The sequence below is a fragment of the Solenopsis invicta genome, chromosome 11 (assembly GCF_016802725.1).
Source record: "Solenopsis invicta isolate M01_SB chromosome 11, UNIL_Sinv_3.0, whole genome shotgun sequence".
In the NCBI taxonomy this organism is placed as follows: domain Eukaryota; kingdom Metazoa; phylum Arthropoda; class Insecta; order Hymenoptera; family Formicidae; genus Solenopsis; species Solenopsis invicta.
Window position 1 is genome coordinate 10362162 of NC_052674.1, and position 72089 is coordinate 10434250.

The 72089-nt window shown below is 30.7% G+C and overlaps 4 protein-coding genes across 13 annotated transcripts in view; 3 read left to right on the forward strand and 1 right to left on the reverse strand.

The window, feature by feature from the left end:
• The first annotated feature begins 2837 nt into the window (after positions 1-2837).
• Positions 2838-35007, forward strand: LOC105200260 (ATP-binding cassette sub-family G member 1). Of its 8 annotated transcripts, none has more exons than XM_039455055.1 (12): positions 2874-3013; positions 11294-11471; positions 11991-12464; positions 19650-19767; positions 24457-24652; positions 24942-25089; positions 27274-27513; positions 28155-28271; positions 29501-29761; positions 32640-32896; positions 33450-33777; positions 33853-35007. In XM_039455055.1, the coding sequence occupies exons 3-12, from the start codon at positions 12239-12241 to the stop codon at positions 33870-33872; spliced, it is 1911 nt and encodes a 636-aa protein (XP_039310989.1). In that variant the 5' UTR covers positions 2874-3013; positions 11294-11471; positions 11991-12238; the 3' UTR covers positions 33873-35007. The 8 variants fall into 8 exon arrangements, with proteins under 8 accessions (XP_039310994.1, XP_025992535.1, XP_039310995.1 ...); XM_039455057.1 differs by lacking the exon at positions 2874-3013 and adding an exon at positions 3035-3224; XM_039455056.1 differs by lacking the exon at positions 2874-3013 and adding an exon at positions 4536-5209.
• On the reverse strand, positions 27422-50794 carry LOC105200259. Of its 2 annotated transcripts, XM_026136743.2 has the most exons (12): positions 50426-50794; positions 43708-44498; positions 43425-43630; positions 42952-43310; positions 39957-42781; positions 39677-39856; positions 39298-39597; positions 39028-39222; positions 38677-38790; positions 38494-38586; positions 27596-27714; positions 27422-27526 (listed from the first exon to the last, which is right to left on the reverse strand). In XM_026136743.2, exons 1-11 carry the CDS (start codon positions 50436-50438, stop codon positions 27631-27633), a joined length of 5160 nt encoding a protein of 1719 aa, XP_025992528.1. In that variant the 5' UTR covers positions 50439-50794; the 3' UTR covers positions 27422-27526; positions 27596-27630. The 2 variants fall into 2 exon arrangements, with proteins under 2 accessions (XP_025992528.1, XP_011166034.1); XM_011167732.3 differs by lacking the exons at positions 27422-27526; positions 27596-27714 and adding an exon at positions 37717-38356 and having other exon boundaries at positions 50426-50792.
• Positions 50795-53301: 2507 nt separating this feature from the next.
• LOC105200258 (ATP-binding cassette sub-family G member 4) lies at positions 53302-68038 on the forward strand. 2 transcript variants are annotated; one of them, XM_011167731.3, is made up of 10 exons: positions 53302-53807; positions 61466-61583; positions 63089-63272; positions 63581-63726; positions 63813-64051; positions 64134-64414; positions 66548-66716; positions 67018-67274; positions 67460-67614; positions 67772-68038. In XM_011167731.3, exons 1-10 carry the CDS (start codon positions 53684-53686, stop codon positions 67959-67961), a joined length of 1863 nt encoding a protein of 620 aa, XP_011166033.1. In that variant the 5' UTR covers positions 53302-53683; the 3' UTR covers positions 67962-68038. The 2 variants fall into 2 exon arrangements, with proteins under 2 accessions (XP_011166033.1, XP_039310783.1); XM_039454849.1 differs by lacking the exons at positions 53302-53807; positions 61466-61583 and adding an exon at positions 62439-62900.
• Positions 68039-70543: 2505 nt separating this feature from the next.
• The window catches only part of LOC105200257 (ATP-binding cassette sub-family G member 4), a 9115-nt gene continuing 7569 nt past the window's right edge, over positions 70544-72089 (forward strand). The window contains exons 1-2 of the mRNA XM_039454850.1: positions 70544-70683; positions 70804-71133. Coding sequence (XP_039310784.1) covers positions 70971-71133 — 163 coding nt within the window. The 5' untranslated portion in view covers positions 70544-70683; positions 70804-70970. The remainder of the gene's footprint in view (positions 70684-70803; positions 71134-72089) is intronic.

The following is a 72089-nucleotide window of genomic DNA, read 5'->3' on the forward strand; positions in this document are numbered from 1 at the left end:
CGCGCGCGCGCGCGCGCGTGTGTGTGTGTGTGCTTATTGGCATATCACTCGGGGCGAATTAATCGAGATTCTTGCTACATAAGGCAAAGCAACGAAAGCAAGATCGAATTTAAGACAGAAGATAGTCGGCATTCGCTCCCGGATCTTTCTCTTTCACACGCACGCCGGCTCTATCATATAGTGTTGCAAATTCTCGTATTCCAGGAAGAACAAACAAATCGAATCGACGTCGATTAATCGTCAATGGCATATAATGGCATAGTAGTCTAATAAGTAGTTTCTGAATTGCGTCTAGTGACGCGATTGTCTGACATGGATGGATCACGTTCTACACGTGATCCACTCATTTGTCATGACAAATCAGTAGACCATGTGTAGGACAAAAGATGTTTAAGTGACGTCTATTATTTGTTATTTCTTCTGAGGATAATAAGTCACGTGTACTCAATAAGAAATGATAATGGAATTGACGTTGATTCAACGTCGAAATCATCGAAGGCTATGTTCTAAAATTTACTGCCAGTTTTACTAAAATCCGTAGCGCGTATAACGTAAATTTTTAGTGCTGGTTAGTGAACTTTGGAACACAACAAAAATTTTTTTTTTTTGACGTCATTTTGATATCAATTTGACTTTGGGTCGATAGGTCATTTATTGTGGTACTGCGGCGCGACTTGGTATACGAGTTGGAAATCCATTGGCTGCTAAAGAAGAAGATAGGTCATTTCCCTCTGGGGTAGTACGTGATCCACGTCAGGTACTCACATCACTTGTGATTCAGAACCCGTTCATACATTAAATTAAAAGGTACGTTCAGATTTTCCACCCGAGTGTATCTCCAGGTATTATTTTAGTTTCATTGTTTACTGAATATTAACCAAGGATAAAATCAAGGTTGGGAAGTAACGCGTTACAATTACTTTTTTTTTCAGTATGAATAACTAAACATTACGTTTCCTTCTTTGTAATGTTAAAGGTAACGTAGCTATATTTTATCGGTAATGATAACGATTTGAATAATTACTTTTTTATCACGTTACTTTGTACGATGTCTAGCATATCACATACGAGTAAACCGATATTTTCAAAAATGCAAACTCCAATGTTCTCTTAATGCCTTTTTTAAATTATTGAATATAAATGTTAAACGTTTTGACTTTTAATCTGATCATCCTTAGTACGTATAAAATTATTGGTAATATAAACAATATAAATGTTTAATCACAGTTAATAAATAAATGAATTTGATCTATATTATAAATTTAACATATAATAAGAAATTTATAACTCCAAAGTATAATGATAGATTATCTTTACTTCATCTTTATTTTGTTAAGACAAGTATAAATATTTTATTAAATTTGTAATAAGTGAATTAACATTAATGCCGAGTGTTTATAAAATTCCACAAGATTTCAAACTTTATATAATCATCAACAAGTTGAATCCATTCAACAAAAATAATTTAGTAACACGGAAGTCCGGGATAACCATCGTTGTTGTCGCGGCGGTACTTGACAATTGTGCGGAATTACGTTAATTACACATTTAGAAAAAAAGCACCGCATTCGTATAGGGTAATTTACCGCGAAATATGAGATTTTCTGCAAAAATGTGTCGTAAGAAATTGTGTTATACAGAGGACTATTATATTCGATTTTTTTCAGAGAAAAAGTTGAATCAATTAAGCTGGCTTTGATTAAGCTCCAATTAACTTATCAATTTGGATTATTTATTTTTTTTTAATATGAAGATAAATTGGAAATTTGGTAGGCGTGAATTATGTAATTCAGAATTTTATTGCGAGCTCCGCCCCCCTGCAATTCAAATTAAAACGAGTATTAGGTGAAAGTATTAGGTAATGACTAGTTAAAAGTTAAATAATAAAATTATTAAACAAATAACTTTTAACTTATTGTCAGTTTAATTTTAAATGATTTAATTTTTAATTCTAACTAGTTATTTTAAAATCACAAATTTTAGCTTATTAACTTTTCTCCCAAGTCGAAAGATTGTTTATGTGAAAAGAAAAACAATTATATAAGAAAAAATTTTCCACATAAAGAACAATATTTTTTTGGTGCTTTATAAACTTAATTGACATATAAAGTATTTTTATTTGATGATCCATATTATAATTGTTTTGAATAATCTAACTTTAAAAAATTATGATTTTCGAATTTAAGACAAAGAATGTTTTTAAAATTAATTGTTTATTTAACTTAAGTTAATCTAATTTTAACATAAATTTTAACCGAGTTTTTTTGTTTATATAATTTTTAATGTAACTGAATTTTATAAGCCATTAATTTTAACTCAATTTATAAAAAAAGAAATATATATTAATCAAGCCCATCAAACAAAAATAAATTTAATTCAAATAAATATTTATTTTATTTATTCAAGTTTGCGCTTTAAAGTCCTGAAGTATTTTTGGATTCAAATAGATTGAAATACAAAATGAGCTATTTATTATTTTGAATCCGATTGGATCCATGTTTCTATTATGGGGGAGTTTTTTAATTCATCAATCGTATTATGCGCGAAAGCAGAGCTTTTGCAAAACAAATCTGAGCATAATGCGATTGATCAATCGACGAATTAAAAAACTCGCTCTATATTATTTTTAGATTCAAATGGATTCGAAAATGTCGAAACGAATTCATTTCCATCATTTCCATTTGCTGGGAGAATATTACTCAACCTTGAAATTACTCGAGGCTCGAAGTAGACCCTTCGTCTACGTTAGAAGTTTAATAGACGTCAGTAGGCTGTGTCCAGAGCGAGCCACTCGACACGGACGTCCGTTGTGGCTCATGGTGGCGCGAAAGCGGAACGCTAGTTCAGTCGTGTACTGTACGAGACACAGTCGTCGGCAGTCGTCGGCGAGCTTTCGGCTATGACGGTCGCGTTGATCCCCCAGCAGCTGATAGTACAAAGAGAACCTAGCCCTTGGCCGATGCGCTGCCTCGATCTTTAAAAGCCGCTTGCGCCAACGGCCACGCTCGTACTCGTACGTAAATGCTACATTCTATCTATTTTCTGTCTTGGTCGCGTGGAAAAATTGTGCGGTATCGATCGTCCCCGGTACGTCGACGTACGCGGTATAGACATCTACCGGGGTGGTGTATACGTCACTCTCGTGACAATTCTCAGTGCGTGCTTCAAAATAGACGGTGTGCCAACACTTTCTGTCGGCTCTGCGAAACAAAGGGAATATCCATGTAATACATATCCATTAAGCAAGAAAGAAGATTACAGTAACATTTGCAAATGCTATTTTTTCTCATGTGTATTTTTAAACATTTTCGAATAATATTGTACAAACATTTTTAAGAAATTATTTGGTACATGATTTTTTTTTTTAAACATTAAAATGTGTAAAAACATCTCCAAGTCAGAGTCAAAGTTTCTTTTAATGTTGCGTACAACATTAAATAAGATATATTTGAAGATTACATGAATGTTGTAATAACAATAACGACTATGCTTATTATACATATATATAGATAAATTATATATGGATTTATGTACAAATATATATAAATTACATATAAAATATATAAATTGTATGTATAATAAATGTATGTATATTTTTACAAAAAATATATTTTTTATTACTAATATGCTATAATAACTAATAATTATATATAAATTATACGTAGAACATCCCCAGATTTAAAAATATTATCAATTTTAACAGTATATTGTATGAAAAATAAAGAAATGTTACATAGGTTCTACAAAATTCTTTATTATAAAAAGTTACAATAAAAATATGAAATTGCAGTTGTGTCGGTAATTCTTTTATATTAATTCATTTCTTAACATCAAATTGACATAAGTGATGTTTATCTTACTCGTTTTTTCTTTTAATCGTAATTATTATTTCTGATTTAATACATTTTATATTCATTGTTTTTGGGCATTTAAATACACGTGAAATCGACATTTCTATATGTTATCATAATGTTTCTTGCTTACTGGATGTATATGTTAAAGTATTACAAAATTCTGAGACATCTTGTGTACACACACACACACACACACACACACACACACACACACACACACACACACATATGCATACAATGTAAATTATGATTATTTATTTAAAAATTTGCTCTATACTGAGAAAAGGAATATTTTTAAAAAAATTTATTTAACATAAAAAAATTATTTACTCTTGAGGTTTGATAGCTTAGTTAGTTGCACTTAAGCTAAAAATTTCAAAATTAAAATATTTATGTAAATAAAATGAAAAAATGATTTTTAATCAAGTATTTTTTCTTGCAGTTTTAGAAAATATTTATCGTTACATTATTTTTATATTCAAGACGAAGATAATCCGATTTATTTTACAATCTAAGAAAACAATTTAATTAAATTTGATAATATTATTAGCTTATTTGTAAAATTATAAATTTTAAGTGTAGAAAATAAAATACTTCAAAATTATATAACAAATTAAATAAGATTATAAAATTATACATATTTAAATATATGTCTATTTACTTAAAAGTAAATATTTTTATTTAAACAGAACAAACGCTTATATCATGATTCAATATGATTTGAAGAAAATGCATTTTTTTCATTAAAAAATGTTTCTCAGTGTGTATGTGTGTATAAAATATATGTGTGCGCGCGAGTGTATGTGTGCAGGAGCATCACATTTAATTCATCGTTTCCTAAAAATAATTTTCAATTATTTTTGTGGCGCGCCTTGATTACGTCACACGCTTTATAGAGCTGTTGTGATGATTTAACGTGTGCGTCTTGGTATTCAACACATGCGCCGGAAATGATCTACAGAATCGTAACTATACGACCAGGCTCGTCATCCGCGCCCACGATCGCGAAACGTGGCACGTCATTCGTTGTCCCCGTACGAGCCGACGAGCAATTTTAACATTTATAACGGAAACGTACGTTTTGTTATAAATACGTACTTTGCTATTTATAGTCGCACAGCGCAAAAGTTTCAAGTTGCCGCTTGTCGCAAGGCTCGCCGAGCTCGCCCAAGAGAGAGAAACGACTCGCGTGATCGAACCTGGTTGTTAGAGGAAGCTAGAAGCAGGAAACCTCGGAGCTCGTTTTCGTGCCATGCGCATTCTCCTATAGATACCGTTAAATATTTAGCTCGTCCGTTCAGTGCAAGTTTTAGTCGTGGTGATGAGTCGTCGCTTGTCGTTCTCCGCGTCGAGCTGTGAGTAGCAAAGCGTAAAAGTGTCCGATCCATAATTAAATTCCCCTTTTTAAATCAGCAAGGTCATATCACGGCCGTGAAATCGGCGCTAGCGATAAAATAATTTCACATCGATGTTTGTTTCACATGGCGGCGCAAACTGGTTTATGTAAAAGAGCGAGAAACAGAGACAGAAAGAGAGAGAGAGAGAGAGAGAGAGAAAAGAAAGGAAATTTTACTTCCGCCTTTCGATCATGTTTGCGTCTATGGATCACATTCGATTTGCATTTCAAATATTTGTATATTTAATTTAAATATATAAACGCTTGAACTGAAAGAATTTAATTCAGTGCATAAAATACATAAAATACTTAAATATATTATATAAACACTCGAATTAGAAAAAATTTATTCAAGTCAACGTTCGATTCTTGGCACAGTAATCTTGCCTCGCAATTTTATTTTATTATTTTTTTTTTTTTCGGAAACAGCGTAAACAGCGTAGTATGCAAGGAAGTCGCACGCGTATAGAACATGTACACGTAAATCGATGTTATAAAATAAAGTAGAATAAAAGAGGTAATTATCGTGTCGACAATTTGTGGTGAGCGTGACAGTCGTAAAAGTTATTGTTGCGGCTCAAACGCATCGCGATGACTCTCGACAAGACGTCCGGAATACACAAAATTTATACGTCGAGAAGAGCGTGCGTACTTATGTATTATTTTGTGAAAGTAGGACAGTTCCTCGCGTATTCGCACCTACTTACGCGTCTCTACGTGACTCACTTCCTCTTTCACTTATTTCGTTCCGCAGCTGCTCCGTGCCTCCTTGAACGGCACAAAAATACCTTCAAAGGGAGCTCTTGTCTCGGGCTAATATAGCAATCTTCGTGCAATGTGTTTCATACTAATACAAAAAGTTAAAGTACTCGAGCTACTTTCATTAACGTCGTTTTGTAATGAAACTACGAGAATTGTTTCGTTTTTCTGACGACTTTTTTTTCCACACGCGCATTTTATTTTCAAACAATTAACAATCCATAGCCGTTAATGTATAGTCGTGAGCTAAAAGGTAGCAACACATTTTTTTTGATGGTAGATGGTTTGATGCTTAATTGGTTGGATCCACAGGTAAGAACCAATGACGTTCGCCGTTTAATGAGCAAGTCTACATTTCAAAAACAATCGAAAAAAATGTGTTGCAACCTTTTAGCTCACGACTATATGTACTACGTAAAACAGAACACGTATTATTTCCGCGCGTTTAATGATATGCGGCAGCCTTCACAGTTATCGCTTAATGATAAGTACATTTTTATGAAGTTTACTGTTCTGTATTTTTCCTGTACGGTCGACTTTTTACAACGCTCATATAATGCTTATTATATATATTTTTTAAATAATAATTTAGTTATTAAAATATACATATAATTAAATTATATTGTAGATAACGAGGATAATTTTTTCTTTTTACCACTAATAATAATAATTGTAGCAAACATTGAGCGATGTGCAGAAATCTACTAAAGACTTTCTAATTAACTTTTTATCAGTTTTCTAAGTTTGTCAAAATGTATTAAAAATTTTCTTTCCAATTCTTACGAAGCAAAAATTCTTAAATTATAATTTTCAACGAACAATTATATTTTAAATCTTTCTTAGAATTTTTTTAAGCGTTTAACAATTGGAATGTCTATGATATATACTGAGAAAGAAATTATTAACTTAATTAAATAGATTGTCGACTTGATTAAATTTTTCAACTCGATTAAATTTCTTCAATTTAAGTATTTGTGTACTTTATGTATTAAATAAAATTTCTTTATTTCAAGCAGTTACTTAACTACAGTAACTTAAGCATAAATACTTAAAATGAAAAAATTTAATCAGGTTAACAACATTTTTCATATTATAATGTAAGTTACAGTAATTACTATGTCTCAGAATATATGGAGATATATTTTTATAAAACGTATGGGACGTATATGGTTTCTCAATTAATTTACAAGAAACTTCATATATTTTATTATGATCATAAATTATAATTATGAGTTCGATCTTGCGTGCAACGAAAGATATTTCATCAGTGCATGTCGAGTTCGCAGTGACTCCCGATGATACAATGTATGGTAAATATATGAATTTTCTTATTCATGCGGTCGATAATAAAATAATTTATAATCGTTGACAAAAAAAGCTGGTCGCGCGGTAGCATAGACTTTGCGCTTAGAAGTTAACGATCAGAAATAGAAAAGTTCGATTTTTTCTCCCCCTTTACGCTCGGGTTCGAGTGGATACACAGTACAGACCTTCTACGAACGTCCAAAGGAACGTCCGTAAAACGTTCAATGGATGTGTGATGATTTGAGGACGTTTGGCTATATAGAAAAAAAATTGTGTCAAATCAACAATTCATTGTTTCATATATAAGCAAAAATATAAAATTTTCTTGGGAGAATTTATAATCTTAAACAGATATAATTTGTTTGCATGAAGAAAATTTCCCTCTTCATGTGAGCAAATTATGTCTGTTTAAGATTATAAATTCTTTCAAGAAGATTTTATATTTCTGCTTATACAGGAAACAATGAATTGTTAATTCGATAGTAATTTTTTTTTTCTGTGTAAAGTGTGGGAAAACGCGTAGGACAGATTGCGAAACTCAGGCACAGATCTCTCCCGATCGCCGACTAGTCGCGTGCCGGATGCATAATTGCGTTCAGAAACTCGTACTCACGGTCGAAGTAAAAGTAAAAGTCATAGTAAAATTTGCGGCTCGTTAAAATCAATGTGAATGTAACATAAGGCCAATGCCTTTAGCCTAGACATTCTTGCTCGCGCGCGTGTCGACGTCCGCTTTTTGTCTCGCGCTGATCTCTTGACGGCATTCACGCTAATTTAACCCTGGAATGTTGCCGTGGGTGAATTTTTTCACTCAAGTGCTAATTCCTTCACGTTGGTGCAGTTTTTGTGTTATTAAAATTTCGATAGCTTAAAACAACGTGTAAAGTGAACAAGAAACAAGCGAAAAAAAAAATTCTTAAAAATAAAAAAAAAAAATTTTTGATTTTGTAGGTAAATTTCAAGGAAATGTGAGTAGCACTCCAGAGTTATACACTCGTTTTCCTTTCGCGCCCGTTATCAGTTTCTTCACAAGATCTCACTACTTGATTATTCGCGGCGAATAAAATAAAAGCTTGAAATATGCTTATCATTTCGAAAATTGCATTATCAACGGCGTTCAATTCATAGCTTAAGTCAATGTGTGATTTTATCGCTCGATAGATTCCGTTTCTGTTTGTTTTCACACAACAATACAACATGTTATGCTGATTGTGAGAGCATAAATTTTTTATTAAAAGTCATACATTTTATAATCGTATAAATCTTTTGAGTTTTCTCTTATTAATGATGTAAAGAAGACATTGCACGGCACAATTTGTTGGTAAAACACACTTGTTATCTTGAAGATAGTCGCGTGAGAATCGTCGAATCATGTCGATTGAATAGAAGGAAGCAGGCTTTATGTAAGCTTAGTACGCTGTAATTTGCGCAAAAATACCGGACGAACATGTCTGCCGATAATACATTTATGCTCTGAGAAACAAATTAATGAATTAATGTTTTTCAATTTTGAAGAAAAACGTGTGCGACAGAATTTTGGAATTACCTAGAGAATGTTATCTCCGTTTTATTAAATGTTAATAATCCCGCTTTTTAGGATCACAGTCGCCGCGCTGCATCGTCTCAAAGTCAACGGCGCAAAATACGTAATGTGTTTTTTTTAAGTGCCGTAATACTCAAATTCGTATGATTAATGACCTCCTCGGCAGATTCTCCGAAATTAGCATAATCTCGGAGAAATCTTCTTTAAATAAAATTCCCGTGGTATGTCCCGTCTGTCTTTCAAAATCCGATCTCGATACACGAAGGTACATATTAATGTCATTAATATGTATTATTATTTTAATGCTGAGTAACACAATGGGCTTATCAACATGACGCGGCTAACCTTGGAAACGCGAGCCATCTTCGCTTCTTCATAAGATAGCTTTTCACAGTAAATTTAGATCACATTCGTGACGTTATGTACATGCGTACTATTGTGTTTTAATGCTTGTTCCCGACCTTTGTCTTCGTCAGTCATTGGCCGCGTGGATGTTGTGCTAGTAGATCTTTTGAGCCGGATATTCTTACGTAAATGGTTTTATTACACCACAATTGCAATTGATTCATCGATCTTGCATGTTTCATTGTGCGTAATTACGAAATTGCACCCGGTAATCTGTTGTAAAGAGTGATAAAAATTAACACATGTAGATAAAAATTATCTTGTAAAACACATTTATCCCATAAAACATCAAGGTCTTTGTAAATATGTAAACGATATCTCATTAAAATTCCCTTCAAGATTTTTTTAGAAGATATTTAGAAGTTATTTAAGAGATATCGAAAAAGATTTCAATGTAGACGTTGTAGAATTTACAACATCTCTTCATAATATCTCTTAAAATATTGTATAAAATATTTTTTTTTAGAAATCCAAGAGATATCTTTTTACGTTTCTGGGATTTCATATTTTCTAAATTGATGTAAAATAGAAAAACTGAATCACCATACAATATATATGATAATGATGACGAATATGTGATTCTTGTGTTTGCTTCCATTAAAATAATTTTATTTTTTCAGTTTTATTAATGTATTTTAATATTACCGACATTTTTATGATATTTTATATATTGATTCGTAAATGAGGTTACATATTTATGAAAAATTATAGAAAAATGTTTTTTATTATGTCGAAAAAGTAATTTTCAAATGAGATTATGATGAATCTATTTTCTTCCACATAAGGACATGCATAAATAATTACTTGGAGTTTAATCGATTTTATCGATCGATAAATTGGCATACATTTGCGTTTTCTTATTAAACTTATAAAATCGCATTTTGTTTATTGAAATAAAAATTTATTTTACCTCTACTGTTCACGTAATTTTGCAAAATCAAATGCATATTGATTATAATTAGAAGAGTACAAAAAAGGTCAAATTCAAATGAAATCACAGTAGATTTGTATGTTTAACACGACCTATATGTAATGCAAATGGTTGCATCACGTCAAACATTGTATATGTGCTTTTCGCTTTTTAATTAATTCATTTTTATTTCATGAAATTAAAATTTTATATTCTAGATTTACAATCATTTACAAATTTTCCTTCTCCTTCTCGTATTATCTTTCTTATAATAAGCTATAAAGATTAAATATCAATTCTCTTTAAAGAACTAGGAATAATAAGTAAAAAACAATTATAGTTATCGCGCAACGTTAAAAATATAATTAAAAAAATTAGGAACTAAATGTTAATTAGAAGAATCATAAACGTGTCGCATATCAATTTACAGAAAAAGTTGATTTAGTATTGCATCAATAATGTTCTCTTGAAATTAGCAGATCTGACGAAACATATTTTTGAGAAGCGTTTAATATGGACAAATAATCGTCAAAAAAGACTCTTAAGAATCGCATACATAAAGCAAAAGAAAAAAAAAAAAGATTATTATCGTAAAAAAAAGAAGTTTTACGAAGATATTTGTCCTTCCTTCTTTTGAAAACTAATCACTTATTTATAAATAATGGATTTGTTCTCTTGTCTGCTGCTTAGATTAACAGTCGCTAATCAATTTATATACATTTAATCGTTCTTTTGGTACCAAATAATTCTATTTTCGCTATTTTAGCTGCTGACGTAGGTCCCATAATTTTGCTTCTCGGAGCGCAATTCACTCGACGCTCACAGTATAGAATCATTGTATCCTTACTATTTATGAAATATTAAATAAGAACAAATAATACTCGTAAGTTTTATAAGCGTCAAGTGGAACGTAAGTTCTCGGCCGTACTTAGGGCCAGTTTCACAACCTCCGGTTAAATTAACTGACGGTTAAGTGTCAACCGTGATTGGTTATTTTTGGCCAATTTTACTTAACGACAAATGCGATTGGTCAATTCCGATAGAAAAATCAGCCGATTAAGTTAACTGAAGGTTGTGAAACTGGCCCTTAGAGTAACAAAATTCATAAAATTCTTCCACAGCTGTTCAATCACTACTGTTACGCGATCCATAAAACGCTCAAGCGATTCGGTCATCTCTTTGTTGGGAACGGCGGATTTTCCCTCGCACGCGTCTGTCGCAACGCAGTTCAACTTCTGGTCTAACAACGGATTAAAATGAGTTTTTTCCGTGTTTTTTCTTCGACATTACATTTATCCGGTAATTTCATATTTATACTCCTTCATTATAAAGCCGCGACGTGTAATTCATTTACAAATGTATGGTTTCTAATACCACATGTGAGCACGTCAAATTTGATTATTATAAAATATTTCTAAGCGTTTTGTGGATTTTTGAAACGTTCATATTTCTTTTCTCAAAACTTTGATATCCTATTCTCAAACTATAGTTAACGAATTAAGAAATTATTTGATAGCTTGTAGCCTATTTCGCGCAAATCTGTTTTCCCTGATGACTTCGAATTAATTTCGAGCTTTGAAGCGACTGCATATTTTTTTTTTTCTTTCTTTACTGTCGTCTAATCAAGTTATAATAACAACTAGCGACGTTTTGCCTATAACTTTTCCTAGCGTACGCATTATGCTCTTTCTTACGCCTGTACTTCTTGCTTAGTCATTGATGAATATTATTAGTCTTTGCGTACAAACGATGTTTTAACAAATAATTGGCACAAAGTTAAAGTTAATTGACAGGTATTCCTTTGATTTCTCGTTTCAGATTGAATTAACAAGGTATGTGAGAGTCAACGTGAAGCACGAGAGTCAACACGACAGATATTTCATCCGTGATCGGCGAAATTAAAACGGGAAAATTAAAAGAAAGTGCAGTGAACAGATAACGCGTGTGCTCAAACGGGATCGAATGACACTCGAGACTCGGTGACGTTGTTTCTTCTTCATTTTTATTGTACGCACGCAAGCGAGGGCTTGCGCTTCGAATCATCGTTTTATCTCCATCCCGCCGTGATGACCACCACCCTGACGCATTGTTCGCCGTCACGATCGTCTCTGAGCTGCTGTCAGATCGATCATAGCAGCCAGGACGACATGCGAGGCCCGGCTATCGTAGGCAACAACAATTATTTCTTACAACGGGAGAAGCACTCCTTCCCGAAGAGACCTGAGTTCGACCTGTCGTTCCGCGACATACGCTACCACATCAAGGAATGGAGCATACGCGATTTTTCAATCAGTAAGTACAATATGCCAACAAGAAGATAAAATATAATAATAATAAAGAGTATTAATAATAAAAGAGCAAAGGTCGACATGTGAAAGCACAGCTAATTAAAGAGCCTTGACCAGTCATTTATTGATAGCATTGATATTTCTTCTGTGCTTTCATATTTTCACATTTTCAAGTTCATCAAACCGATAAATTTTTCGATCTTGAAACACAGTCCCAAGCTGGCTCTGGGTGCACAATATTAAATCGACAATCAATTTAATAATAATGCTAACAAGCATTATTAGTATCGAATCTAATCTATCGCAGTAAGAATTCTTCCTTCCTTCCCTCCAAATTCTGTAAAGGATTTATCGCGAAAAATAATATCTCATTGTGCATATGTCGGAGTCATATACATATATGCTACTTGTGACTTTATTGATATTAGTCAATCTTTGTAATGAACGAATTGTGACGTATTGTGACGTATACTTCACAACTTGTATTATACGTAGAGGTATTATTTGTAGAAAATCGCGACAACTATCCACAAAAAGAAAAACAAGAAATAGAGACGTGGTTGATGATTTATCAGTTGCGATCGATCAAGAAAATAAAATTAAAGCTTAATGTGTTAAATAATTTTCGTAACACTTTAATTAAAATCTCGATTATTGCTTATCAAACTTGTGCCAGTTGATATCCGGTATATGTGTTAGTACAACAATTCCAGATATGTACATCTATTTTTAATTGCTTAGTAATAACAATATATTATACAATGTTATTTTTAGCATCTAATTTCTAACATTTTTTTCCATATACTTTTTTATCAATGTTTACGTTATCAATTGATTCTTTATCGGGTTATCGGCGCGCCATAAAATTAAAGATTATACTTGTTTTTTATATCTGAGTGTTTTGTATTTAATCTAGTTGCACTTATGTGCAGCGTCTGTGCGTTATAAAAATATTTTATAGATACAGCGATTTTGCACTTTTAAAAGAAGTTTTTCGTAAAAAATTAATCAAAAATATATCCCCACATTTTCCAAAATATATATTAGATTATTATTTTATATATTATCGTAGATATTATATAGATTTATATAAATATAAATGTATTAATATGGTAATATATAAAGTACTATATATTTCGCAAAATTCAATAATAAATTTGAAACTTATTAAACGAGAGACAAGAATATAATAGATCTCTTTAGATTTATGATAGTCGCACGTAAGTGAAAGTAGATTGTAATCACATAATACTCATGAATTACTCAATGAGAGGCTTCTGAGCCTCTTTAGCCTTGAAAAATCACTAAATTCTGATTGAATTAAAAGACGTAAATATATTAAAGATTTTAATTTATATAAACCTTTATCAAGATATACTCGTTTGTACGTTGTGTTTCTAAGTAATGATCGTGCAGAATTTGACGATTGTTTTAATTGTTTTAATAATAACCATATATTGCTGAATTAGTAGTGACGTACTTAAAGAGAAAGTATTTGTATTGCGTAGTTCTACGTTAAACGAAGAAAGTTTTAAACGGAGAAAGTTTCGCGACGCGTTTTGAAAATACAACGTACAAGAGTTTATTCATAGAGCCGTGAGGTATAGTAACGATCATCTCGACAATTTTGGAAAGAACGCCAACAAAATACCAATAGAAAATTATGAAAGGTTGAGCAAAACAATCCAGATAACACGAAGTCTCAAATTCAAACATAAAACATCTTACAGATTTCTAAAAAAAACATCTTAAAGACACATTTCTAAAAATAATCTTAAAGATTAAAAAAAAATAATTTTAAATTTAATGAAACATTCGTCATGGTTTCTAATAATTGGAGAGCGGAATTCATTTACGCATATATATAATATTTTATTGATGTTTAATAAAATTAACACATTTCTAAATTAAAAAAACGTAGAAAGAGAGGGAAAGGGCAGTATCACTGTACAGTAAAAATTAGATCTGTAATATTCATTGCACTATGAAAGGAAAACATGACTGTTAATATCACAATTATAATGTGACTATCATTTTTCCATTATCACACTGCTTATAAATTCATTTAATTGAAATATCGATCCAGTGATGTTACAGCTATCGTATCTCATTTCTATGTCTTACTGTTCCCGGTAGTTCGCATGATTGTATCATCTATGACAAGCACATTATAATAACAAACTTAAATTTACGGTTTTTTTTTGCATTTTTTATATATATTTATGCAGGAAAACATATAGAGATACAAAATTAATTGTATTAGCAGGCAAGGTAAAATTCTGTAGGTTCTAAGAAAGTATTTTCCATTATAACAATGACAGCATTAATCTTGATGGAAGGAAGTGACATTGCATATAATTCTTTTTTACATAATGAGACATAAAATATGACAGCTCTCCATAAGATACATGATATTTGTAGTACATATTTATTTATATATTCAAGTTTACGTAAATGTTGCTTTTTTGAAAAGCATTAATGAAAGCAATTATTTGGAATTGTATAAAAGAAAGTAATGTGTATGAAATCTACAGCGGAGTTTGTTGCTATAATACATATTCACTGAACATTTGCATATTTTTAAATAAGTGAAAAGAATATAAAAAAAAATACCGACCGAAAGCAACGGCGCGCAGTTTCTTGAATCTGAGAAAGTATATCAAATCACACGAGCAAATACAAAAGCATCAAGATCGAGCTACGATCGTGGAAGGCATCCTTGTTTAGATTTGTATAAAAAAAAAATGTTTTTCTAATGCATGCGCTTATATTGTACTTATAAACGATTATTATTAGCAGCAATATACAGCAAATAATTTGGGTTCAGAACGTCGAATCATTTTATAAAAGTAATGCACAGCCGTTATTATTATTTTTTGTCAAAAGTATCAAGTTATTATTAATTATAATTTACAACTTACAATGTTACCATTACTTGCTATAACGTCATGATTCATTAGTTTTTCACAAAATTTTGATTATATATATATATATATATATATATATTATTTTTTAGCAACCTGCAATTGTCTACGTTACTATTTGAGCAGTTCAATAGAAATAATTTTGGTTAAATGGTTTTGGTCCCAATATAGATTATATGTATTATACGTTTATAAAATAATGATAAAGCGCGACAGATTCTTTACCATTTCTGTAACGACGTTACCATTACCGTTACAGAAAAAAGTACGAATTATTACCAAATAAAATTGACTTTTTAATTCTACAAACAGTACAGATAAGAACATTATATAAAAATATGATGGACATTTGCGCAAGTGTTAAGTTGTGTGTGTAAAATGAAGTAAGATATTGTGAAAGACATTTTGAAATTATTTCTTATTTTAAAGCGTTGTTGCATCATTGCTTTTGAAAGATGTGTGTTAAGTGATAAGTAATTTCGCTTCACAAAAATTAGGACATTATGCGAACACCGCGATTCAAGTACAATGATCAAACGTGTTTTATTCTTGCTGTGTATACTGATTGCGCATAAGTCACGTACAAAACTCGAAGAGTGTGTCGATAGCGCATCCGCTATAAGAATTTGATGTATTATTCATATTCTGAGAAAGGAAGTTGTGCGTCACAAATGGTGTCACGTAGAACAATACGTGCCTTCGTTTAAACTGCAAAATCGATTTTGATGAAATATCGCTTCATAATCATTTCGTATTAACGTTGAAAAAAGTACGAGAAAAATATAACCGATAAGAAAGATTTATATACCTGGAAAAGGTATAGCGTAATAAGGAGAGTGATTTTGGGCCCCGCGCGTAATCAATCGTTATGTATGAGGTAAAATATTCGCCTAGATAAAAGAAAATTTTGTGCCAAATTTCATCTTAAAAAATTCCCACAATTTTGAGATATCGCAAGAAATATGATTTTTCATTAATATTTTTTTCTCTGCTAAATCTAAATTAACCTTTATAAAAAAATTTATGATTTTTTAAATTATTTTTTAGTCTTAAGTGCATTGACACGCATTAAGTTGTTTTTAAATACAATTACCTTTGATTACACATCTGCAAACAGTAATATAAAACTAATATTATAAAGTTCACGTAATTCAAACTATGACATGAAAATTTTTTTCAGTTAAAAAAATTAATTTAACTGATTTTGGCAGTTTTTTCATTTTCTTAAAATATAGGAGAGACCGAGGACAAAAGTAACAGAATTTTCACCAAAAAAATGACAAAAAAATTAGAGCTTATATATATGGATACCACATCATGAATTTTTTTGCAAAAGTTAATTTAAATTTAACAGAGAAAAAAATATTAATAAAAATTCACATTTCTTGCGATATCTCAAAATTGTGAGAGTCTTTTGAGATGAAACTTGGCACAACATTTTTTTTTATCTAGGTGAATATTTTGCCATATATAAAACGATTGATTACACGGGGCCCAAAATTACTCTCCTTATTACACTATACCTTTTATATTAATCATTCTTTTTTTCTGCTAACTCTTTAAACTTGATAACTTTCATTAGTCCTACACGCACGTATAATTTATTACATACATTGAAAAAATTACTGTTAAATCATCAGTAATAATTGAAAATATTTTGTTAATTCAATATTAGTATTAATGAAACAAAAGATTTAAAAATAAAGGCTATAACAAGTGTAGATAAATGAATAAAATTTAGATGAGTTCCCTATAAGCGTTACAATATTATTTAATATTAAATAATATTCCTGAAATATTATTTAATATTAATAAAAAGTGATTACATGTTCACTCCTGTTAAATTATATGAATATTATATGAAAATTAATTCATATTGATTTTTGAACAAAAGTAATATTTGTAGAACATTTTTTTAATATACTACGAATATTGTATAGAGCGGATTTAAAACATTAATGCAATATTCCTATAATATTAAAAAATATTATATTCTTGGAATATTATTTTAATATTATTTTAATTTTTAATAATATTCTAGGAATATTGTAGCGCTTATAAGGTTATCATATATTTGTGATTCAATGTTTAATTGAATCAAACTACGCGTTTGAATTTATGTTGCAGCATTTCTTTCAGTGAATGTTTGTTTATATAAATAATAAAGCAGACAGATATGGAAACAGAGCACAAACTCGAATGAATGTGAATAGAGATCTGCTTCTCCAAGAGCGCGCGAAGAGTTACGTGAAAACACGAGAGAAAGCTTCGTAAGTTGAGTTATTGATGTGTGCCGTGACATTCGCATGATTTGTAAGCGAATAACACTCCGAGATACGAAGCGCTCGTTTTGAAATCAGAGTGGCAGATTAGTCATGCGAAATGTAGGATACCGTTTCTGTGTCGATCTCAGCAAGATGCTCCTATAATAGCAAGAGCGCACAAGAGAGTTTCTCAACGCGGCCGTAGGCATCGGTGGAAGGTTGCATACGGTGATTTTCCACTTCCTTTCAAGCAATGCGGAATGCATCGTCGCATTCGCATCTCGCTCGTATAATGGAAGATCGGATGAAGCGATCGCACGCATTGTCACCTCATAAGGGAATTTTGCAGCTTCGAAGAAGCAACATTCTTCCAAAGATATATTTATCGAAAATTTGCTCCTCTCCCTCATCTTGACGGGAAGATTCCCTTATGTGTTCCGCTTTCACGTTCCCTTCAATTCGAAGACATGTTGTGGCTGTTCGCGTCATAATTGGGCAATTATTGTTATCTCTTGTTTATAGAACAGTTCCAGCGAGCATTGTCGAGCGCGGCGCGTTACGTAAAATATGATTAAGAAGAAATATAACTCATTAACACAACTCATTTTGCTCTTTTTCTCGTTGACACACGAAGAAAACGACACCGCAGACGATTGCTGCTGCGTCGCGCAAGCTTTTCTGTGCAATTACGCACCCGCTCCACGCGTTTTTTTAATTATCGACTGCTACGCACGATTAGCTTTAACGAGCTCATTTTGTTATCAATTTATCACGGAAACAGTTCAAGGTTTGTTTAGGCGAACTTTCTACAAGGTTGGTAGAAATAATTGGGTCGTCCCAGAAATGCTATTTGTCTATGCAAATTTTCCGTCCTGCGCTAATCGCCTCGGCGTTTTTAAGAGTGATCTGCGCGATCTGACGATCAAAGTTTTTTAAAATGACATTTGCTCTCATTAGTCATCTGATCGAAGGAAGATTAAGAGTAAGAACAAAGCAAAATTGCGCTTTCACCAGCCGTGTATAAATAATAATAAATAGGCATAAATTTTGGATGAGCTTAATTAGATATTTAATCTCTTACTTCATATAAAAAGATATTTTCGAAAAAACTGAATAAAATATTCTGAAGATAAACATTATCAAGTATGATAAAATGCTTGCGATTAGACAGATATTAGTATTTACAATGTATTGGCATTAAAAGTGTTACGGATAATCATGTTTATTAAGAAAAAAATTACACTCTTATCACTTATGCAAATTTTAAGATTTTAATGTAATAAATCGATAGGTTAATAAAACTTAGGTCTCATATATATATATATATATATATAATAAATTTATTTTTTGTACTTTTGTAAAGAAAGAGAGAGAAATAAAATTGCCTTTGTAACTAATTCCAGTGAAATATTTCAAATTTCATTTCTTTGTACACAGTATTTTTTCATTACACTAAAAACAATAGTTTAGTGATAATAGTCAAGCTTTGGTGAAATAATTAAAAATACTTGGTTAATATTAATTATATTAATAGTGACTAAAAACAATAATAGTAACCATTAGATTATTAAACCGTTTTTAAATATTTACTTATATTAACCGAATATTTAATTAAAATTATTTCAATAAAGTTTAGCAGTTATCATGTAAACTTTATTATCAAACTCTTTTCAGTATATCTTCATATGACTCATTTTTGCGCAAATAACATATCATGTAAATATTTAGAAGTCAGTAACTTCAAAAGTGGCCTTGAAGTAGATAGATTTACATAAAACAACGAACTCTAATCTGTTATATAAATCTTGTGGTTTGAATAAAGATATACGACTTTCTATAGCACGTGCCCACGTGGTATTTTTTATCTCTTACACTTTCACGTGGATCGAGCTAAAATTAAGGAATATTTTCCCACGTATGTGTCTGAGACAAGTTAACTGTGAATTATCGCGTGTTGAATGACTCATCATTTAATTGCAACTTAATTACATCTTGTTGCAGGCCAGAAAGAAATTCTGCACGGCATTAGCGGCGAATTTAAGTCCGGCGAATTAGTTGCTATAATGGGGCCGTCCGGAGCCGGAAAATCGACGTTGCTGAATGCTCTTGCCGGTTTCACGTAAGTATCCAAAACTCAAAGATTGTTCTTCACATACGTGCTTTAAAATTAACTTTCTTTCTCCTTTGTGCGCGTGCGAACCTCATCCATGAGCGCATTCAAAGAGTTATGGATAATTATTTTGCATACCTATTACAATATTATTTTCTTATTATGTATTCCACAACATGCTGTCTAAATAAATTAATCTTATTATTCTGTGCTTTTTTTACAAATTTTTTTTTCAAATTGAACGGTTCAACAGTTGAATATTATTATGCGCGAAGTACGCTCAGAAACCTGACCATTTGCAAGATAACATATCGAACCGCATTTGTACTTGTAATATGATTCGATAGAGGAATTCTATGAAAACAAAGTCTCAAATAATATTGCATCTAATAATTAAGTTGCAATTTTCCTGTTTTTGTCATTCGAGTATTAAAATGCAATCATATTAGAAGGTCTCAGGTTTCTCTCTGTCATTGATTACATTTCATACACTGTGAAAAAAATGTTTGTAGTTCAAGTAAATATGTTATTAGGATCATTCAAGCAAATTATTTACTTTACATAAATAAATATCACTTGTTTGTAGAAAATATTATTTCTTTGAAGTAATATTTATTTGAAGTAATATTTATTTGGCGTTCTTAAGCCTCGGCCGGTTACCCGAGGCTTAAGAACGACAAATAACGTTTTGATTACATTCAATATTAATCTTTTGAATGGGACCTCAAAATTTAAAGTGGATTCAAAATGTGCAGAGTATGGATTTAGATGATAATTTATATGTGAGGATATGAAGATATGTATGACGTTTATTTTTAATTGTTTAAAGCAATATATTAAAAACATAAATCCGCTATATTAGATTTTTACTAGCTACAGAAGAATCTTAGATATTAAAAAATAAGAAAAATAAGAAAATCATTTTAGAATCAGTTTCTTAGAATATAATGCACAATGAATATTAATACGATACAGCACATCAACGTAACTTATTATTTATCTACAGTGTTTATTAAGGATACTAATTCTAAAATTCCAATTCTAATTTCTAATATCTAATATTTCTCTATTGTGCGCAAGACCTAAGAAATTTTTATTTTAAACGAACTTAATTGTATTTCTTTACAGTTATTTAAAAGAATTCATTGCATTTGTTTCGTAAAATATGTATTTGAAAATTATGTAACTTTCAAAGTTATTATTTAGAATTTGCATTAGGGAATTTTAAAATTTTTTTAAAAAATTAATTCTCGATCTTAAAAACTTCTAAGAAACTATTTGTTATAGTCAATTTTCATATTTATAAGAGAAAAAAAAGAATGATTTATGTGTCGACATCATCTACACTCTCAAACATTAAACTAAATAATGCAAAAAACTTGAATTTACTGTGAATTATCTTAGAATTAAAAACACTTCACACTGATAACTACTTTCACGCGCGTGAAACATGGATTTTTTTTGTTTAGGAATTCAAATATTTTTTAGTTTTTATACATATTATGTCGTGACCGTGAATAAGTGTGTACGTGCAAAAATAGCATGATGAGCTACCTTCTATTATCACGGAATACTAAGCATTTAAACTAAATTGGTTATTAAGCACAATCACGTAGAATACACGTGCACATCAGATTTTTTTTTTCTTGCAATTACGATTCATCATGAGCTTTCCGAGATTTGAGAATGCTAATTCCACGTATTTTTTTTTCTTCAGAATTAATTATTGTTCATATGATGCAAGCATTATTTTTCAAATAAAATTCCCATGAAAACTGTTCCGCGCTATATAGACTTTTTTGTATTCATATATAATTATATATGATTATATATCAAATATATCCATATACATATATTAAAATATATCTAATTAAATATTTAAAAAATTTTTCCTTGGAACATTCGTGTCACTTTGACAGACGAGTTAGATTAAATTTAATTTTAAAATAATTTCATTTATTCAATAATAATAAAACAAATTTGCTCTTCTCGACACTCTTTAGTAAAATACTTGTTTTGTTAATACTATTACTACATTAATGAGATTGTTTTCAGTTAGACTGTTATAAGCTAATGCTGTTATTATTTTCCGAGTATAGATACCTATTGGATTTAAAATTCTTCTTATACAGATAAATATTTTCTGTTCGATGAACATCTTTTTTTATGCTGCAGACATTTTAATATTAATAAATTTTTATATCATGTCAATTATTATGACAAGTGCAGTAATTCCAAGTGAAGAGGAGATAATTCAAGTTTTCTGAAGTGTTCTTAATTATTCTTAAATAAAACATAGTTAATATTATTTGTTTCCGCGAAGTTAATATTTTAATTGTTTTGCAAATTAGATTTTAACAGTTTGGGAATTACAGATTATAAAAGATATGAAATAACGAGCAGTTATCGCGGATGAATAGATCACGTAATCATGATTCCATTATTGATAACAATCTATATTAATAATATTTCTTATTAGCGTAAAGAATGTATACAAAGCGTCTACGTGTACGGAATTGTTTATATATAAAAAATTTTTTAAAAATTTCCAGGTTTTTAAATCATTATTAATTATTATTTCTAGTTAAACATTAATTTAACTACATTAATCTAAGTGCACATGTCAGAGTTACATTGAATTAAATTAAATGTCTTCCATTTTACTGAATGGAAAATAACATTGTTTTTCTAATGATAATTGCTGCTTGATTATATATCTCGATATGATAAAAAACTTATTATTATCATTTTTGTTGGAGCATTACTTGATTTGTACGTTGCATAATTTTAGAGATGACTTTTGAATAACTATGGATAACCTCAACCAAGTCATAATATTGTACGTGCATGCGCGCGCATGTGTGTGTGCACGTGGATTAAAATTTTTTTTTTTTTTTATTACAATACGTTAGCTATATATTTACACATTAATTTAATTACGTCGAAAAAGTTGCGTTAAAATTAATTTCATTCCTTCTCTCTTTCTCTTCCAAGCCAGTCCTTTATGAACATAATCTTCATTTACTGATGCATGCTCCATTGTGACTGCCTTAATAAAGATACACATACTCTCAGCGGTTTGTTCTAGAGTATTCATAATAAAAGTTAAGACAAATTACTACCATATATAAAAATTAACGTTTAAACTAATTTGGTAACTCTGATTTTATGGCAAGTTGACAGTAGTAGACGATCGTTTAAAAAACATTACCTGTAATTAGGATCGTCTACAGTAGTAGACAGGTAATGTTTTTTAAACGTCTATTAAATATTAAAAAAAAACGTTATAATGAAGAATAAATATTTAAAAAAACACAAACAAAAAGACAGGATGGTATTTCTTTATGGAAGAATGAAAGTCCATTTTTTAAGATCGTTTTAAGTATTATCTTAAGATGCCATCAACCAATCAGAGATCCGTATCAACATCTAAAGACATTACTTAATTAAGATGCTGTGGCATTGATTTAAATGTAAATATATTTTTTCCTTAGAAAAAAAGTTAAAAAGGATAAACTTTATGTGTTTTTAAAATAACTATTTAAAGTTAAAAATTGACTCCTGTGAAATTAGCTATGTTAAATTAAAAGTTATTAACTTTTTAACTTTATTATTTAATTTTTAATTTGTTAATTAGTTACCCAACCCTGCTCATTCCACAGAACGTATTTAGGACATTAAGAAGAAGCATTTCATATTTTTCATCATGAAAAAATGTAAAACGCAAAATATTTGTTTCTTTGCGATGAGGTCTTACTTTAATAAAAGAGAAACTGTGTTTTATTAAAGAAAATAGATTCAAACAAAACAACAGTAGAATTCTGTAACTTTTAGCGACACTATAGGCATCGTTACATTATCGTTGCCTAGTTTTTTCACCATATATTTGTGCAATGACGGCGTTTCTTATCGAATAAGATATCGATACTGTTGATAACAGTTACAAAATCCCATTGCTGAAGTGATTTTATTTAGGATAGAAGCTTATCATTCAAAAAATATTTCGCTCAAAATCAAAAGATCTTTGTGAGTAACGAGCTGTTTCTGTACAAATTTCTTTATTTTTGAAATATTTGTCATTCACATTAAAAGGAACATCTAACTATGATTAGATATTTGCTACGACTTTTGACTTAACGTCTTAATAAACATTTCAAGCTAAACATTAATTTACTACATTAATTTAAGTGTGCATTTTACATTAAATTCTTCAGGCGTTCTGAATGGAAAAAACGGATCGTTTTTTACTAATGATAATTGCTACCTGATTAATATCTCGATATGTTAAAAACTTGACTCTCAGCGTCCTTAACTTGTCTAATAATAATAATCAATCATTTATTTTATATCTTTTACTTTTTCAGATCAATGTATACATATCACGCTCCTATATTGTACTTACATTACGACTGACATTCACTGTCTACTTCCGTTTTAAATTGCTAATACATGATTAATTGATATCAATTATGTTTGTCTGCAACTACGTGAAATTACGTAAATAAGTAGTCAGTGCAATGTTGCAAAACTTCAATGCTACATTGCACTTAAGGCAAAGTTGAATACATTTACAGAAATTTGCATTCACGTGTTTTTTTTTTAATTTTTTGCCAAAAGGCTGCCAGTAATTGACAACATTAAATTTTTTTTTTATTAACGTAACTATCCGTGTACAAATATAACGATGGCATTGCACAGGGTAAAGGGTGTGAGCGGAGAAGTTCGGGTCAACGGTAAGATTCGAGTACCACAGAGCGAACGATGGAAGAGGACGTCGTGTTACATACAGCAGAACTCCATTCTCAGAACATGCCTCACCGTGGGAGAAGCCATGACTTTAGCCGCTCATTTGAAACTCGGCTGCACGATCAGCTCCGCTTTTAAGCACACTCAGGTTTGTCACAGTTGTCCGTCCACTTTTTAATATTTGTTGCGTCGTAAATTCTTCCCCGTCTGACTATTTATAAAATATGAAAGATCTTGTGGTCAGTTTCGATAGACAACTCGAACAAGATCCGCGACTGCTTCTCATAAATTTGTTTCCTCATGACGCGTTTAATTTATGGAGATGTTTTCCGTTATCTGAATGTTGATTTGAATTGTTGCTGCATCTTGCAATTTTATTTATAAAAATGGAACTTTATAGAAATATAATAGTTTTTACGCTGGATGTACGTGTGCAGGTTTTAGAGTTGTTGGAGATGCTAGGGCTGAGCCATTGCTACGACACGTTATGCGGAAAATTATCGGGAGGACAGAAAAAGAGGCTCGATATCGCTTTAGAACTCCTAACTAATCCTTCAGTATTATTCCTCGACGAGCCAACAACTGGTAAGCAATAGGAATACAGATTACATAATAAAACAGATCTTAATTTAAATAAAAAAAAAGAACAAACACTTAATTAATTCGTGCAGGATTTCACGTGCAGGAAACAGATAATACTTTGTGTAGTGGCACGATTATAAAAAATGAGCAGATACCAAGAAGTTTGTGAAACGAAACGTACACTATAACAAGCTTAGTATATAATATTATCGGAAAATATTAAGGAAACATCAATAACACATTAAGAGCACTTAAATACGAGGATAAAAACATATAGCTTGAGTAACAGATGTTTCTGATAACAAATGATGATTGTTAAACTTAGATAACAAGTTACAGCTAGCTAATGATAAAGAATGTCTTAGAATTGCAGGGTGACTGACAACTAGATTACACAAAAAACAGTCATGATATCTTAATAAATATCGTTTATTAATCTACTTGTTTATTATAGCACAAGAAATCGAAAATTAGCGAATTAATTGTTCGTATCTAGACATTTTTTTATTTAAAATCATAAATTAGGTAGGCCCCAAGGAAATAAATTAAGAAATGCTTAGTGCCAATTAAGAGCCAAGGTCTTCGAGTGTAAATTTAGGTATTCTTCATCAAAATTTTACAAGCAAACGTCTCTACGATTTGGACCATCCTCAGTGTGATAAAACAAGTTTCGACAAAATAATTAGTTGAATGTTTTAATTTGAAATGTTTTAACTGAGATGGACGAGCATCCCGTGAGAGATGATCGGCGAGCGAGAGAATTAAAACATTCAACTATTAAACATTCAATGATTTTGCCAAAATTTGTTTGGTCACACTAAGGATGGTCCAAAGAGACCAAAACGTTTATTTGTAAAATTTTAAAGAAGAATACATGACATTTACACTCGAAGATCTTGTGTTTAGCTCTTAATTGGTACTAAGCATTTCTTAATTTTTTGTTTATCTTATTAATCATTTTTTGTTTGTCTCGAGCTCTAAAACGTTCTATGCAAATTAAAGTTTCACGAATCTGCATCCTGTTACAAATAATTAATGACCGTATGGTATTTCGTTTGTTGTACCACAAATTTTTTAATCGTATTGATTGGCTAAAATAGAAAAGAGTCTTCAGGGAACCTCTATCTTACCAATTAATACGCTTAATATTTATAAATATTTATCACTATTTGTTTTTTTTAATACTATATACTTATATAATTTTATAAAATTTTTATATGCACGAAAAGAAAATCGTAAAAGCTTCATTTAAAATGTTAAACTGTATATTTTATACACATTTTATAAATTTTATTTTTACGATAAATTTTTACGATCTGTTCAATCTAGTAAAATGTTTATGAAACATTTTCGTAAATATTTAGAAAATATTAAAATAATAATTATAAATATTGATCTCATATTCATTTCTGACCAGTTAACTTTTAAATAAATAATTTTTGTTATATTGCAAACACTCTCTTTAGAAGGTAGACCTTTTCATATTTTTTTTTTTGTAAGGTCTTTTTTGTTAGAATTATAAATATTTAAAAAATTTTTTTATAAATATTGTGAGCTGTTTGGGACAGTATCGTAATGTGACTGTTCGACACCCAGAGAACTTTGTTTCCCCAAAGTTATTGATCGTGACCAAAGGCGCAAATAACGCGCAATTATCATGTCGTAAATGCAGTTAACGATCGCGTGCGATGACAATCTAATATTTCACAATGAACGTTATTGTACGCCTGTCAGATCGCAGTAGAAAGAAAATTGTGACGTTATAATCGTGCCATAACGCGACAATCGAACCGGCGCGGCGTGGCAAAGGTCTCGCAACGGCCTGTCTCGCGTCTCGCGATGTGTATTTCCGATTACCTCATTCTATTTCCAGTCTCGATTACGCTTGCTTAATAACGCTGTAACCTGTAGCGGGTAGACCTCATGTTAGATCTATCGAGATTGCATCATCGCGAGATTACAAACACGGTTGCACGTGATCGTTGTAATTGAAGCTTCCTCGAGATAGATAAAAATCTAATGCGAAGAATACAATGTGAGATATAAAGGGGGCAGGGGGGAAGGATATCACTCGAATCTCATTTCGTGCTTGATGCGTTGCGCGCGGAAAACGATTGCGACATGCGTTTTTCGCAGAATGTTTATTAGCGCTTTCTAGGACAGTGCGAGAATTATTAACCTTTTCAGGTCTGGATTCCTCCTCGTGCAGCCAATGCGTCGCTCTCATGAAACGATTGGCGGAATTAGAAAGGCGTACGGTAATCTGTACGATTCATCAGCCGAGCGCCTTGCTCCTGGAGATGTTCGATTCTCTCTACGTGGTGGCCGATGGTCACTGCATATACAGAGGCCCGGTTAGATCCTTGATACCGCACCTGGCTTCCATCGGCGCCCATTGTCCATCTTATCACAATCCAGCGGATTTCGGTACGTAGGACGGCTGGAACAATAAGAGCAATTTTAAAGCTCGGGCTATCTCTCTCTCTCTCTCTCTCTCTCTCTCTCTTACTTCTAAGACTATGAGCTGCTTATGGGCGAATGTACTTACGGAATGCGAAATCGCACTCCGGCAGAAATGGACCAAGGCCGCATTCCACGGTGGTCCGCTCCAAGATCGCGAAATCGTATCTAAAGCATATTATCATAAATTGCGCGTTGTTATGCAAGAGCAGGTTGACTCACCACACTCAAGAGAGTGTAGTAATGGTCTCAAATAAATTAGGTAATAATCTTGAAGAAGTTAAAAATCTAGACTGTGATATTATCGACATATGTAATTAAATATAATGAGTGATGTATGATTCAGATATTTATTGATAACATCGTCTACGTTGTAAGCGCTCTAGTAGAAGCATCAAAATAACGAAGTAAGAATAGTTGCGTGTCAATGTCTCGTAACGACGTGCTTGAATAAGTTGATTGCAAGTGCACTGACAGTGCGCGCGGCGTGGCGGCGGGATGTTGAAATGCTCAACATTCACTTCGAAAGCGTGCTGCACAACAGCGAATATTAATCATATAGTTCTCGAAATAATGGCTTTAAAATCGAATCCTTGAATTCGTTTCAGTCCTCGAGGTGGCGATCGGCGAATACGGAATTGAGCTCGATAAGCTGGTGGCGGCGGCGGAAACGATACAGAACGATCAAAAGGAGGTCGTCCTTACCCCTAGGCAGCTTGAAGAAAGTAAGGCCGCTCTTTCTTTCGAGAATTTCATTTCCACATCACAAATTTAAAATTGTAAATCTCGAATAGATAAAACGCACGTTATCCGCGCGCGGATCATTTACATTCCGTGGTATTTTTTGTTTAAAAAAACTGCGAAATTACGCCAGTTTCTCTTGGGTAAGAGTAAAAAAAAAAATTGTTGCCTAAGCATAAGGTTCATAAAATATTATAGCCAAAAAAAAATATCTAAAAATCTAGCCGTGTGAAATTTGACACTCTTGAAGGCCAAGAGATCGTGCAATCATGTTTTTTGGCACGTTTATTACAAAATTAAAAATTAGCAATATAAAATTAAAAACATTTTTTCTCGTAACACTTGATTCACTTTATCAGCCCATAAAATAGTAAATTACTGAAGAACTCTAAAAAAGTTTAGTCTGCAGCAATAATTATAATGCTAATTTATATATATTATTCAAACAAATAAAATCAAGGGAATCCCGCAGAACTCTTTGTAAAAAATAATTGATCTCTTGTATATGTATGTATTTTATAGAACTGACGTTGTTCAGATAAAAGATGGTGTATCCAATAATTATCGACAAGAACAATTGAAATTGAACATACATTAATAGATTCGTATCTTTAATCATAAAATTTCCTTTGTTTGCGACACATTTCATTTTTTTCGTCGTAACTTTTTTAATGAATCTTCTACGGACCTCGCTTATTCAATAATTTTTTTTCTCATTTTTATTTATAGAACGCAGCTTGAACGCTTAAAACCCGGAACATGTATAGACTAACAATGCTATATTTAAACTAGCGGTACTTAAATGCGCGAGAGAATAATTCATCTCTCTGCATCTTCCAGTAGATACTCAATTATGTTTCCTTATTAGAGTTGTGTATAAATATTCATTAATTTCCAACGATTTGGTTATCTATAAATACCCTTTCACATTCTTATGCCTTATTCATGATGAACAGGATTTCCTTATAGACAAGGACAATAAAAAAAAAAAATTTCGCTAACTTTTTTATAAAATGATTTATCTTTCTCTCCCTCCCTCTCCACCCGTCTCTCTCTCTCTCTCTCTGATTGCACTAACAGATATATTAGGAAACATTTATTTTTAATTTGTATTAACATTTATGTGTCCATAAAATAATAAATTACTGGAGAACTTGAAAAAAATTTAGTCTGCAGCAATAATTATAATACTAATTTATATGTATTATTCTAGCAGATAAAATTAAGGAACCACCACCTCCTGCCGGTTTCCTCACACAATGCTACCTTTTATACAAGAGGCAACTTCTAAGCTTGAAAAGAGACTACTCTTTACTGCTGGCGCGACTGCTCTGTCACTTGTTGATTGGCGTAATTTTCGGATATCTGTACATGGGAAGCGGTTATCGAGCTAATGCCTTGGCAAATTATGTTTATTTATACGGATCATTGCTGCTTCTCGTCTACACTGGAAAAATGGCTGTCACTCTCGCCTGTAAGTAGCTAATTAGGTCTATCTGGGATCATTCAATTGTTTGAGCAGATATTCGATCATGACTCACACAAAAATATTAGAAAATACTCTAATTAATATTTTTAAAAATATACCCGTTTTCTTTTGTCTACAGACGACCAATAATAATGATATGTTAATTAAGCAATCAATAATAACGATATGTTAATTAAGATGTTTACTTAAATTTTGTTAAAGAATTCCCTCAGCATTACCAAATTTTCCAAAACTTTTATTTAAAATTTCAAATATAAGATTTTTTTCAACACAATTTTGAAATAAATTTATTTTATTATACTTTTTAGTGTTTCTTAATTAAGCACTCTCAAAGAAAAACCACTTGAGTTTTGAATCTTAAATTTGGAAACGTATTAAAAAGAAATATAAATTAAACATGACATGTTATAATCTATGCGCTGTACACGGATCTAATTTCAGAAGTACAGAATTCGAAAGATGAATTAAACACAGTGTTAATTTATTATCGTATTGTCTTCTATTGTCATAAATTTTTTTATAAGAATTCGTGTATTATCTTCTAATGTTCTTAATTTTTTTATAAAAATTCGTGTATTGTCTTTTATTGTCATTCGATGTATTGTCTTCTGTAGTCATTAATTTTTTTTATAAAAATTTGTGAGTCAAGAGAAAATGTATATGGATGTGTCATATTTATTGCTAATCATTTTTGCATTATCAAGAAAAAAATGATCAAAGAAACAATTTTGTTAGCAAAAGAAGAAGAATAGAATTTAAATTTGAAAGTAAAAAATCTTATAAAGATTTTGATTTTCAATGATGAAAAATAAATTATTTGAAAATTACAAGATTTTCTGATTTTTCCCAGTAGTAAACCTGTTGATATATAAACATTACGAACGCAAATTTTTATTACAAATTTTTGTAGACAATAACGATGAAAATACAATTAACGTTCGTTCTACGCACTGAGACATTTCGATAAATTAAATGATCTGTAATATCAGGAAAGGATGAATAATAACTTAACAAAGGAAAGCTGATTAGTTGTATTAGTCATCGTAATGACAAATTTTTATTAGTCATATTGGTATTACTTTCACGCGTGTCATTAATGTAAATGATTATTACCGTCTTTCTGAGGCATTTAGATCTTTTTCTTCAATTGTTATATAACTTGAAATCAACGATGAATCATCGATTCACGTGTTTAATTTATGTGTTTAAATTCAATTATTAAACGCGTCTGCGGTGTGCGTTGTACGCTGGAATAAAAAACTAGATCTATTTAACTTTTTCAATTTTTCTTGATTTAATTTTTTTTTTTCAAACTTAACTTTACGTAATTCTAATGAAATTTGCAAAATTTTCTTACAACTAGATTAGAATCTTGAAATTAAAAAGTATTATGTTAATCATGATTATCAAGATAGATTATCAAGATAGCTTAATAGATATGAAGTATAATTACTTTAATCGAATATACTATCATTGTATTACGTTCGCGAATTCTTTCAAAAGAACATGAATGTAATACGGGCGCAATTACTGGAAATATGCTGCAATCTTTATTTTCTAAGTTAGCGTGCAGCTACTTGACTTCAAGCGAGAACCAACAGTTTTTGTGTATTACCTTCACAACGCCGCGCTAGATCTAATGATATTGAGAAGGACAGATTTCACTAGTTTCTTTCATTGCTTCATTTTATGATTTCATGTAATCTGCTGTAATAGAAGTAGATTTCACTCCAGGCTTATTTGACTTTACTTCCGAAATTGTATGTACACACGCGCGCATACACAAAGACCGTACGCGTGTACACATATTCCTGAATTTCACCAGCAGTTTTTTAAAAAAACGTCAATCATAGTTGTCCAGAATTGTCGTCACCAATCTCACTTATCTTTCGAAATGCTCGAAGCAATGTTGGTTGACGATAATTATCTTCACTGTTGCTGCATCGAGCAGTATGTTGTTATATTAGTGAACGCTTGGCTGTCATTACTCCATGATGTAGGTCAAGGAAATACGAATATCTCTGCCACAGCTGTTGTGATTAAATTTCAGAGAGCGATCACCTTTTGTCTCGGTTCATCCTGTAGTTTTAAGGAAAACAGATTTAAATCGTAAATTATTAACGTAATACGTATTTGAGCACATTGACAATTTGAGTAATTTGTCGATGATTCGTTTGAGTAATTGAATATGAAATTTATTATCTTGATGACATCATGGATGAGAGGTCTTGATGCATGCAGTTATTAATTCGAATAAATTGTTCCACAACGGTACGCTGACAAATCTTATGTAATTTTGTTCGGCGAAAACTACACATTGTATGTAAAATAATATTGAATAAAACTAAATATTATAGGTGAATGCTAATTGTCTCGCGCGTTTACTCCAGAAAAGGATTATAGAGAATTAAATCAAGGCTCGTACGAACAATTTATTTAAATATTTCGTTTATTCATGTAGCAAATAATCTCTGCAATTTCCTTTCTTTCTCTTAAAATCAATTGAAGTAATTAAAACTTCTATTTTTATAATATTCAAATACGTTCCATTCCTGCATATATTTACATAAATTGACATGTGCATATTTAAAGGCGATTTTTCAATCAAAGATTAATCGGTGATTAGTCCCGATTGGCAGAATCACTTCAAAATTTCTAACTGTATTATTTGTCATCCTTAACATAATTTTTTTTTTCATATGTTAAACAATTCTATGCATAGATATTATTTAATAAATTAATTGCCGAATGATTTCATCGCAGTTTGATCGGTCCAAGCTCAGTTTCTAAAAAAAAACTTCATTGAATTATTTTGGTATTCAATAAGTATTCAAATTCAAGTTTATATGTCTTTTCATTTCAGTTCCATTGGAGATGCAGATTCTCATGAGGGAGCATTTCAATCGCTGGTACCGATTAGCACCGTATTACATCAGCATATTGCTGGTCGAGATTCCTTTCCAGGCAGCGTGTGCGGCGTCGTATCTGGTGGTGAGCTACTGGTTGACCGGGCAGCCCGCAGAAACGAATCGTATAATATTGTTTATGGTAGTCAGCATAGCTGCCAGTCTGACGGCGCAAGCTTGGGGTTTCTTCATCGGTGTTACTACGCCGGTTAAGGTGAATTTCTTCTGCTTCCTTCTCAAAGTGATACCAAGTAAAACTATAAATCCAAATCTAGATCTAAAGTTACGTCATTTGAATATGCAGATCAATTAAATTACAGATCCGAGCTATTCATCGATGCTGTGCGATGATTAATCCAAGAAGTTCACTCCATTTTTTAACTTCTTTTACATCTTATTCTTTTTCATAGGCACACTCGTCATTAGTTTCACTATTGTTATGAATTTTAAAGTTCGCAAACATTACTTAATAATAAACAGACTTTTTTCGCATAAAGATTCATTGTAGAACTACTGTGTTATATATCTCTTTTTTGTCCTTGAGGAGAATTCTGTCTCCAATAACTGATTCGTATACAAATTGTATCTCATTTCCATTTCATTCCGCATTTCGAAATCCAACGAATGAATATCGAATCCATAAACCTCCTGTATATATATATATATATATATATTACTCAAAATTACAATTAAATATTCAATATGCTAAAATATTCAATTTTAGATATATGAAGAAAGTAAGATACAGCATTTTATTAATTTTGCAGATTGCAGTCTTCATTGGACCGATAATCGCAGTGCTATTCTCCATCTTCGGCTTCTGTATACGTTACTTTGATACGCCGCGCCTGTTTCGTTGGATGTTCCACATATCGTACTTCCGTGCGGGTTTCCACAGCTTAATATATACTGTATACGGATACGACAGAAAGGACTTGAAGTGCGATGAATTTTATTGTCACTTCAAGAAACCCAGCAAATTCCTCGCTGAGATGGACATCAACGACGTGAATGTGGTCAATAATCTGGTACTCATCCTTGGCATCGGGGTACTGATGCATCTTCTAACAGCTAGCGCGCTTTGGTGCAAACTTAACAGAAGATGAGTCAAATATATACGATTCTGTCAAATACAGTATTTGCACACCAATACCACAAATACTGTATTTGACAGAATCGTATATATTTGAATTGTATTAATTATGATAGACGCTATAATAGACGTTAACTATTTTGCAAAAAGTGATGATATTCGAGGATTAAAATGGCAACAATTAAAATATCAAAACTGCTGAATTAAAATTGTATCTTACATTTCAAGATCTGCTTGGATTTATTTACGTACACTGAGGAAAAAAGTCAAAGTATTAGCATGCAAAAATGTTACTTGTAAAGTTTTCTTCAATATATATTAGTTATACAAAATTTAATTATGAAATATACATTCGTATGAAATCTCTCATTTTTTAAAATAATTAGTTTATTTGCTAGAAATAAAATTTTATTTCGCCAAATTTAAATATTTATTTCAATGATAAAATATTATAATAAATTTATATCCTACAAATAAATTTGAAAGTCTTTTTTTTCAGTGTACTATTTACGTTATGTTTACACACAAATTTTTTTCATATATAGGCAATACAAACAATATAAATTATTATAAATTCGATAACACAATATAAAAAAAGTAATTAATTTAAGTTATAAGATTGTTAACGCATTTAACTTTACTATTGATAAAATATTAAGAATTAAACGTAATTTAATTTTTACCATTTCTGTTGAAATTTGAAGCTTCGATGATCTTTAGATTATTGTTTATATCGTAATAGATTATTTATATTTTACATATAAACGTGCAATCTTGTTGAATAAAATTTAGATATGTATATAAGCTTAAATGATATTTAAAAGATAAATAAGACATGACACAGCGTTCCTTAAGCGCCGCTATTATAATTTATAATTGTATTTAACGCCTTAAAACATACTAAATAATGACGTAATAGTTAAAACTTTAATGTTTATTTAATTCGCATTTTTAGTATTATTTATAAATATGTAAAATTATCTAAATATATTTATATGTAAAGGTTTTATTATTTTGCATTCTCTATATATAATATTTTATCATAGGAAATACGATCTTCTTTTCTGAAAGAACATAAGCGATTGTATTTTATAAAAAAAATATAAAGCGGAAATAAATAATTTCTAATCGTCGAATTTTTCCAAGAGGGAGTGGTTCTTTTTTTATACTGATTTACTGTTAGTGTCGTTTTTTGTGATGAAAGAATGAAATATATTTATATACAAATTAAATATTCATGAAATATATTCATAAAATATGAATATATTTCATGTTGCATCTACGTCATTTTTACATTCAAATACATGTTTTCCAAATCCTTATACAGTACAATACAATTCAAAGGTGACACGATTCTATCATCTGACCAATTAATAGGCCTGCAAATTTATATGAGCACATACTTTTTTATGTAACATGATTCACAATTCTAACATAATTTTGTTTACTATTTTGCAACATCAATGAAGATATAAATCAACATGAAGAATTCTTCTAATTGCTTATAATTATGAAGTTATCAATTACAAATTCAATATCAATAACAATTGAAAAAAACTTCAAGTGAGAGACACATTAAGGCTACGTTCCGTTTCACGTATGATGCGCATGATGTATCATTTCATCCTTGTTTAACATTTAGGGAATTACAAGGATAAAATGATGTGCCATGTGCATTATGCGTGAAACGGAACGTAGCCTAAGTAATATGTATTATGAACGAAAAACGTTAAAAATATAAAATTACATTTTCGTAGTTTCATCTCTTATCAGTTGATCCAGTTTATCATGTTCAGATTAGGTAACATTCTATGTTTAAAAAACATGAGTTAAATTGTAGACAAAATTGTAATTTTTTAAAGATAGTATTCAGGTATTATCATCCTTTAGCAAATATTGTATAGTTAATTAAAATACAATTTATTAGCCAAAGCTATTTTTAATTATAGCTATAATGTTCTAAGATATGATTATGTTTCATACTCAAGGTAATACACAACGTATAAACCTTGCATTAAAAGTTTCACGTTTGCATAACGTAAGTTGGTCAGTAAGAAACAACTTGTGCAATTATAGTTTGTTTCAAAATTTTTTATTTTCGACATTATATGATATTTCTCCTTAAAGTTTACAATAAAATTTATTTTTAGAGCATTTGAACAGTTAATAACAAACTGACAAATTTACTCCCTTAATCTTACAACTATTAGATTTTATACCTCACACTTTAAACTTAATCAGAAAATGGATTAATTTGCGAAGATACAAATACGTACATATTGTTCTAATTATATCTCATGTTCAGATGAGCGTACTTAAATATAAGCATCTACAGGATTTATAGATAGAACACTCACAGAAAGATAATTATTTCTATCGCAATAATAAAAATGATAACAATAATAATTACAGTCTTCGTCTTGCATATAATTCTTGAAAGAACATTTTTTCTTGTTCATTATACTTTCTCACAAGTAGCATAAGCATACAACATACAATACACAAAATGATAGCAATCACAGCAATTTTTACAAGGAAGGTAATACTGTATTTTTTGCTAATTTGCTCTTTCTTTCCTGTAACTTTAAATATTAAAATATAATAAAAATAGCGACTAGAAGTAAAATTAGTGAAAGACTCAAAAATGTACATAATCTTTCATGAAAGCTGCTGATTATATGGAGCTAAAGTAATTTATGTCGATTTTATTCTATAGAATATTGTATGTATAATATAAATCTGCATATTAGTACCTCTATACTATATATGTAAGTCTTATGTACATCATTATTAATTTCTGGTAAATTAAATTAATCTGAACAAATATCTTAGATATAAAACTGTCTCTATAATTCTCGTTTGAATATACCATATCTTCATTTCAGTAGCTTGTACTTTAAATACTTTGTAACAGTAATAGCAATAATAGCAATAATATCTTTACTTCCTTCCTTAAAACTTAGCCAATTTTGGTACAATTGGATGGATTATCATGATATTAATGAAAATAAATAATTGATGGAAATTTTAAAGTACCTCAAAAGTATCTCAGTGTTCATGAGCAATTAATGAATTCTTTCAGTACTTTATGACGATCTTAGTGAACACAAAACTTGTAATACAACATTACAGTTGTCTATTCTTAAAACAAAATAAAACTAATGTAGCTTATCGTTAAAATAATCTATAATTACATCATTATCCACTATGAAAAATTGACTCACATAAATACACATAAAAAATATGTTGACGTTTGTTCCTCATATTTATCTTTGCAGATAGTTATTTTGATACATAATTGATAAATATAAAAGATTAATTACTGCACATGACCCTTGCACAAAAAATATGAAATATTTTAATTTACAGAGAGATCATAATTATTTAGTGCTGAAATATAGTAAGAAAGTATTGAGAAACATGTTATCAACATATAATTCGATTAAAATAATTAACGGTATCAACGAAAAGTATCGTTAAAAATTTTGTAGGAACTTTATAACTGGCTTATACGTAACGATCGTAGCTTTCTTCTCAGTAAAGAGAGAAAAATAGAGAGAAAGAGGTTGAAAAAAGAATATAAAAGAATTATGAGTTCAAAATCATGTCAAATTTCACACATAAATTTTTTTTTATATTTGAATAAATTGTTTAAATATTAAAAAAAATCAATTTTTAAAACAATTTACTTTTAATATATGTTTTAATTGTTTTTAATGTAATTTTCTTTTTAAAAAGAGAAAAGAATGAAAATAATTACAAGAGTTCATAACGTTTACTATCATATAAAATTATTTTGTATTTTACAAAGATGTGTTAATGATTTTTTAAAATTAATATTTAAAATAGTTTTTAGAGTAATTTTCTTTTCGAGAAAAAGAAACAAAAAGGCAGAGAAACTACACAATGTTTTAAAGAAATGTCTTAAATTTTTTAAATTATTTTTTTCATTTTTTTTGTATATACGATTCAATCAGTCTCAGATGAAAAGATCGTCATAAAATATTCTTGTCCATAATAACAATCCACAATACTTTCCATTGTTGCCGTTAAGATATTAGGTACACAAGTATACATAATATGAATGTGCATACATACGTACACGTGTATGTGTGTGTGTGTGTGTGTGCGTGTAAGCGAATTAATCTAATAAACATTAAAATAGTCCAATTATGTACGATACAGAATACATTTATGACAATTACATAAGCACTGTAAACTAATAATTTAACACATAAGAAATTTGTTTATAATTATTTTTATCGTTGAAAAATATGAGTTAATAACTAAAGCACAAATTATTGGACATAAAACAAAAATTTTTATACTGTTCGATCGATCTGAAATTGAGTAATCGATTTGGAGAGAAGACAATTACGATTATAAAACAATTTTCATATCTACTATTTACAACAAGACTTATTAACAGGATTTTTCTATACTCTCTTCTCTTAATAATTATTTACATCAAATCGTTACAATTCAATCATAATTTTTCGTTTGTTTCACTTTTCTTTGTGCCTCTGTTTCGTCTTCTGTGCCATATAGGTGAGCTCGGTGCTTCATTTCAGTCGCAACAGACTTTAATAAACCAACAGAGAAACAGAAAAGTAAACATAAGAATAACGCAAGTAATAAAGAGAAGAAAGATAATTAAATAAAGAGAATAAGCCACGTTCATAAAATATTATATTATATTAATTTCTGACCAAACTCACCAGACGAGAACGTACTCTTTTTGGCATATCTTCTTGTAAACTGTAGATATCATTACGTTTTAAAACAAGTTTGGAACCATCCTCAAAAATCACCTACACAGAAAAAATGTAAATTATAATTAATAATTAAGTAATCAATAAAAAATAAATTGATCTTTATATTAAGATATCAAAATCACTTACAGTAAACATTAGTCGATGATTTGTACCTCCAAAGATACCGTCATACATTTTACCATCTGTCCATTTCACCTTCACCAAGGCTCCAATTGAAGGCATATTTCCAGGATCATAGTCCTAAATAAATACAAAATACATATAGAGCATGTTTTGAAAACTATATTTTCAAGCAGACCATTAAAATATTAGATACATGAGTATACATAATCTGTGTGTGTATATACGTCCTAATTGAATGAATACTGATAGGCTTTGATTTTTGATCGTTAAAGAAATTAGAAATTGGAAATTCAATAAAGTGACTATACAGAAATTAGATTAGTAAAGTGATAAAAATAGTTTGTTAAAACTTACAATTATATCTGAGGGATAGAGATCATCGCTAAAGCTATTATCGTCCTTAAATGTAACCGCGTAAAAGAGATTATCCTCGATAGCCTCTACTGTAGCTTGATAATATCGCTTGTTGCGATGCTTTGCCCAGACTGTTTCCCCCTGGCATATCCGTGGGATTTGTTCTTTGTCTTTATTATGTTCGTTACACGTTACCTAAATTATAACATTGACGTTAGCGTTTACAAACTTGCTAGTATAATTGTGTTTTATGATTAGAGAATATTGCACCTGAAGTTCATATGAATTATACAGCGGTATGGTAAACGTAGCGCCTGCAGCGAGACCGCAAGACGGATGAAACAGATTGTTGCACTGATTACACTTCACGCATGCTCCATTCTGTTGTCCGCAGAAACCACATTTCTTTTTGTACGAGTTTTCCGCGATCGCTAATACGTTGATAGGATCTTTATTTATAGCATCCTTGAATGTGGCTCCTGGTATCATAAGCGTGCATAAGATATGCGCCCACCTGCCGTCGCTGGTACGTTTCAAAGGACCACCAAACATCGGACACAAACAACACATCTGGTTTCATAATAATAAAGCAGAATTAACCAAGATGCATGTTTGATAATGGCAAAAAAATAAATAAATAAATACGCACCACATTTCTACCAGCTTTACACATGTCACATGCCCAATTCAGGACATCCGTAGGTAATATAGTTATACCATAACAAGATGCATGAACGGTTACGTGACACTCTCTGCATCGTAAAAGTTTGTTATTCTCTGCTTCCACAGCCTGTTCCTTAGAGTTTGCTGCAAAAATATTGGCCGACACCTGGTGCACATAAATTATTATTTTAATATTTTTGTAACGCTCGTTGCATATATTTTAGAGAAAATTACTAAAAAGTTAATAGTTAACGTTATCTTCTTACCCATATTGGTGTATTCTCAGGTAACGTAGTTGATTTGCAATACTTCCAATCAGGTGGCATCACCCTACTATTTCCATTTGTACTTAAGGCAAAAGTAGTGCATATTGCACAATGGGACTCTTGAGCGCTCCAATAATCATTGAACGCTTTTAGCAGCTCATTGTTTCGTTCACTCGGATAAATCATCTCAGAAATATGCCCTGGTATTATCGATATTGACTGAGAACCACAGAGTTGTGATACATCAGCAGACTGCTCTTGATCAGCAGACTGCGTTTGATCAGTAGACTGCGCTTGATCGGCAGATTGCGCTTGATCGGCAGACTGCGCTTGATCGGCAGACTGCGCTTGATCGACAGACTGCGGTTGATCGGTAGATTGCATTTGATCGGCAGACTGCGTTTGATCGGTAGACTGCGGTTGATCGGCAGACTGCGGTTGATCGGCAGACTGCGCTTGATCAGCAGACTGCGCTTGATCGGCAGATTGCACTTGATCTTTTGTAGTTTCAATCACAGAAGCAACAGCTGTTGGGTCAACAGCCGTAATAGTAGTCACAGGAGCAATAGTAATAGCTGCAGGAATAATGATTGCAGAAGGAATACCCACAGAAGCAATGTTCGCAGAAGCGTTCATAGGAATAATAGACTTAGTATTCGCAGAAGTGAGAGCCGCCGATTTTCTTCTTGTTGTAGCTTTTTTTTCTTTAGTCTTCCTTAAAATAGGTGGTTGGTTTTTCGTTCGTTTTACTTGTTTAGATGCAGGTAAACAAACCTTATTTGTTTGCTTTTGTAAATCTTGTGTTTTACAGTGAGATATATTCGAATGCTCATTTAATTCATGATGTAATTTTTGTGATGCGTTTTGTTTACTTGAATTATGCGATAAAGAGTTGGAATCGGATAGATTTCTAGATATCCAAGCAGGATCACTAACTTGAGTTTCAATGGAAGTATTCACTTGAGAACACATATTATTATTCGACTTATTATTTTTTGCCGATGGTTTCCTGACACGTGGTGTGCCTTTTTGGGACCTTTGGCGCGATGGATTCTTAATAACTCTTGACGTAGTTTGTTTTGAATTGCTTAGAGGTTTAATTAAAAACTTTAACGGCACTTCAGTAGTTTGGAAATTATTCGCTGATATAGATAATGCAGATGGTACAGGTATAATTTGAGCGGGTGGATATGCTTCCTTGTTCACTGAATACGGATTATGTTGCGTTATATTAGTTTGTCCTATTGATATATTTGCATATGGAGAAATTGAAGCATGTGAATTTCTCATTGGAGCTGGTTGAATTGGTTTAGGAGCGTTTGAATATATGTTTTGCCAGCACGATTTTGCTATTCTTTCAATACTGTTGCTCGTGCAGGGTGCATTTCCCAGAGTATGTCTCATTCCAATCTTGAAATTTGTATCATTATGCCGATTAAATATTTGCCGACTAGTACTGGGAAGTATAGAGCGCTGAAACGTATTGGGAAATACAGAGGTTCCGCGGTTACGCACCTGAGTAATAGCAGTATCATCTGGAAGTCCCTGGAAGTCTAATGGAATATTATCTAATAATGGTGGAGTATTTTGAACTGTACTATTGGTTTCTGCATATTGCTCGAATGTAGTTTCCTTTTGTAAAACTGGTGGATGGGAAGATTGTGCGAATGGGATGTTAACTAACTGGGATCGATTAATTAGATTAATTATTGGCAATTCCATTGTCGAGGTTTGCTGATTTTCAATATAATTTTCTTGTTTAGAAATTGTGCAGGGCAGTGGCAGTCTTAAACGAGGTGCTTTTAACAAGTTCTTGCGATTGGGATTATTCATTAATGTATTTTCTGTAGACATTGCGCCTATATTTTTGTAATTTGTACTTGTAGACTGATTTGTTTGAGTGGCCGCAACGGCTTTTCCGTTCTGATGTCCAATGGCACAATAATTCTTTGCGACATTTGCATTTGTAAATTTCATTTTTAAAGCATCACTTTTGTCATTTGTTGATGAACAAGTAGCTGATTTACTTCCCGCAGCAGTAATCATTAATTTTGCCATGTCCTTTTTGTCGTCGTTAGATAAAAGATTCTTTAACTGATCGGGGTTATTCGTAGCTATTTTATTAAGTGTATTACTAAGCGAAACGCTTACAGGCATTAAATTATATTTTTCTTGTTTATTAGGCATATTTGTTGCGTTATAAATGCTAAAATTGGTTAAAGTTTCACATTGCACAGTGGCATCTGCAACGTTTGTAGATGATACATTGCTGGATTTGCGTTTTCTTGTAGTTGCGCGTTTTGATTGCGCTTTTTTCTGTTCGCTAGGTTTTCGGGTTGGAGGCCTCTTTCTTTTTTGAGAATTTTTTTCAATAATTCTTGAAAGATTACAATTATTAGAAGGATTATCATTCAAAGGATTACCATTCGGAGTATTTCTATTCGGAGAATTATCATTCAGAGAATTTTCATTCGAAGAATTACCATTCAAAGAATTACCATTCGGAGAATTACCATTCAGAGATTCCATTCCTTTTAGAGGATCTATAGAATTTTCTATAATTATTTGATCATTATAACTTCCTTGAGGCACAGGAATGTCTTCCATGTTTTCCTGAGATCCATATTCAAAATCATTGGATGTAGGTTCTTCTTTTATTTCAATTTTAATCATATTCGCATCTTGCGTATTAATTTTGCTAACTTCTTGCTTAAGTTTTGATTCTATTTTTGGTTTTTTCTCTTTATCTCCGGTTTGTTTTTTCTTTCTTTTCTTGTTTTTCTTACGATTATAACCGTCATCACATACAGTTGCTTCCTCAACATCTAAAATAAAAGTATGATCAGTAAAAATGCAAATAAGGTATATAAAATATTTCTTAAAGGCTATATAAAAAAAGCTATATAAAATATTTCTTAACAATTTAATGATAACAAGAATTTCTCAAAAATTTAACGATAACAAAAATACAAATAAAAAAAGATGTAAGTTTTACCAATTTCTCCTGCTTTCAACCAAATATCTTCCAGATATTCAAATTGTTGTTCATCTACTTCTACTTGTGGTTGATCTTCTTGTTCTTCATTTTCGAGATCTTGTAAGGCCTTTTTAACTTCTGGAGGAATATCCGTATGCACAAATTCATTCATGTTAACACTAGTACTTGTAATGGACTTTTTCTTATGAATCATATGTCGCTTATTTTTTGGCATTGCATTCAAGTAGCCATGTGGTAATTCACCATTACTGCTATTGCTACATAACAGATCCATTTGTGACGGCATTGGTGCGGCAGTCTGTCTAGGATCCTCAGGATGGGGACCAACATCCTCACCACGTAACCACAAATTATATCTATCATAAAATTAATTATATATAATAAATATTTGAATGTAAATGTATCAGCACAACTACTATTATACATGTAAAATTAAATAATTTAAATAAAGATCCTTTAAAGATACGCACCTATCTGGTTGAAAACGTTTCACAAAGGTATCCATAGATATTTTAACCATATCTTTACTGCAGGTACATTGCGTAGCTCTCTTTCCATATTCTACCCATCTAGGTGCTGCAAAATTAGTGGACTCGGCGCAATTAAATCCATGATTAAAACCAGCATGATAACCATATGGAAATGTAATCATTATTTCTCCAGCTTCTTGCGTTATCTGTAAGAACAAAACTGTGTGAGAAGTGAACAAAATTTAAAATTTATAACAATCGTATAAATAGAAAAGAATCTTACTTTGTTACATGGAATAGAGTATTGTCTTAATACTTGGGGAGATATTAAAGACATTTTATGACGCAAGAAGGCCTGACAACTCTGATAGCTGCTTGGAAAAAAACCACTGGCGAGTCTTTCCAATCTACGTCCATGCTCCGGCGGTATAGCGTACCACGTTTTCGGCGCGCCAAAATGTAAATAATTTATGGAATAAAGATCCATATCTTCCGTATGCCAGGCGAATGTAGTTTTCCACATTCCAAAATACAGATAAGCTGTATTGACACCATCGATGGATATACCGTAATCCTTATTAACGTAATCCAGAATTGTTCCTAAATGATTGATGTTCCATTCTTTCACGTCCGGATCCGTTAAGGAACCAGATACATCCGCGCCATATATCGGCGCTACGTACGTTATATTTTTCCAGTATTTTCTCTCTAAATCTTCATAATCAAAATGACGAGGAGTAGCGTAACGATCGCAATTAGCTAACTTACTATACTCCTGTACGGACATTGATTTTTTTTGGATATTAATTTGTTGATAAAGCCCCTGTTTTCCAGTGACAACTTGGCAGATCGGCGCTGGAATAACAAGATCTAGCTCATCTAGATTATAGCCTTTTTTCCTCGGGATCCATTCGGGTGGTGGTATCACTTTTGCCAAACCAGCCTTATGAGCTCCCTGGCTCTCCATATACTCCACATATTTCGTGAAATTTTTGAATTCATCGTATGTCGGTCTAAAGACCTGTATACGTGGTATCCCTCTTGAATTACTAGCCATTGTTGAATTTGTTATAGCTGCAAATCAAAATTTGAAAAATATTTAATATGTAACATAGTTTTATAAAACAGATTTTAATTTTTATTTTAATAATACCGTAAGCGTTAATAAAAATACATATTACTTTAAGTTATTGTTAATTATATTTAATTTTTAATTTTGCAATTAATTAATAATTTAATTATTTTATGCATATATACACTATAATTTTTTTTAATTTATATACCTATATGTATATACAATAAGGCGTAAAAACAAAAATATTAATAAATTCGGAAAAATATTAATGCTTTCATAATCGAAAATGAGTGTAATAATTTTACATACTTGTATATAGCATTATTATAATACAGTATACTTATATCGTTTAAAGCTAATACCAAGAAATAAGCAGGGAATTAAAAAAGCTAAAATGCTGAATATAATTTACTATCTAGAATCAACACAGAGTAATGGGGAGATAAACTTCTTTTCATTGTGTGAGAGAAAATCTAGTTTTTACTCTGTCATCAAAATTCACATTGATTAGATATTTAAAATCAAGCAGTTACATTGGCCGAAAAAATGTTAGAGTTTTCGAAAGTAGAGAGTAATTAATAAAAATAAAGAAAAAGCAATTCACTCCTTCAGTATTACCAATATAAGCAATTGAAAAACATTCCACTAAAAGAATAATATAGCATTCCATTGATAATTATTCAAACATTGTATAATTTTATTCCAATAAGAATAGAATTTATATTAAAGATAAAAGATTTAATTGTTTTATTAATATGATAAGTATTTTCTAGAAGTTCATATTATTTTTATTGCTTTTTTGTATTTCTATTTTATTTTATATACAACTGTACGCTAATGCGGCTAAAAAAATAGACCTGTTGACATGTACTAAAAAACTTAAGGCCTCTTTCACCAACTCAGCTTAATTTAATCGGCCGATTATTCCATTAGAACTGACCAATCGCGCATTTATCGTTTGCAAATTGACTATTAGGTTGACTAATCACGATTGACACTTAATCGCGATTATTTAGATTAACTGAAAAGTTTATAAAAAAAATTTTTATTTTTGAAAATAATCACATTCGAAAATCTTAGTGTATGTTACACATAGATCTTAGTATATGTATAGTATAGATTTTCGTATGCGACATGCAAGTTGAAACTGATAAAAAAGTTCAGCACGTTTTTTCTCGAAAATGGTTAGAGATAGCGGGAAGACACCTATTATCAAAATTATAGGGTAGGGGAAAAGGGGAGATAAGTACTGGGATTTTAATACTTTATGTCAGGAATAAAATATTAACTGTCTTAAATCATTGATTTTTTGATAACTCTGCGTAATACTTTCACATGCAGAATAATTAGAATAATATTATGTAAAATAAAATTATACAATTCTATTAAAAAAAAATTTCAAAAATACCATATAAAAAAACTATATATCCATTGTAAGATATCCTCTCGCTCTTTCTAATCGTTGTAGAAAAAAACTTGATGAACTTTTTATCATTCGTCCTGTAAATTCAAATATGTCCCTCTCGCAGTGAAAGCATCCAAAAGTAAAATAATTTGCGTTTTTATTATTCCAATCAAATCATAATATACGTCAATGCACAATGCATAAAACTGTGTGTGTGTGTGTGTGTGTGTGTGTGTGTGTGTGTTTGGGGGGCGGGGGAGAACAAAGATATAAAAAATAAAGAATGTTAAAAATATCCAAATTTTGGATGTAATTACAAAAATACAAGATAATGAAACATTTCAAAACTTTTTCAATAATAAGCAATTAATTAAGGCTATAAAAAAAAATAAATTACGTGAATACGATAATGCTATTAAGGGCCAACATTAGTTGGTCATGTGTATAATTAAATTTGTTAATTTGTGATTCGAAGAACATAAATTCTTAATTGGGCTCTCTTCAATACATTAATATTCGATAATAATAAATATATAATAATCAATCATGAAATTGGTAACTTAAGTTCGATTTTGATAAAAACGCCTCGGTACATCCATGTGGGGTGCATAGTTAATAGACTGAAGTACCATGTAAAGAATTTTTACGTGATATTTAGATTCCTTACGTAATACTTCAATCTATTAACTATGCACCCCATCGGTGTACCGTGGCGGTCTCATCAAAATCGAACTCGAGTTATCAAGGGTCGCTTCTGTTTTATAAATAATAAATTTAATTACATACATGACCAACCTTAGAGTGCTGTGCGAATTTTCACCTAAATGCTAATTCAAGTTATTGTTATTAAATTTTTGATAATTAAAAATAGTATTTAATAAGAATCTTTTATATTACAATAAGTGTCAATAATTATTTTAATATCTTGCAATTTATAAAGAAAATCTAAAAAATATTTACAAATGTAAAAAAATTTTTTATTACGTGTTGGGTTGGGTAAGTTAATATATTCTTTTAATTAAATTAAGTTAAAGTTGATGGCACGTAAAATTAATTTAGTTACGTTAAAATTAAATTAACTTAAATTAAAAATTAATTTTGAAAAAGCATTATTCGGAATAAACATTATTAGGAGAAATATGAAGTTTATTAGAAATATAAAGTTTTAACTTCATTATTTTACTTTTTAACTAATTACTATTCTGATTATGTGAATAAATTCATTAATTATGAAAAAAAATTAGTATCAATCCTTAATGTTAAATCACAAAAAAAAACATGCGAAGCACGACAAGAAAATGCATACATTTCAGCAAGCTCTGCTTTTGGAGTGCAAAAAAATGTAAAAACGTTTAATTAAAAAAAATATATTATTCGCGGTGTATTTGTTAAAATTTCTCAATTACTTAAATTAATTTCTGAAGAAATTATCTCAAGAACTTGAAAAATATATTTAGAAAGATATTATCTCTCTAAAAAAAAAAAAAAAATATATATATATATATATATAAATTTTTCAATACAAAAATATTTAATCAATAATAATTTAAACTCGTTTAAATGTGATTACATAAATAAGTAAAGAAGCGTCAATTACATTCGACTATCAGAGCTCAAACTTAATGTGACGCCCGTTACAGAGTGAAAGAATTTTAAGTTCTTGGTTGAATTAATTTTTTTAAATAAGTTATTTACAGTTTTTTCAGGTACTGATAGCATTATTATTATATTGATGAGCTAGAAATAATATCACAAACATAAATTTATCAACTTAATATTATTAAATTGATGAAGCTAAAGAAATAATATCACAAATTAATATCGCAAATTAAATTGATCAATTTAATTTGTAATATTATTTCTACCTCCAGTTTATTATCGCGTTTTCTCATGTTCAGTCCGCAATTTATTAAAACTGAAAATATATTCAAGATTTATATATCAAGTAATATTACCAAGAGTCAGCCTTAACTGGAGTTTCTTTACCTATTTGCGTAAATATATTTAATCTTTAAGGTGCCCGTCATGGTCACATAATCCGTGTCCAATTTTCTATGGAAGTTTTTCCGACATTTCAATAGGCTTATTCTTTTTCTATACCTCAGGTAGAGGAAGTTGTGTATCTTGCACAGTTCATCTTTTCTCCTTTTCTGTTCATATTGGAGAAAAAAAAAGAAAGAAAAATCTGGCGAGAAGTTCAGTCCCCGAGTGTAGAAAAGGAACAAACCTAATGGCAATTAAAATATACATTTTCTCCAAAAATAAAATACGAAAATTTGTTGTAGAAACTCTCAAGTATATTTATAAAGTTTAAGATATTAAATTGACTAAATTTTTCAATTTGATTAATTTTCTTCAGCTCTACTATTTATATATTTAACTTAAATACATCGATACCTAAATTAAATAAACTTTTTTTCTCAGTATATATGTAAATCAAGAATTCCATGTAAAAAAAAAAAGGGATATCCAAGTATCTGTTCGGTAAACATAAGTTGTTTCTATCTTCGGTAAAGTAAGGATTAAACGGATGAAAGTGATCGAGATGAAAGAGAGCGAGACACTAATTGTAAGAAAGAATCTTTTTCCACGTGGTATCTTAAGGGTTAGGTGCCTTAAGGGGTAATAAACGCTACAAGAATTTTTTACGTATTCTCGGCTCCTCTTCCTTAGTTAGAAAATTACCCTTCAATTAATTTCGCGAGTAATTTATATCCAGTGCAAGCGCAACAATTCGTTATATTCTCCAGGGAATGCAGGTACTTGAAGCACGGCGCCACGTGTAACAGAAAATCGGAATTGCATCATGCTTGCAGGCTAATTGCATTTTTTATCCAAATTGCACGATACCTCCGAGAAGCATTAAAAGAAAAAAAGAAAAGAAAGCGTCACAACGTCCAGTACACTTTATACATAAAATGTTCATTCATCGTTGCGTTTCATTCAGTAAACAACATTCGCGCACGTGTTCTCACATTAATCCCTCAGGATCAGCAGGTGCGGGAAGAATGACGTCATGTTTTATCGATATTGGAGCAGTATCGCTTCGTGCTTGCACTGAGAAAAGAAAAGTTGTTAATTTGACAGAATGTTTCAACTCGATTGAATTTCTTCCGTTCAAGTATTTTGCATGCTTAAGTCACGCATAAATATTTGAAAAAAAAATTGAATTTCGAGTTGTAAAAGCTCTTGTTGACAATTTTTTCTTTCTCAGCGTGCATGTCAATTGCATTTTCGACCCGAATACAACATCTGCTCCGGCGAGTGTTAAAAAAAAAAGGCGTTACAACGCCCAACGTATAGAACATTTATCATAGTTGCGTCTTCATTCGATCGATATAAACAACGCTCGCGCACGTGTTCTCGCGTTAATCCTCAAGGATCGCGAGCCCTTAAAAAGAATGATGTCACGCTTTATCGATATCAAAGTAATATTGCATCGGCATTTGCATCGTTAATTACATTTTTGAACGGCACGAGTGTCGAGCAAGCGTTCGCGTACGATGCGTATTCATTAGAGAATGCGTCTCCATTCAATCTCCGTCACGAACTCTTCTTCGCACGTGCTCCCGCGCGTACTCCTCCCGCGGGAAAAATTGTCGAGAAACATTCACAGAACGGCGGCGAATCCTCCTCCTCAATAAATGACGCGTTTTATTGAAATCGGTAACAGTATTGCGTCACGACTATGCAGGATAATCGGCATTTCACGAAGCCGAACGGTACGGATTCTCCACTGCGAGCTGTCAAGTACCGGCTGTCAAGTACCGTGCCCGCGTTACCTCTTGTTTATGTATAAAATATTCGTCCTGTCTATAAATTCCTCGCGAACACTCGCCGCACGTGATCTCGCGCTAAAGATACAGGATGCTCATGTGCGACTTATGTGTAAACAAACCGCGATTACATCGGAAACGTGAGAAGAGAGAGGCACGGAAAGAGAGAGAGAGAGAGCTAGCGAAAAGTGTGCGCGAGAGACGGCATAAGATAATGAAAGGAAAAGATGAAAAATCAAACACGCAATTTCCGGAAAATGCTACGAAGAACCGGAAGCACATAGGCTCGAGGCTTTTTCGGATCGTGCGACAGAAGAGTGGGACGAGGGAAGGGGTGCCGCCGACAGCGGTGGTGGTGCTGGCGGTAGTGGTGGTGGTGGAAAGAGTCTATAAACAAAATGGTAGTTATCTATTGTTGCCAGGACTCCCTGCGGGTGGAAGCCTCGTCGAGATTCGGACGATCTATCCCGATGTGGAGATTAGGCGATCCGTTCGTCTCGCCGCGCGGAGTAATCGTTCTTTTTTCGGCGATTATCCAACGCGTTGCGTCGTGTGCGTGCATACATGCATACGTGCGTGCGTGCGTGCGTGCGTGCCTGGGTGCATGGTAGACGCGGGGGTATACCCGCGACGAGGAGGGCTTCGCGACGGTCGGCCTCGAGCCCGACGGCCGAGATAAACCAATGACGGACGGCGCAGAGCGGCACCGTCGCGCCCGGGTACGCCGAGATAAGCGATAACTTACACGACAGGCACATCCGGGGATCACCTCTCCCTGCATCAGTACCATCGTCCGCGAAATTCTATCGTGAATATCACTGCTCTTGATGACACATACACGCACCGTCGTCGTCGTCGTCCGATGCAGTCCGATGCTATGAGCGGCAGCGCGTCGTCCCTTGCGATAGACTCTGATAGACTCGCCGAGGTGGCGTTCCAGCTCGTGCTCCAGAGTTGCGGCGATCGCAGCGCCGTCTGTCAAAAGAGTGCGAAATTCGAATTTTCGACATTTGTCACGTACGCCAGCGGCGACGGACTCCAACAAATGAAAATCGTTTCTAGGCTTCGTAGCAGAAACGAAAACGTGACGGAGGGATTCCGCGCGACAAGTGCGACTCGACGCTCCCACACGATTTGTGATTGAACTTCATTTCGATCAACTCGACCGATAATTAATTCAAATAACAACGTCTTACTTTTCTTCTAATGATTTGAGAATTTGAGAGAAAAAAAATTTATGTGATATTTATGATAAATCTTTATGATCTGTTCAATCTGAAATCACAAAAATGTTTATAAAATATTTTTGTAAATATTTATAAAATATTCGAATGATTATAAATTTTTGTAAATCTTTTATAAATATTGTATGCTGTCTGCGATAAACATAACAAAATAAAAATATAATAAATAGAAGCAAAATAAAAAAATATAACAGAAGAATTTATTCATAACAATTATGTAGTAAGATCTAAAAATTTTTAGTCCAGTTGGAACTATACACATAGAGACGTAAATGTGTATCTATCTGAAGTTAGCTGCGTTCCAAATTCCATATAGAGATATGTAACGCGCACCATAGGGTGCGTTCAAATTCCCTCCCGAGTGTCCGCCAACTTCTATTTTACCCTTGTCTAATTTAATAAACAATAAGGATAAAGTGACACCTGTACCGAAATTCTATAACTCTTAATAATAGTATCGATATCGTTATACTGTCGTTGCGCAGATATAGTTATATGATAAAAAAGCTGGACAACGATACCGATACTATTGTTAAGAGTTACAGAATCCCGCTACTAGGGGACACTCAGAAGGGAATTTGAATCTAATAGAAACATATAAAGTTTGTTCGCGTCGCATGCTCTTACACATTCCAATGTCTGCTGTAAACGTATATATTTGGAGCACATTGGAGTGAGTAGGAGTATGTTCGAGCATGCGGCACTAATTAACAAACCTGTAGTATAGAAGTATATATAGCTATAGAAATGTAGCTAACTTCAAAATCTTTTATACATATATAACATAACCCAGACAGCAACGCATGTCTAAAAGACATATATCTTTAATTTAGACAAGAGTGTTCTAATTTAGACAAACGTTATCTGAAAATTTTTTGAGAGTTAAGTTAAACAAAAGTTGCGTTCCAATTACACTGTCAGTACTGGAAATCTGTAATTACGTATACACAACATTTATAAAAGATTTACAAAGTATTTGTAATAATTATTTGAATATTTTATAAATACTTACGAAAACATTACATAAGCATTTCTGTGATCTTTGAAAAAATCAAGATTTATTATAATTATCATAAATATTATATAAAAATATTTATAAAATATGTATAAAACATTACTATATGTAATATTATTTCTTTTTACTTACCATAAATGTTATATAAAACATGTAGTCTATATTTTAATAACATACTTTAAATAAATAGTTTATAATTTTTTCATTCGTGTATTTAAAATATCTATAAAATGTTTGCGTAACACATAAAAAAATAAATGGTAATCTTTATAAATATATACTATAAATATTGTGTGCTGGATAGATACAAAAAACTTGCTGAGTTTTTATACAGAAGGTGAAGATAAGATTTCATAAAGTCGTATTTTGTGCCAATTGTGTGGCGTCCCTTCCCCTTCCTCCAATAAAGACAAAACTTTCATATTACATTCTTCGAGAAAAATTGCTTTATCTCTAATAAAGAAAAAAGAAATTAACAAATAGAAAGACAAAATAAATTCGCAGAATAAAGATAATATCATCGAACGTATTCTTATCAATTTATACCTCGTTTCATTTCTTCTTTTAATAGATAATATTTGGCAGCACGTGTCACGGCGCGATAAGAAGCGAGTAATCAAAAATGTATGAAAAATTATCTCGTTTTTCTGCGGAACTTCATAAACGTGGTAGAGTCATCGTGTCTTATGATCACATAAGTTGATGCAGAACAAAAACAAAAATTAAAAGCTATCCACATCGCTGTGACTTTGTACATCCATCTCATTATAGCCATTCAAAAAACTTGTCGTACAACGGCGCGAACCGTGTAATGTATCACACTGACTACAATTTTACTGCATCATTTTTGGCTGTCAATTTTTGTACCTGCGCTACACAAACCTGATTGTCATCGCATGTGGAATAAAAGTTTACACTGAGGATGATCCAAATCAGAGGATCGAAACGTGTCTGTAATAACAATCGTTTGTCAATTACATTAATTCTCACACGAACATCTTGTGTTGGCTCTCACGGCATTTATTCATAATTGGATTTATTTCTTCAGAGCCTTTCCTATTTTATTTTTAAAAGTAAAAACCTTTCTTCAAGTTCTTTGATATCAAATCTAATTCATTACACATCAAAATTTATTATGTTCAGTTAATTCTCCGCTTTCATTCGAAACGTTGAGTCATCGTAAGCGCCGATACATGTGCCGATTTTCCTGCAGACAATATAGTAAATCTTATCTCGGATGAGAGCCGGTCCTGATAACGCAAATTCACACCTGGCATAGAGAGCCACGGACTTTGAACATTGATTTCACGACATTGTCGTCCGGCAGAGAGACAGGAGACGATGGAGGTGCGCGTTGTTTGTTGGCTGTGGGCGTTTGAAGTTGTCTGGAAACGACGGCGCGGCAGCGCGGCGCGACATGTCGCGAACACGAGTGAAGTTTTCGCATTGTCGCGCCGCGACGCTGTTCAGCATCGTCTTGCAACCGCGCGCGCGCGGGCATACTCGAACGCGACGAAGTTGCCCGCTAGTCGATCCCGAGTAAGAGGAAAGCGCGCGCGCGGATAAAGGCGCGTTTGCAGAATCGAACGTGCCGAAGTTGCGTGCCAGTCGATCGGGCAAAAGGAAAGCGTGTGGAAGAAATGTGAAACGCGCTCGCGCGCGCAGCGAAAACTCGGCTCGCGGTGATCGTCAGCGAGAAAGGTGTGGCGCCGATCCGCTCGTGTCTGGCCACTGCGAAACGACGATGAGAGCTGCAAAAAGGACGCGCGATCCGCAACTGTGCGCGGACGACGCGCAGGTCGACAGATCGTTCTATCTGCTCTTCGAGGATATATCGTACAGCGTAAAGAAAGGCATTTTGACAAAGGGTAAAGTGATACTCGTTGTAAGCTACTCATGTAGTTTAGTGATGATCGTTATTTCGTTATCTGTTACCAAGTAACTCTTATCAAGTAATATAGGAGGAATAACCTTAATGATTGTTATCAAATTTGAGAGGAAAGCACAGAAGAAAGAACATTCTCGCTTTGAGGATATCTTTATTTTCGAAACGTTGAGAATATTAAAATAAGATTATATAATTAAACAGACATAATTTGCTTACATAAAGAAATTTTGTATAGTTTTATCAAGAAAAATGAGTATTCTCTACCTAATAATAATTTTCATAAATTGAAAGTTGAAAAATATCAGATAAGAAGAAATAATATCTTCAAATTAAAATTAGATAAGATTCATATTGCGTTCAATATGAATATTTTAATAATAATAATATCAAATACTAATTCTTATCTAATTTTAATTTGAAGATATTATTTTCTCTTATCTGATATTTTTCAACTTTCAAATGATGAAAATGATTATTAAGTAATAAGAATACTCATTTTTTTTTTTATATAACTATACAAAATTTCTTTATGTAAGCAAGTTATGTCTGTTTAACACTATATACTTTTATTTTAATTAAAAATAATTTAGAAGACTATTGTAACATAGCAATACTAACATACAATATAATATTTTATAAACATTTAAGATTATCAATTTCTTTAAAGAAGATTAAATTGTATATATGCGCAAAATTATCATTTTATACCCGAGCAAAATTTTATGTTCTTGCTTATACGTATACGAAATAATGATTGTAAAATAAGATATATTAGTTTTAATTTTATATGGTTTTTTTCTGTGCGATTAACGGACTAAGTTCATTTTTTATTAAGATTTACAAGAACAATAATGTTTAAGATCCTAATTAACTGTTTAATTGATAACTAATCGTTCGTAACTTAACTACTTTAACAAGCTTACAAATTAATAAACTTAGCTTACGAATTAATAATTGTGCTCATCAGAAGCTAACGATTAGTAAGTAATTAATAATTATAATTGGATTAATTTATATCCACTAAGGATAATACTTCTTGATCCTTGGTAGATCTAAATTAATATACCAATCAAAAGCAATAATCATTAAGCGTTTAATTGTATTCCTAGTTGCTAAGAACCTAATTTTTCTGGATCTAACTGGTACAATACTGGATTTTCAAGGATCTAAAAAATACAATCGCAGACGATAATCAACATCTGCAAAATTATTTTTTTTCTGCTAAACACAATCAATATATCAAGGCCGGATAACTATTCACAAGAGCAATGATCATCTAGTTGAACTGACTGATAATCAATTCAGTTATCTTTTAACAGCATTATGATAAATTGTTAGTAATTGTTTAACTAAATAATTGTTCAAAAATAATTAATTATTTTGAGGTAACAGCTATTGTTACAACCATTTCAATTATCACATTGTATTAATAATAATAATAGTAAAAATGATACATTTTTATAATATGCAATTTTTATAATATGTGATTTGATCTGAGAGATATAAATACATTGATAAGAAAAGAAGAGCACATATGCAATATATAATTATATAAATATAATAAATATAGCGTTTATAATTATTTAAAAAAGATTCTGCGTTAACGATTTATTACACATATAATTGACTATAGTTTTGATAAAATACACAATGCAACTTCTCGTGTAAAATTTATAAATAATTGAATATAAATACTATTTCAACATAGTAAAATTATAATTTAATCATATACTTTTAATAATTATCACATAAATAATATCGATGCCAATACGAGCTAGTGCAGTTCTTCAGACGTACAATAAATAACAAGTCCTCAAATTAGATATAATTAAAAAAAAGTGTACAACCATACATTTCGATCCTGGATCTGAATCCTCTTCAATATAATCTAATTAAATTATTGTTATAATAAAAATAATTTTTGATTAATAGTTATTAAAAATTATTTTAATATAATTATATCAAGAGTTTACCTTAAACTACATTAAAAAAATAAAAATGTTGCTTTTAAGTGAGTGAGGAAGTAATCAATTTTGCCCTTGTTTGTTCCATAAATATGAAATCTAAGATAAAAGCTCGTTGCTTAGAAAACGAATACTTACTCTCAGAACAAAGACACACCAATGGTAGCTGAGAGTACTTTGAAATCGATAAGATATACGCGAGTTTCAAAGTGTTTTAAAGTGTAGTAAGATATGATATATACATACTGTATTGCTCTTATGATTCGTATTCAATTATTGCCAAAATATTATTTATCTAGGTATATTTATCTAGATATCTTTATCTTTAAAAAATTTAATAAATCTTAGATAATCAAGATAAACTTATATATTTTTTAAAACGTAAGATACATGTATTATTTATATATAAATAATTATAAAATTGATATTGTTAAAACGGACATTAAAATATGTTAAAACTAATAAAAATCACTTTTTAATTATACTTTGTATGTTTGCAGTTTAAACACTTACAATTGCTGAAAATGTATAAATTTTATGATAACGAACATTTATTTTTGTATTATAAGTGCAAACCTGCAAAGATTTATGTTAAAGGCATAAATTGTATGATTATAATTTCTTATACACTCGACAGTAAAATTAAGGGATCACCTATTCTGACTCTGAAAAATAAGCGTAATTCAAAAGAGTGTAACTTTGTTAAAAATGATCGTAAAAAAATTAAAAAGAAAATAATTTTAAAGCTTGAAATAGTCTCTAATTTTGAGATTGATAAGTCGTTAAATGATTTACAAATTGTTTACAAAGTTACGCGGATTTAAATGGGAACGCGTTAAATCTTAAATTTTTTTATAAACTTTGCAAAGCTCCACGTCGCGAAGTAAAAATTGCACGCAAATTTGGTTTACAGCATTCAAAAGCGTGAATCTTTACCTTTAATTTGCGTTTTTGTTGAACGTTGTACGATTTTTTTTCACTGAGTGAAGCAATACTGAAGCAAAAATGGCCTTTTTTGCTTCAATGTTCAATAATTCAGTGAATAAAAATCGTACAATGCTCAACAAACACGCAAATTAAAGATAAAAATTCACGCTTTCAAACGCTGTAAATTGTATTTGCGTGCGATTTTTAATTCACGTCAAATAAATTCGCCAAATTTGTAATAAATTTTTCCGCATCTTTATTTTTATCCGTATAGCTCCGTAAAAGATCAGTATATGTTTACAAAATCGACATTAAAAGCGTATGTAGAAACATTAAGCTGTAAAATACGTGTTAAAACATTTGATTTTTCATATACTGATTTTTTACAAAATTGCAATTTGCAGCGTTCAAAAGTGTGAATCTTTATCTTTAATTTGCGTACTTGTTAAGCGTTGTAAGATTGTTATTCACCGATTTATTCAATATTGAAGAAAGGAATCATTTTTGCTTCAGCTGAATATTTCAGTGAAAAAAATCGTACAATAATCAACAAATACGCAAATTAAAGGTAAAAATTCACGCTTTCAAATACTGTAAACTGAATTTGTGTGCGATTTTTATTTCGCGTCGTGGAGTTTTGCAAAGTTTGTAAAAAACTTTGAAATTTGACGCATCCCCATTTAAATCCTCCTAACTTTGTAAACAACCTATAAATCGTTTAAAGACTTATCAATCTTAAAATTAGAGATTTCAAGCTTTAAAATCTTTTTTTTAAATTTTTTATGAACATTTTTGACAAAGTTACACTCTTTTAAATTACATCTATTTTTCGGAGTCAGAATAGGTAATCCCTTAATTTTGCTGTTGAGTGTATTATTATTATTAGATTTTGGAATTTTAATGAATAAACGATATTCACATCTTATTTTTTATTAGTTTATTACACATCGGTACGACAAGTCACAAAAATGTTTTAAATAATACTTTTATGAATATAATTTTAAAGCACTTTATAGTGAATTTAGATTTTCCGAAAATGTAGAAAATATTTTTCAAAATGCCCTTGCAAAAACATATTCGCTATAATTTTTGAAATATTTAAAATATCTTTTACAACTTATTATTTATTTAAAAATAAATTAACCATGTATAACAAACTATTTTAAAAAATTCCAAGATGAACTAGAAATGAAAGAGATTTTTATATGCACATCTTTCGTAATCATTTTATATTTCTGTAATTTTGAAGGATGGCTAATATTAGATTTGAATATGTTAAGATACTCTTTTCTTTGACATATATAAATACAGGATTAATTTACAAATAATTATTGAATAACGATTGCTAGCTCGTATTGAATCTGTCATATCCAAATGTATCATTTGTTTTAAAAATGGTATAATTATAATGTATTTTTATTTCTTAAATTCTAAGTTTCTGGTTTTTTAGAATACTATTTTAGGAATTTCTTCCTTCCTTCTTACCTTAATTTTTCTAATATAAATTTACAAAAATAATTTTGTAAAATTTCTATTTCTTTCTTTATTTCAATTTTTTAAATACAAAATTATTAAAAGTATATACATTTGCTCATTGCCATACTATTTCTTAAATGTTCAGCGTTTTGATTGGGGAAAAATTTGATTGGGAAATAAATAACAATTGTTTATCATAATTGTTTAAAATTATAAGTAGGATCCGGCGCGTTGAGTACCGCTGCGTTCGAGTTGTGCGGGCGCGTGTGTACGTGAAATTCAGCCGCGTGCCAGATAAGAATTAATCGTCACGTACACAACACATGCAATACATATAGTGGTACTCAGCACGCGACATAGAATTTCAAACCAAATTTTCGATTTGAGTTCCAAAGTTGGGTTGGATATGCCATGACATGAAAACGACAAATTGGGTATATATCGACTATGTTGCTTCTGCAACAAAACGGATAGTACATTGTTATAGTTAAAATAGTAAAAAGATCAATGGAATAAATCAATAAAATAAGTCAATTAGTTTCAAACAGAAAAAATCAAGTAGAATTTGCGACGCAATAGAAGGTGATGATATGAACCTTGTACAACGATTAGTCGTTAAATGAATAATTATTTATAGAATTGTTTGCTCATCTTGAAAACTTTTTCAAGATACATTTTAGTATTTAATTAGACTTACTTTTTTTTTAAACTTGAACATATTATCAGACAAATATATGTACATTTGAATATATTTTATTTACAATTTTATTCAACTGTACTTTTCGAGTTATGCAAAGTTATAGAATAGTATAAAATTTTGCTAATACAATCTCTTAAGTGTGCAGATGTTTCTTTTTCGAAGTTATTCTGTAAATTGATTATATAGTTTTATTCCTATTCTATAATTTACATTACGTGTATTACAGATTTTTAGCACAATCTGCACATTTACTATAATTTATATGTGAAAGGATTATGTGTGCGTACATACATTTGCGTATATTCAGCAATATTCCTAATAAAAAATTTTATATATGTAATTATATAGAATTACACACACACACATATATATATATATATATATATATATATATATAAAATATGTCCATATATATTAAAATATATATAATTTTGTAACAAAACATTATGTTGATTGAATCAATTTTAAATTTATTTCCGTGGAAGGACCATATTACTTTGTTTCTCTACGACTCATTATGTAGTATTGTCACACTTTGATAATTGTCATTTTAATTCATAATATTGTATAAAATAATTTTTTTTTATTTAAACAAAACAACTATTGTTAAGTTTCCAATAAACTCTGAAGTAATCTAATATATTTTATTTGGATCATTTTATTTCGCAATAAAGTACCATTTATTGTTATTTTTTATTAAAACAATTAATTTTTTAATATAAATTTTATAGATATAAATCGATAAAATTAATAACAAATGATGTAATATAAACACGTAGAATGACTTATCAGTAATGCACGAGCGCGCAACGTATGAACTTTTAGTGGCAAAAAGCAACACATGCACAACATGAACTTGTAATCGCAAGCTCCAGCTACAACAGTAAGAAAAAAATTCAATTCACATGCATTATTTGCATTTTATTAACATATTGTCACACGATGCTACATTAACACATATCGAGCCACAACCGTCAAGGAAAAGAATAAAACTTGCTAGCACTGTGGCTGCAGGTTGCGACTACGAATTGATGCGCCTATCGCTGTTACACTGCACGTACATTGCTTATTACTCAGCCGCTTTGTGTATTTAAAGAGTTATTTAGAAATAAATATTTTTTAGACAATGTATTAAATCAAAGACAATGTATTAAATTGATCACTAACAATACAGTATTAGATTTCAGTTTGAAATATTGTTGCGTGTACTTTTCAAAAACTCATCAACCTCTGATAAATGAAATTGATTACAAATTAAGTAACAAATATTGAGTACAAAATAAGAAAAACAAAGAAGAATTTTTGATAAATGTCTAATATGTTATACAAATCAATTTAGTAATTCTCAATTCTTGATCAATTGCGAAAAATTTTTCAGGTAGAAATCAAAATCAAATTTTAAAGTACAATTATTACACTCTCTGTACACATGACAATTAGTTGTGACGTCAAAAATATTGTCAGTAGAAATAAAAAATAAACATATTCTCTCTTTAGAGTTTATTTTAAAAAACAGATTTATAAATACAAATAAGTAAAAAAGCGCCAACTATATATATATATATATATATATATATATATATATATATATATATATAGTTGGCGCTTTTTTACTTATTTGTATTTATACACACACACACACACACACACACACACACACAGAGTAATTATTAATGAATGTCCCCATTTTTTACCATAGAAACACGCATTTGTAATTTCTAAGATAATAATATATTAGAAATACGTATCCGTCGGTAAATCAAACTTCTATGGTAAAAAGTGGGGACATTCATTAATAATCACCCTGTGTGTGTGTGTGTGTGTGTGTGTGTGTGTGTGTGTGTGTGTGTGTGTGTGTGTGTACATTTTACATATGTGTGTGTGTGTGTGTGTGTGTGTGTGTGTGTGTGTGTGTGTGTGTGTGTGTATATCTTAAATGTCTTTTCAATTTATAGAAACTTTTTAGATTTACATATAAAATAATATTACGTATCAAGATCGAACCATGACCGTAGTTGACATTTCCTTACTTATTTGTGAGATGACACTCGAATGATCTGGTTCAAATTATTATTGTTTAAATTTATAAATTTATATTGAATAAAAAAGATAAAAAAAGTAGGGCAATGTGATGTAAATAAATAATCAATTTGATCCCTTCTTTCTTTCCCCGCTTTTTCATAATTTCTAAAGCTAGATGCTTGCTGTTTTGACAAAAATGGGTTGCGATGCACGCAAGTTTAGAAAATCTCCCGCATCAGTATAAGATCTATTATTTTTCATTTAAGTTAAATTATAAAATACGTGAATATTTTATAACGATGTTTCCCTCTAGCACGTATCTGTTATCTAGTAGTATTACTATTCCATGGACATGGCAGTGGCAACATATGTTCGGTGATACTTTCACTTTCGTGTACTCAACAATTTGTTTAGATTATAATTACAGGACATCAATGCATTCCGTTTATGCAAATTTAATGTCTCATCGTTTATGAATGTGTAAAGCTTTGTTACTTCCTTGTATTGTTAAACTTTTTTTGTAAAAGATGATTATTCAATCTTTTACAGAGAGGAAAAGATTATTGAGGGACCTTAATGGTGATTTTCGGCCAGGCGAACTCACAGCTATTATGGGTCTTTCCGGCGCTGGAAAATCTACACTGATGGATATTCTTGCAGGTTTCACGTCAGTATATAATTAGTGCTACATTCTGATTATGGCATATTCAATGGAAAATTATCGCAATTTTCAACGTAAATGTTGTCTGTTTTACAAAGCGTAAAGATATACATAAGGGATTATTAAGACGGCATTATTAAAACGTCATTTAATTTGTTTGTTAGGAATTCTGTCTTTTAATATCTTGTTATATTATATTTGTTGTATAATTCAGTTGCATGCACTCACACAGACAACCTCAGACAAATTAGTGTTAAAATTAAGTAAAATAAAAAATACTATCAAATTATGAAAATGTAGGAAGTCTAAGATTGAATAGTAGATCACTTATAAGACTATGAATGAGGGAAACTTAGTTGTTGATAACTAGAATATAGAAGATTATATAAAAATATATAATGGAGATTAGACGTCGGACAACGTCGAAAGATGTTTTAAATATATATTAAATATATATATTTTTTTATAAAAATATGAATTGATTGAAGTGAATGAAAGGCCTTTTTTACTAAAAAAAATTATGACATTAAAAATATATTACGTTAAAGCCGAATTAAAATATATTTTATTTATGATTTTCTTAGACATTCTTTCTTTTGTTAGTCATTGAGGATGGATCTCTTCATTTTTCAAAATGTTTCGTGATTTGAAGCTTTTATTAAAAGTAATCTAAATCTTAACTATTCTGAGAAAATTATTCTAAAAAAAAAATGTTTTATATATAATTATATATAAAAATTTTTTTTCCCAAAATATTAGTTAAAATGTTAATCCAATGATGTTGATTTATACCGATAATCGCTCGAAGAAACAATCTTAAATTTAAATATCGCATAGGTAATTTTTATTATCATTTTCTTTAAATAGCAAAGTACTTTTTTTTTTATTGTGGATTTTTTTCTTGGATCTTAGAATGTAAATTAGCTCGCATTCAGAACGTACTTATTATACGTGTTTTTTTTACATCTTCGTCATTAAATGTTCACACAGAATTAAAAGCGCCTACATTTACATAAGCGCATTTTAAACAAATAATGGCCTGTAAAATCGTACGCTAAAAACGCACCTAGTTTATTCGTTCTTTGAATTGTGTGCATGCAATATAAAATGTGCATGGATATATTTTGTTCGTTGACATCAATAACCATTCACTTTCCAGATGCACTTGTCACGATGCATCTAGATATCACGATATCACGAGTATAAATGAGCTTTTAATCTTATCGTCTTCACGTTGTTATCATTTTTTTTTAAGCGTTGTCCAATTACAAATGTAACTGACAATTGATTGGCGAATTATTCAAGGATACATACTAAATATTGGTAGTTAATTGTTCATTGATTATAACACGTACACATATACACATTTGCTAATCAATACGGCGCGCTAATCATATAATTATAAATTTCTGCTTGCAAATAGACATATTTTGATATATAATATAAATGCATTGATGTATAAGATGTATCTCATGGAGAAATTATAATATAATTAGCATGTTGCATTTTAGAACAACTTCGGTCACTGGCAGAATCATGATAAATGGACGGGAACGAAATGTATCAGAGTTTCGTAAACTGTCTGCCTACATAATGCAGGACGACAATCTGTCACCACTTTTAACAGTGCAGGAAGCTATGCTCATCGCTGCCGATCTCAAACTCGGATTGAGCCATCGTGAGAAATCACAAAAAGTAAGGATTATTAAACGCTATTATATGGTATATAGCACTTTTCGAGGACTGATTGTGAGTAAAATATTTAACGTGGAAGATATACAAAATAATTGTGGGAAAATTTAATTTAGTGTGTTACAAAACGACAATTTGCTTTTCCACTTGTAAAAAGAAAGTGTGCTTTGTTGATGTAATAATAAAGTAATTAAGTTTAATAGATCTGTAAAACGAGATGACTAGAGATTACATGTACGTACTTGATGATATTATAACGACATTTTTTAAAAGCGCGAGTTTAAACGGGTAAAAGTTAATTGATGTAACAGATTGACGAAGTAATAGTAGCGATGGGCCTCGACGAGTCTCGTTATACGATTACTGGCGAACTTAGCGGAGGAGAAAGAAAAAGACTCGCTATCGCACTTGAACTCATCAACAATCCACCAATCATGTTTCTTGATGAACCTACGAGGTAGATATTACATGATCTATTAATGGAAACTTGTGCTTATTTTTTCTTCGTCATGCCCTCTTGCAACTGTCAATTTATTTTTTCAGTGGTTTAGATAGCACTTCTTCAAAGCAGTGCATAGCATTTTTGAAGCAATTAGCGCAAGAAGGACGAACCATAATCTGCACGATACATCAGCCGAGCGCGATCCTCTTTAACATGCTGGATCATCTTTACGTGATTGCTGACGGCAATTGTGTTTACACGGGCGGCACGAATAATTTGGTGCCGTATCTAAGTAGTGTAGGATTACACTGTCCGACGCATTACGATCCTGTTGATTTCTGTAAATTGTACCTTTTTCTAAAGATAGATCACTGCGCAAAAAGTCTAGTAGGTAGCACGCATTTAAAATTTTTCTTCCGTAGTGATGGAGATATGCAACGGCGATTACGGTCCTCATACATCCAAGATGGTGGAATCGATCGAGAATGGCAAAAGTGACATATGGAGATCGACGAAAACCTTGGACGAAAATTTGGACAAAAACTTGGACAAAAGCAAAGAAAATATTACCTCACAACGGGTTGCTGAAAGATTATGTTCTTTCGAGATGGAAATCAGACAAATTCCACATTACAGGGCCAATTTTTGGAAGCAACTTGGTGTTCTTAGTAAAAGAAACGCAATTAAATTATTTCGCGATAAGGTAATATTACTGTACATTACGAATCTCATTCGCCAAACAAACTTTTGCTAAGAAGAAATGTTTTTTTTCTCTCTTTCTTGTACAAATATTGGGGGAAATAAACAAATTTATAATTACATAAATCAGTATTCGCAACGATCTGCACATTTCGGGTTGATTTCTGAAGCGACGCCCACTACATCCCCCACTACCGCTCGGCAGAGTGCCTGCCGCGTATTCGCGAGCTCGACCTTTGAGCGGCGAGGAGTAGGGGAAACAGTGGGCGTCGCTTCAGGAATCAAACGGAAATGTGCAGATCGTTGCAATGATATAAATGTTTAGCTAAATGATAAATAAATTATAAAGACACAACTAATTAATTCATATTATTCTCTAAATCTCGTAGAATGAAAAATCACTCAAAAATTGCACAAGCTAAATATCAATCTATAAGAGTTAATTTCCATCAAAGAAAAACATTGGTAGCTAATTAATGTAGTTACCTAAAATAACTGTTAGCTACAGAGTATTCTTTGAATATAGCAAATATTTTCAGTAGCTAAAATCGTGTATGAGGTAGCTAAACTCTTTCAACTAAAATCACAGATAAGATATTAGCTATTCATATATTACATTATGTGTTTAGTTACCATACGCAGTTTTTAGCTATGACAATTACTTTTTTCCGTGCAGCTGTGTTTAACACCGCGAGAAATCCACAAGTTTTTATTCACGGCCGCAACAATATAATTAGTATTGACATATAAATTTATTATGTAACAGAATGGAATACATTATCTTTGTCAGCAGTTAACCGCATCACCTGTGACCTCCTACAAATGCATTTTTTTTTTAATTTTTCCCAGAGGTTTATTCTATTTAACAGCATTTTTTTCTATGTAAAATATATAACTGCATATAAAATTATACATTTATTCGTATTAATAAATTCATGAATAATTTTATACGTATAGGCCTTCACACACACTCTCACACACACACACACACACACACTCAGAGAAAACAATAGCTGCAACAACTATAAAAATGTGAACGCATAGCACCTCAACTATTTTTTATGGGTTATAGAAATTATGATACTATAGTTAATGCAAATATAGAAATATTATCACAATTATTAAATGTTATGATTAGTACAATTTTATATATATATAGTTTCATTAATAATTTCATGATTTATTACTAAAACTATACATTTTTATACACTAAGAGAAGAGAAGTATAATATTCTACCTCTTATGTATAGTTAGTTACATTTATTATGTTTAAATATTTTTAATCTTGGAAATTTAAAAAAGTTTTAATCATATTAGTAGATCAAAACATCTTTCACTTGATTTCATTTTCAAGGAAATTCATCAAAAAAAATTACTTAAAATATTAAAATATTAAAATATAACAACAGTGAAAAATCTCATAATGCTCCACCTTTTATACCATTTATGTGTTTCCTTTCTTACAAGAAATAAAACACCATAGCAGCTATCTAATGACGGTTTTGTGTACTAGTATACGCAGAGAAAAAAAAAAATGTGATATTTGTGACTATAATTGCATAGTTAAAAAATTAATTATATTTAAAAAAATATAATTTAGATTGTTCTTCTTATATAGTTATTATAACAATGTTTTTTAAATTTTCTTATCTACAAATTTAGTTGCAATAACTATAACATGGTTCACTTAACTATATATTATAATTCTATTAACAAAATTTGTACGGTTGTCCTCTTATAGTTGCCATCACTATAATTTTTTCTCTGAGTGTTGGGAGAGCCATTAAAAAAAAAAATGCATTTGCAATAGTATTTCAAAGGTGACGCAAAATACTACTGACAAAGATAATAATGTTAATTATATTAATTATATAATTCCGTTTTGTTGCATAATAAATTTATGTATCAATATCAACTATATGTTTAAAATAGATGTATAAAATTGTTCTTTTATACTTATTCATGCAAAAATTGAACAAACTCAATTTTTACTTTTTACTTTTTAAAAAAGTATTTCATTCTACAAGACATAGAAGTACAACACAATTTTTTATAGCATAATAATAATATTTATATCAACAACGGATATTTCTATTAACAAAGAATTTAAAATTTCTTTTACTCTTTATTTATATAGGTCTTAATGCTCTCACGGATCTTAATGCACTTCGCGATTGGTTTAGTCGTTGGCACATTATACTTCAAAATCGGTCAAGATGCTGCTTATATTTTAGACAATTTTAATTTATCATATTACAACATTATGTTTCTCATGTATAGTGCGTTTAGTGCTGCAATGGTCACAAGTAAGTTCATTAAGTTTGGTATAACTTCAACAATATTCATTTGACGTAATATATCATTTGACGACAATATAAATTGATGTATCAATGTAAATGCACAACATTTCGTCAAATATGACTTATAAAAGATTGCATGAATAGAAAAAAAAATAATAGAACTTTATAAGTAGACAAAAGATAAACAGTAAAATATAGAACCAGTATCAAAATCAATGTGTTTTATTGACAATTTTGACATTTGATCTTACTGATATTTTTACGATCTAATGGAGAGGTTCTCTAAGATGTTCTGTCTGTTTCGCAGTTCCTTTGGAATTACCGATACTAAAACGTGAGCACTTCAATCGTTGGTATAAAGTACGATCGTATTATCTAGCGGGTAAATTGGCCGATTTTCTGGTTCAATTTATTTCCACTTTCATTTATACCGTCACAGTGTATTACATGAGCGATCAGCCTCATGAAAGTAGAAGACTTGCTTTATACACGCTCATGTGCTTCGTTATCAGCTTGGTTGGTCAAACGGCTGGACTCATCATAGGGTGTTCATTAAAGGTCCAGGTTTGTATTAATTCATTTCATTTATTATTTCCAATTATTTAAAATTTACATATATTAACGATTTTATATCATCTTTTGCTTCTCTCCTTATTTTAAGAGGATCGAAGGAAGTATGGCTGAAAATTTTAAGACTAATGCAATTTATCCATTGTACAATCTGTAAACTGGCTATTACTTCATTTCAGAATAGCGTAATTTTTGGACCGTTTGCAATTATGCCGTTTGTTATCCTCAGTGGCTTCTTCGTGCATACTAAAGATGTGCACCCTTATTTACATTGGCTGTTTGACATATCGTTTTGTAAATATGCTTTCGAAGGACTATTGATGACTATTTATGGGTAAAATTTTTATCTTTTACTTTTATACATGATAATCAGTAAATACATTTATTCTAAATCTTGTAAATATAAGTATTTGAAGATAATTATTATTTAAAAATAATAGTTTACTTTTTTTCTTTATTACAAAAACTAAAGGTAATATTTATAATCGTAGCTATGATCGGGCAAAACTGAAGTGTTCAGCGGACTATTGCCATTTCACAACTCCTAAAAAATTTCTCATAGAATTGGGCATGGACCATATAAATTATTGGTTTAATATGACAATACTGATATTAACATGCATTGCTCTGGATATTGTAGCATATACTGTATTAAACCTAAGAATCAAGAAACGCATATAATGCATCTTGAGATAAAAATTCGTACAGTTTTTACAATCACACATGTGGTAGGCGAATAAATAAAATCTCAACGTCCACTTGTTAAGATTAATTTATTTGTAGTCCATGTAACAACACCATACTTACATATTTGTAATATATGTAGAAAGCAATTATTCTATTGTTAGTCGTGTTACAATTGATGAACAAATAAACTACGTATATTTTTAGTTTAATAAATTGTATCGTAATATATTTCAATTATCTTTCTTTGTTATTTATTATTATTAGATAATATAAATTCAATTCAAACTTACCATGACATATTTTTCGTTATTGAAGCTATGTGTACGAGTTTTTACCTTACAACAAAAATTAGTCTTTTATAATATGTTATCTCTTTGTTAATAAAAACGTTATAAATGTCTGTTATAATTAAAACAATTGAATAAAACAATTACAAGTCAAAAATTGTTGTTTTATAGAACAAAATCAAGAAATTTGTCGTGTATATTATTTAACGAAAAACTAAAAGGAGTAAAAGCTGTAGTTAAAAGAAAAATATTATAAATAGAATATAACTGTTCTAGATATTAAATAGATATTAATACAAATGGATATGTTCTAAATTAATTCATCAAAGAACGTGTAATTGAAAGAAAGTATGTTTAAATTGAAATATATTCAAAATTTATGGAAGAGAGAAGGGAGTGAGAGAGATGGAATAATACTATTTCGTTTTCTTAAAATAATTCAGTAAATATTAACGCGACTGTTCTTATGGACACAAGTTAACTGTAAAGTTCTAACAATTATTCTATAAATAAAAATTTATGGGGTATATAAAACAAACGTAATTTACAATTTACTGAAGAAAAAAAACGTAATAACTCTAAATGGTAATATTATTTGTGAACGTCCTATTATTATAAATATTGCAACATTATTCTAAATATTACGTATAAAAGAATCACTATTCATTTTACATTTCGTCGACATTTTGTTGATAAATTAAAAAGTGTTACAAACAAATTGTTAACAAGCTGAGTCCTCATTTAATGAACGCAAAAAAAACAGAGTACAGCAACTTTACAATCATTTTGCAACAATTTTTGTAAACAAATGTATGATCGTGACTCAGATAACATTTCAGCAAAATTGCAATTTTGCTCGATATCAGAAGTAAAAAATATTATTTGTGCAATATGAGCAATACGAACTGCTAACAAATAGATTATACTACTTTGTTTTTGTACGAAATGTTATCTGAGTACATGACAAATGTTTTCTTAATTAAGTGAGTACCTAACTCATAAATGCCAAAAAATTGATCTATTTTGTAAAAAAAGAATGATAAAATAAATAATTAAGTATGCTTGGTGTGCTCAAAATTACGAGATTTTGTTATCAATAGGTACAATAAAGTCGCGTGGAAAACATTCGTCAAAGATGCTGCAAAAAAAGTATTTTTTTTTTAAATTATATATACATATATATTTTTTAAATATTTTAAATAATATATTACACTGTGATATTATACTAATACAAAACAGATTACTTATTTCAAGTAATCAGTTAATAAGTTAATTCTTATTCCTTAATTGTTACGTGTAATTAAAAAATACATTAATTAATAAAAAATATACTAATATATTAATTGAGAAATAAACAAATAAATTTAAACATATTATAGATAGGTATCTTTGCTATTCTCCAAAAAGTTACAAATTCTTTGACAAAATGTCTTAGCATATTTAACTTATTTTTAATTTATTTCTACGCCTTACAACTTAGGAGTATAAACCGTTCGCTTGCCACATACACATCTCCGAGATCTCCATTTCCCACATCATCCTCTTTCTCTCTCTCTCTCTCTCTCTCTCTGTTTCTCTCTTTTATCCCCCTCCACTCTCTCTCTCCCACCACCCTATTTCTTTCCCTTCCCTATTCAATTCCTTTCTCTTTCTCTCAATTAATGTATATACAAGGTGCCCCAGACTTTAAATAACACCCATTAATAGCAGACTCCTGAAATTATTTCGTGACGAAAATCTTAATATCAGAATATCGAGGCTACCATAATTTTTTATATAAAAAGAATTTAAAGTTGGCAAATTAAACTGTCCGAAATTCAAGTGCTCAGATAAGGAACATTGTACAGTAGTAGTAAAGATATGTTTAAAATGTTTTTTATATTAGCTTTGTTTATGATACGATGATATTAACGAATGTCTGGATAAACTTCACGCGAAGTTCGAGTAAACATTTCATATAATATACTATATTAATAATATATTTAAAGTAAACTTATATTACTTGAAAAGCTTATTCATAACACAGTCGTTAAGTATAATAGAAAAAGAATTTATTATTTAGAAAGTTTCACCTTCTTTTAACATTTTTAAGTTTTTTTTTACTTATTTTTTTATCCCTCCTAAAAAATAATGTGTGAACCACATGGCATTAATCAATCGTTTAACTTTTCGTCATAAAAATAGTTTTCATAACTTAATTCCTTCTTTCGGCTAAAATTTTGAGGGAAAGGCAAGTATCCTTGCCCTCCCTCCCTCGAGTACGCTCCTGACTATTACTACAGTAGTCATCTAACGTAGTCGGCAGTTGTAACAGAGATCTTGGGCAACGTACTTCGCAAACATATTTACTCAGTTACATGTTCTATAAAAGTGCAACAGGATTAAACGGTATACCGATCCGTGTTCAGAATAAACTTATAAAAATTAGAGTACGCATTTTTTAATCTTTCTTATCTTTGTTTTACGTCTAATGAACGATAATAATAGAAAAAAAAAGATGATTAAAAAAGCGCGCTAACACCTTTATAAAGTACATTAATTCTGAACAGAAACCATAAAATTGAAAAACAATACTAATGCCTATGCGACTGATAAAGAATTCAGTGATAATCTCGTATCATACACGTCCATGATCTCAAGCTCGTGCAGTGTAAACGCCAATGCTTTAATTAACCAATTGACGACGAGCGGATAATTTGACAAAGTACTCGACAAAATGCCGGAAGTGAATGGTAAAAATGACGCTGAGAAGATGCTGGATGCCGATTGCAACATACGTATTCAAGAAACGGAAAAATTGTTGGAATCCACGAAATCGCAGAACTTGCGAATGTTAATCGAATTCAACGATCTCTGTTACTCGGTTCAAAATCGAAAAGGCAAGAACATCATATTCTAAAAGTCCTTACTTATGAAAGTTGTGAATCTTCTGCGTTCTCGATTTCCTCACATATTTGTACACTTCATGATATTTTTAAACGATTTCAGATAACCTCGCAGAAGAGATAACGTGTTACTTTAATCATTCCATTAAAATACGAATAAAACAACAACTGCACACTGTCTCATTGTATCACAATACATTACATAGATACATTATATTTATTGTTAGAGAGATGTGCTTAGTAATGATTCATCTCTAGTGATTTTTTTTCTCTCGAATCACAATGCAATATTCAATTCATCTTTAATCGCAAACTTACAGCTCAAAATAGCCGTGGGAATCAAATATTTATTTATTAAATATTTATATAGAAAAATGATAAAGTAGAAACTATCCTTATTTATTCACATAATTTAATTATGAATATAATTTGATTTTAATTGTTGTAGGCTTATTTTTAACACTAAAGATAATTTATCTAATCTGTTTCAAGTTTGTTTTTCTTCGTGGAAATTTTATAAAACGTAGTATTTGATGCAAAAAAATATATAAACTTAAAATTCTTATTCTCTTGCTTGAGTTTTTATTTATGGCAAGACATGTAAAAAATGCAATTTTTTTATAAAAACAATAAATAAACATAGATTAACATTTGCATATATTTATAGATAATAGATATTAGATAGTAGTTATTAGGTAACTTGATAACTGCTTTTTTTTAACTTAATAATTTCAAATATTATTATAATTATTACAATTAATTAATATTTTAGTAAAATATTCTATAAATTCTTATTATAGCATATAAACAATTTGACTAACTCGCAATAAGAGATATTGATCTTTTATTGCGAGTTATTTTCTGTTTCGTAAAATTACATGTAATTCACAATTTTGTAACGTAAAATAATATTTAAAATATCTAATATATTATATAATCTTGTATATATA

Bases quoted from the DNA above. Each gene is read 5' to 3' on its own strand.
- LOC105200260 (XM_026136750.2), top strand. From the start codon at position 12,239: ATGACCACCACCCTGACGCATTGTTCGCCGTCACGATCGTCTCTGAGC. The intron at 12,465-19,649 runs GTAAGTACAATA...ATCTTGTTGCAG, and splicing joins CATACGCGATTTTTCAATCA to GCCAGAAAGAAATTCTGCAC. The intron at 32,897-33,449 runs GTGAATTTCTTC...TTAATTTTGCAG, and splicing joins GTGTTACTACGCCGGTTAAG to ATTGCAGTCTTCATTGGACC.
- LOC105200259 (XM_011167732.3), bottom strand. The intron at 43,631-43,707 runs GTAAGATTCTTT...TTGTTCTTACAG, and splicing joins ACTCTATTCCATGTAACAAA to ATAACGCAAGAAGCTGGAGA. The intron at 39,857-39,956 runs GTAAGAAGATAA...TATGTGCACCAG, and splicing joins CTGAGAATACACCAATATGG to GTGTCGGCCAATATTTTTGC.
- LOC105200258 (XM_011167731.3), top strand. From the start codon at position 53,684: ATGAGAGCTGCAAAAAGGACGCGCGATCCGCAACTGTGCGCGGACGAC. The intron at 64,052-64,133 runs GTAAATTGTACC...TTTCTTCCGTAG, and splicing joins TTACGATCCTGTTGATTTCT to TGATGGAGATATGCAACGGC. The intron at 66,717-67,017 runs GTAAGTTCATTA...TCTGTTTCGCAG, and splicing joins TAGTGCTGCAATGGTCACAA to TTCCTTTGGAATTACCGATA.